The sequence below is a fragment of the Scyliorhinus torazame genome, chromosome 18 (genome assembly GCF_047496885.1).
Source record: "Scyliorhinus torazame isolate Kashiwa2021f chromosome 18, sScyTor2.1, whole genome shotgun sequence".
NCBI lineage: Eukaryota > Metazoa > Chordata > Chondrichthyes > Carcharhiniformes > Scyliorhinidae > Scyliorhinus > Scyliorhinus torazame.
This window is the reverse complement of record NC_092724.1, coordinates 10,785,315-10,848,718: the sequence shown is the minus strand read 5'-3', so window position 1 is coordinate 10,848,718 and position 63,404 is coordinate 10,785,315. Positions and strand designations below refer to the sequence as shown.

Here is a 63,404-nt window from a genome sequence, read left to right as displayed (position 1 = left end):
TGCCAACTTTTTTTCCGGGGACACATTTTTACCAATCAGCCGACCATGGCGTCCCACGCCAGATGACCATGGCGTCCCACGCCGGACGACCTTCGCGTCCCACGCCGGACGACCTTCGCAACCCACTATTTTCTCTTACCTCTAATGCGAGAGGTGAGCCTGCTTGGTCCTCATGATCTCACTCCAATCAGGTTCACAGGAGGGGGCTATGCACATATCGGGTTCAGGACTCAGCTGATTCCTTTGTGCCATCTCCATCTTTGTGAGGACGGAAAATCCAATCTTGCAGATGTAGTTCGTTGTGAAGGACAAAAGCAATAAAATGTTTGTTTTACTCCGCTCCGGATACGCCTCGAAGATGCTACTCCAGAATGCCGACAGTTTCATTGACTTATGCCATATTTTTTATGTGCTGTCAAAGCTGAGGTGCAGAAGTTCAGTCAGCTTTATTTGGAGTCAGGCTTGCCAGTCCATTTACTGTTTCCTTACTAATGCTATTTTCTTCGATGTGTTGTAGTAGTGTGGTGAACATGTAGTAATTTTGGCTTTGCACTCGTAATTGTCGAACTTTCAGTGAGTTTTGGAAAGCTGAGATTTTTTCACTGCCGAAAGCAATCATCATCCTTCCCTTGCAATTTGAGGTTCAGTTCATTTAGAATTGAAAAGATGTCTGCAAGGTAAGACATAGTTAGCATCCAAGTTTCATCAGCGAACAAATCAGCCAGAGATAACAATTTCTCGAGGAGGGAAGCGTGGATTTCGTACCTCAGTTGGTAAACTCTGAGTAGCTCCCCTGTTGAAAGATCATTACAGTAACTCTTCAAGCGGATGAAGTCCACCATCATTGGGATTGACTGGTCACTGTTTTGTTTCAATGCTTTAATGTAGTCTAAATAGTCAGCAAAAAACTTATGACCACCCTTCAGTACACAGAGGGCGACGATGTGATGATTTCCCATGGCTTTCATTATATCCCTTGCCAAATGTTCAGTTCTGTCCATGATTAAACCATTAGGAATATAAACTCTCCCCAGATCACCTGAGTAATGTTTAGGGATGCAAAACAGATCAAGGTCATAGCCTTGTTCATCATCGGTGATCACCACGCAGTCAGCCGCAATCGCACTTCAACCCCGGGTTCTAGTCCCAATACTCGCAGGCAGCATGCGCAGTGCACCTGCATTTTGTAGCTGGTCGCAGCCGCAATTTAAAAGCCTCTCGCAGCCGGCTGTTAAAAGCCGGCTGTTGCGAATGAATTCCCATGAATGCAGCAATGGACGGCTCCTCGACCCTCTCGATACCCGCCCGTGACCCCCACTTTGAAAATGCCTGTTACAGCTTGTGGAATAAAAGGGACAGTGGCAGCATGGATACGGAATGGCTGAAAGACAGGAAACAGAGGATAGTGGTTGTTGTGTTTTGTGTTATGACCGCGGTAATGATGTACACAGAACATCTGGTTCTTTAACTAGAAAGATGATTTATTAATAAACACATGGAAAAATAACAAACTATAGTACAGACAATGGCTACTACATTAATTCAGTGAATTCTCCTGGAGCTACTCTAGTGCGACTGTCCTCTTGTACGTCTTACTACCAACTGGTGGGTGGCTCAAGTCACATGGCAGATCTCTATCGCCACCAGCTGGTTGGAGGTCGCATCACTAACTCTATATCTTGATAGGCAGCCATAAACAAGACTGCACAGGCATATCACTGCAGTGGTTAGTGGATGTTTGTTTCCTGTTGGGGGAAGGTCTGTGCTTGAGTTCCCCAGGAGTCCGTATTGAGACATTTGCTTTTCTTGATGACTTAGACTTTGGTGTACAGGACACAATTTCTAAGCTTGCAGATGATACAAAAGTTGGAAGCATTGTGAACTGTGAGGTGGATAATGTAGAACTTCAAAGGGATACAGACAATAGGTGCAATGGGCAGACAGGCAGCAGATGATCAATGCAGAGAAGTGGGAGGTGATTCATTTTGGTAGGAAGAAATTGAGCAGACAATATAAAATAAAAGGTGCAGATCTAAAGGGGTTGGAAGAGAAGATGGGCCTATGTCCATACTGAAGGTGGCAGGATAGATTGAGAGACCGGTTGATAGAAGTATACAGTGTCCTGGGTTTTATTAATCAGGTCCTCGAGTATGAGAGTAGGGACGTTTTGTTGAACTTACACTAATTTGGCCTGGGCTGAAATATTGCATCCCATTCTGGGTGCCACATCTTGGGAAGAATATGAAGTCGTTTGAGAGGATACAGAAGAGGTTCTCGAGAATAATTCCAGGCATGCAGAACTTCAGTTCTGAAGATAGTTTGAAGAAGTTAGGACTGTTTGCCTTGGAGATAAGAAGGTAGACATTAGATTTGATTGAGGCATTCAAAAATCATGGTGTCTGGACAAAGTAGATGGGGAGAAATGGTTCCCAGACTCGATGGGCTGAATGGCCTCCTGCACTGTAAATTCTGTAAGAGGGCACATGGTTAAAGTAATTGGTAAAAGAAGCAAAAGTGTGGAGGGGAAACAGTTTTTTGCAGTGAATAGTTAGGGTTGGAACGGAGTTTGTGGTGGAGGCGTTGAAGGAGAATATGTGGGAATGTTACTAATTACAATCATTCAGAGAGCCAGTGTAGAGACGAGGGGCCAAATGACCACCAGCTGGACACAAACATTTCTGGTACAGGCAGAGAGAGAAAAGGAACGGCAAGGTTTAGAGACCCAGTTCTTGAGATTATATGGCCAAGTTGACTCTTTAAAATGGTTAGTAATGGAAATAAAATACTTTCTCATCTGGCTGGATTGGATGCACATTGCACAAAGTCAGAAGTTAATATATTGCTACACCACACGAATTTAGGAACTTTCTGTGCAATTTACTATTTCAGTCCCAGCTTCATGTTCAAAGATATTTTTCTATGCTATTACTTTTTTTTAATATAAAAATTTAGAGTACCCAATTCATTTTTTTTCCAATTAAGGGGCAATTTAGCGTGGCCAGGGCAGTACGGTGGCACAGTGGGTTAGCCCTGCTGCCTCACTGCGCTGAGGCCCCAGGTTCGATCCCAGCTCTGAGTCACTGTCTGTGTGCAGTTTGCACAGTCCCAGTGTTTGTGTGGGTTTCGCCCCCACAACCCAAAGATGTGCAGGGTAGGTGGATTGAACACACTAAATTGCCCCTTAATTGGAAAAAAATGAATTGGGTACACTAAAAAAAAAAAAAAAAAATTTTTTAAATAAAATTTAGCATAGCCAATCCACCTACCCTGCACATCTTTTTGGCTGTGGGGGTGAAACCCACACAAACATGGGGAGAATGTGCAAGGTCCACACAGACAGTGACCCAGAGCTGGGATCGAACCTGGGACCTTGGCACCGTGAGGCCACAGTGCTAATTCACTGTGCCACCGTGCTGCCCTTTCTGTGTGTTTACAATGTTCTATTATGATTTAAGAGGAAGGGAATGAAAAACAAAATAAAAACAGTGGAATTAACCTGATGACAGACTGGGGACGAGACTTTAGTCTTGGAAACCAGAATACTTATTTTTCATACTCTAATGTATTGAGTTGGGTACTCTAAATTTTTTTTTTTAAATGCCTAATTCTTTTTTTTCCAATTAAGGGACAATTTAGCGTGGCCAATCCACCTACCCTCGCATCTTTGGGTTGTGAGGGTGAGACCCACGCAGACACGGGGAGAATGTACAAACTCCACACGGACAGTGACCCAGGGACAGGATCAAACCCAGGTCCTCTGCACCGTGAGGCAGCAGTGCCACCCTCTGAAATCTACATCATGTTGATGGATGTTTCCAGTTTCCAAGAGGCTTACTTAAGGGTAGTAAATAAAAGTTTTGTTCTTTGCATTTCGTACTCAATAACAACTCCTTTTACTAGCTAGAGAAAGTATAGGAGTTCTGTATATCGGAGTAGGACAGCAAAACAACGTTGTCCTAAGCTTGGTGCCAATCAGTTTGGGGGTTAGAAAGAGTGCCGACATTACCAACTTGATTTTCTAGTAAGACTGCTGCTAATTGTTGCAATAGGACATAGGAGTGAAAGACTTTTGAATGGGATTTAATCTAATAATGTTTTCATTGAGGGATTCCATGGCAACAACTAACCTTTCCCTACTGGCATCCAATTGTCACGTAGAAACCTCACTGGGAACTTGGTTGAAAACAGTCACACAATTTGAGCGACACTGCTTTTGTTAGATATATTGATATTACTATATGAACAAATTAGTTACAGAAGACCATCAGCTCCTTCCACATTAACAATGCATACTAGTTTTAGGCTCAGTAATTTTGTGCACTTTCAAACTCATGTCCCTCATTATTGCCTTCATTAATTGACAAAAATGGGACCAATCAAGGTAATTTTATGAAAGGACATTCTGAAGATTGGGTCCTGTATTTTCCTTACTCTTTCACCAAATGCTGCATGCTAACACTGAACTCTCCTTGGTCATATAAATGCTCCATTCCCTGCCTTACATCCCAGGGTACTGAAGAAGGTGGCTCCAGAAATAGTGGATGCATTGGTGGTCATCTTCCAGAATTCTATAGACTGTGGCACAGGTCCTGCTGAATTGGAGGGTGGCTAATGTAACTCCACTATTTAAAAATGGAGGTCTAGAGAAAGCAGGGAATCGTAAACCAGTAAGCCTGACGTCAGTGGGGAAAATCCTAGAATCCATTATCAAAGATTTTGGCAGCACAGCACTTCGAAAACCGTGGCAGAATTGGACCGAGACAGCATGGGTTTATGAAGGGGAAATCATGCTTGACAAACCTACTGAAATTATTTTAGAATGTAACTAGTAGAATTGATGGGGAGCCAGTGGATGTGGTATATTTGGACTTTCAGAAGGCTTTTGACAAAGCCTCGCATAAAAGATTAGCGTGTAAAATTAAAGCGCATGGGATTGGAGGAAGCGCATTAAGATGAGTAGAAACAGGTTGGCAGAGAGGAAATAAAGAGTAGGAATTAACGGGTCTTTTTAAAATTGGCAGGCAGTAGGGATACCGCAAGGATTAGTGCTAGGACCCCAGCTATTCACAGAGATTTCCAAGATGGCGCCGGAGGGAGGCGACTTCTTGCAAGCTGTGCCCAGCATACTCTCTAATTCTATCTTTTACTATTGTTATAACTGTAACATTATATTCTGCTGCCTATCCTTCCTTCCCTATGTACGGTATGCATTGTCTGTACAGCATGCAAGAAACAATACTTTTCGCTATATACTAATATATGTGACAATAAATCAAATCCAATATATACTTTTTTAATAAATTTAGTGTATCCAATTTTTTTCCCCAATTAAGGGGCAATTTAGCGTGGCCAATCCACCTACCCTGCACATCTTGGGGTTGTGGGGGTGCAACCCACACGGACATGGGGAGAATGTGCAAGCTCCACACGGGCGGTGACCCAGGGCCGGGATTCAAAGAACAAATAAATGTACAGCACAGGAACAGGCTAATCGGCCCTCCAAGCCTGTGCCGACCATGCTGCCCTCTAAACTAATATCTTCTACACTTCCTGGGTCTGTATCCCTCTATTCCCATCCTATTCATGTATGTGTCAAGATGCCCCTTAAATACCACTATCGTCCCTGCTTCCACCACCACCTCCAGCAGCGAGTTCCAGGCACACACTACCCCCTGTGTAAAGACTTGAGGTCCCAGGTACGATCCCAGCTCTGGGTCACTGTCTGTGTGGAGTTTGCACATTCTCCCTGTGTTTGCATGGGTTTCGCCCCCACAGCCAAAAAGATGTGCAGGGTAGGTGGATTGGCCATGCTAATTTTTTTAATTTAAAAAAAAAAAAATTGTGTACCCAATTCATTTTTTTCCAATTCAGGGGCAATTTAGTGTGTTCAATCCACCTACCTTGCACAGCTTTGGGTTGTGGGGGCGAAACCACTGCACCACCACGCCGGCTCCTCTGCTCGCTTTTAAAGGCTTCCCAATCATCTGGCTTCCCACTAATCCTCGCCACCTTGTACGCTTTTTATCTTGCTTTTGTGCTGTACCTGACTTCCTTTGTCAGCCATGGATGCCTCGTCCTCGCATGTTTCCTCCTCCTTGGGATGAATTTCTGTTGTGCCTCCCGAATAACACCCAGAAACCTCTGCCATTGCTTTTCCACTGTCTTCCCTGCTAGGTTCCCCTTCCAATCAACTCTGGCCAGCTCCTCCCTCATGTCTTTGTAGTTACCTTTATTTAGTTGTAAGGCCGTTACATCTCATTCCAGCTTCTCCCTCTCAAATTGCAGGGTAAATTCTATCTGAATCACAGAGAAGGACTTATACTCAAGAATAGTTTATTCACTAACTTAGCAGCTGCTTTAACACTTGTGCTCTGCACACACTCCGAAATCATGACATCTTTTGTAGTCGCACAATCAAGGAATCACGTGACCGTTTGGTCTGCATAGAACTGGGGTCATAGCCTCAGGATATAGGGTAGGCCCTATACGACTGAGATTAGGAGAAACTTCTTCACTCGCAGGAAGATGAACCTGGAGAATTTCACAGAACGCTGTGCAGGCTAAATTGCTGAATATATTTAAGAAGGAAATAGATACATTTCTAGATTCAGAAGGTGTCAAGAGGAATGAGGAGAGCGCTGGAGTATGGCGTTGTGGTGGAGGAGCAGCTGTGATGGTATTGAATAGTGGAGCAGGCTCGAAGGATTAAATGGCCTCCTGCTCATATTTCCTTATCAGCGTAAATCTCAATCAGTGGTGGAATAGGCAAAGGGGCTAAATGGTCTCCTCCTGTTCCTATTTCCTATGGCACAAAACTCAACAGTGAAGAGCATGGTGGCAGGTATTAGAAGGACATAGACTGATGTAATGGATAGACAGATGGCGGATGGAATTTAAGGGCGGCACGGTAAAACAGTGGTTAGCACTGTTGCTTCACAGCGCCAGGGTCCCAGGTTCGATTCCTGGCTTGGGTCACTGTCTGTGCGGAGTCTGCACGTTCTCCCAGTGTCTGCGTGGGTTTCCTCCGAGTGCTCCGGTTGCCTCCCACAGTCCAAAGATGTGCAGGTTAGGTGGATTGGCCATGATAAATTGCCCTTAGTGTCCAAAAAAGGTTAGGTGGGTTATGGGGAGGTGTGGACCTTGGGTGGGATGCTCTTTCCAAGAGCCCGTGCAGACCCGATGGGCCGAATGGCCTCCTTCTGCACTGTAAATTCTATAATCTAATGCAGAGAAGTGTAAAATGATTGACTTTGGTGGGATAAATTGGGCAAAGCAATGAACAATTAAAATAGTTGTAGGAACAAAAGACTGTGTGCACATGGGCTGCAGCGGGCCAAATTGGGAAGGCTGCTAAAAGGGCAACTAGGATCCTTGGCTTCATAAATAGAGGAACAGAGACAAAAGCAATAAAGTTGAGCTGAATTTTTATAAAATTCACTGCCTCTTACTGGCTGACTGCCACCTGCAGGAAAACCAGGGGGCGGGCAGGGGGACATGGAAGCTGAATGTAAAACTGTTGACTCCAGAGAACCGCGAGGAACTTAAAAGAGATTACAAAGGTTGGAGAACCGTGAAACCCCTCTTTGAGTCTCCACATCTCTGGTGGGAAGCAATCAAAGGGGAACATCAAAAGGTTTTTCATCCTCAAAGGCATTCAAAAGGTGAGAGAGAGACGAGGGGCCATGTCCAGGCTCCAGAAATGTATGCAAAATTTGCTCCAGCTGCAGTCGATGGGGGTTGATGTCAAGGAGGATCTCCAAGGGGTGAAGAGCCAGCAAGCCTCGCTCTACACCTCGGAGGCCTCCAAGGTTATCTTCCGTTCCAGAGTCCGCTCCATGGAGCAGGATGAAAAGTGCTCACGCTTCTTCTTCCAAAAGGTGCACAGAGAGACCTCTGTGATCAGCAGCCTGAAGGAAGAAGATGGCTCTGTAAAGTCATCGCAGTCTGACATCCTGAGGATCAGCAAATCCTTTTATGCCGGACTGTATGACCTGAAGCCAACAGATAGCACTGTTTCCCAGACCTTTCTGTCGTCTATCACGGAGGTCTTAGGCGACAGCGAGCGGGAAAACCTGGACAAACCGCTAACTCTGGAAGAGCTGACAAAGGCCGTCAGGTCCTTTGAGATGAGTAAAACTCCCGGAAGCGACGGCTTACCGGTTGAGTTGTATTCGGCTCTGTGGGACTGGATGGGCACAGACCTGCTGGAAGTGTACGAGAGTATGCTTCTGGACGGCAGCATGCCAGAATCTATGAGGAAAGACATCATCACCCTCATCTACAAGTAGAAGGGGATAGGGAAGAAAATCGAAATTGGCGCCCCATTTCTCTGTTGAATGTGGATTATAAAATTCTCGCCAAGCTCATCGCCAATCGGGTCAGGTCTGCTCTGGAGTCGGTGATCCATCCTGACCAGACCTGTGCTGTACCCGGCAGGAAGATCTCTGATAGCCTCGCGCTACTCAGGGATACGATCGCCTACGTGCAGGACAGGAAGGTGGACACCTGCCTCATCAGCCTTGACCAGGAGAAGGCTTTTGACAGAATATCGCACACCGACATGATGGATGTGCTCTCCAAAATGGGGTTTGGGGAGGGAATTCGCAATTGGATCAAACTGCTCTACACAAACATTTATAGCGCAGTGTCAATCAATGGGTGGTAATCAGAAATGTTCCAGATCAAATCTGGAGTCAGGCAGGGCCGCCCTCTCTCCTCGGCCCTGTTTGTGTGCTGCGTAGAATCTTTTGCCGAGTCCATCAGGAAGGATCCGAGTATAAGAGGAGTGACGATCCCAGGCAGCGGAGGCGTGCAAGTTAAGGCCTCCCTGTACATGGATGACGTCGCTGTCTTCTGCTCGGATCCTGCGTCTGTACGCAGGCTCTTGAATGCCTGCGACCAGTTTGAACTGGCCTCGGGAGCCAAGGTAAACCGCGGCAAGAGCGAGGCCATGTTCTTTGGGAACTGGGCCGACCGGTCCTTTGTCCCCTTCACTGTCAGGTCAGATTATCTGAAGATGCTGGGGATATGGTTCGGAGCGGCTGGGGCGTGCACCAAAACCTGCATCGCCAAGGTAAGACAGAAACTGTGCGGGTGGGAGCAATGCTCCCTCTCCATTGCGGGAAAAACACTGGTCATCAGGTGTGAGGCACTCTCGGTGTTACTGTACGTAGCGCAGGTCTGGCCCATTACCCGACCCTACGCCGCAGCAGTCACCCAGGCCATCTTCAAATTCATCTGGAGATCCAAGATGGACCGTGCCCGAAGGGACACCATGTACAAACCTCTGGATAAGGGAGGGGAAAACGTACCCAACGCCTCCCTCATCCTGATGGCCACCTTTGTGTCCAGCTGCATCAAGCTGTGTGTGGACCCCCGGTATGCAAACACCAAGAGTCACTACATACTGAGGTTCTACTTGTCCCCGGTGTTACGAAGGATGGGCTGGCCTCATTGTCGCGGAACGCTCCAAGTAGTTGGACCATGCCGTACCACCTGTCCCTCGTGGAAAAGTTTTTGAAGAAAAACACCTTTGACCACAAGGCAATGAAGCAGTGGTCAGCACGTAATGTCCTCGAGGCCCTCCGGGAAAAGCAGACTGTGGAGGATGTTGGATGGTTTCCTGAGCAGACTGTCAGGGTCATCTGGCAGAACGTCTCATCACCAGAACTTACAAACAAGCACCAAGACCTAGCTTGGCTGGTGGTGAGAAGGGCCCTCCCTGTCAGATTCTTCATGCACACCCGAAGGCTCTGCGCCAATGCACGCTGCCCTCGGAGTGGCTGTGGGGGAAATGAGACCGTCACCCACCTCCTTGTGGAATGTGCCTTTGCAAAGAAGGTCTGGAGAGAGATGCAGTGGGATTTGTCAAGGTTCATCCCGAGCAGCTCTGTGAGACAGGACTCTGTGCTCTACGGACTGTTTCCAGGGACACACACCGAGACAAACATCAACTGCTGCTGGAAGGTCATCAACTCGGTGAAAGACGCTCTTTGATCGGCCCAAAACGTGCTGATCTTCCAGTGCAAAGAGCTGTCCTCAATCGAGTGTTGCAGACTGGCACATTCCAAGCTCCAGGACTACGTGCTGAGGGACGCACTCAAGCTTGGGGCAGCTGCCGCCAAGGCGCAATGGGGAAAGACCACTGTGTAAGGTCTTACCAGCAAATGTACACCGAGGGGTAACAGTGTAAACCCCCCTCGGTCTGGGTCATTAACACTCCAATGTATAAAAGAAACATGACAATGTAAATGTTTAAGAAGGAATTGTAACGTAAAGAGCGATATGTGTGTAATGTTATCAAAATTGAATGGAGGAAAGGCAAGGGAATGTGTAACTCTGATGGAAATGTACAGTCAAGACAATTCAAAATGTTCTGTAATGTTTATGATAGATTTTATGAATAAAGTATATTTTTTGGAAAAAAAACTGGTCTTCACAAACCGGGACCAGATGGAATGGCACTCGTGTGGGATCTCCCAGGGATTGGAGGCCCCCAGGTGCATGTGCTTTGTCTCAGTCCCATGGCATGGTTGGTACCAGCCTGGCACCCTGGCAATGTCACCTGGGTGCCTGACTGCCTGCCCAGGTGGCACTGCAGCTGGTGGGGCAATGCCAGGTTGGCATTTTTAGTGTGGGTGTGATTGGGCTGGGTGTGTTCTGTGCGAGGGGTGGGGTGCGGGGACCCACACGTTGGGGCTTGGGGTGGGTTAGTGGTCGCTTTGGGGGCATTTAAAAATGGTGTCCTAATCTTTTGCTACTCTGAGGAGTTCCAGAGAGCGGAGCACCTCAGTGATCAAAATCGGGCTCTGTGCGGCCTTGGCCACGCATTCCCCATCGAGGTCCCGCATCAAATGCGAGTCGTGTTTTATAGCCTTGTGTTTCTTGGCCCTACGAGAGCCGGGAAACACGTGGCTAAACGCACTCACTGTGGGACTTTGTGACCGCATGTGCTGTATCATTGTATGGGTTTATGCAGCAACGTTTAATGTAAGAATGTCTCAAGGCCGAAGGCAAAACTAACAGCCAAAGGATGAGAGATTGGGCAGGGTATCTGAAAACGTAATATAGAGGTTCGAGAGAAGTGGAAGGAATTTCTGAGTGTGCTGAACTACAGGCCATAGGATGAGAGATAGAGGATAACACCTTGGAGAGATTGAAAGCGATGGTGCAATGCCCCCACGTTGAGCATCTAGACGCAAATGAGAATGTTTGTGCAAGTGAAAGTCGACAAAGAAGTGCACTCATTGGATTATGTCCACTTGCCCTTAAATCAGAGTGTTAGAAAGCCTGACATTCATTTACCCAACAAAAATCAGGGCAAATCCAACCTGGCCAATTATTGCCCATTCAGTGCATTCTTGGACATCAGCAAAGTGGTGGAAAGTTGACAGTTAAGCGTCACCTACTCACCTGCTCACTGATACTCAATTTGGGTTCCATGAGGGCCGCTCAGCTCCTGGCCTCATTACAACCTTCGACCAAACCGTGACAAAAGAGCTGAACTTAAAAGGTGAGGTGAGAGTGACTGCCCTTACCATCAATGTAGCATTTGACCAAGTGTGGCAAAGAGCGCATCTGGATTCGATGGGAATCGGGGGGGGGGGGGGGCGGGGGGGAATTCTTTACTGCTTGGAACTGTACGTAGCACAAAGGAAGACAGTTCCTTGAGTTTGCTGCAGGAATCCCTCAGCATAGTGTCCCAGGCCTAACGACCTTCAGATGCTTCATCAGTGACCTTGCCATGAGTTGGTCTCTGTGGCGCAATTGGTTAGCACATTTGGCTGTTAACTGAAAGGTTGGTGGTTCAAGCCCACCCAGGGATGGTTGTTTTCATTGGTGCTGGTTTAGCACCGGGGTGAAGACCAAGGCAGGCCAGCAGCACGGTTCAATTCCTGTACCAGCCTCCCTGAACAGGTGTGAGAATGTGGTGATTAGGGGCTTTTCACAGTAACTTCATTTGAAGCGATACACTTCAAGCAATTTTCACTTTCATTTTTCATTTCCGTCGATCATAAGGTCAGAAATGAGGATGTTCACTGATGATTGCACAGTGTTCAGCCCCGTTCACATCACTACGAATGCTGAAGCAGTCTGTGCCCACGAGCTGCAAGGCCTGGACAATATTCAGGGTTGGGTTGATATATGGCGAGTAACATTTGTGCCACACAAAGGGCCAGGCCATGACTATCTCCAACAAGAGCAAATCCAACCATCTCCCCTTGACATCCAATGGCATTATCATCACTGAATTCCCCCACTATCAACATCCTGGGGGGAGGGTGCAGAAACTGCATTGGACTAGCCCCGTTGTGGTGTTCTTTGTGTTGCTAAATTCAGGATGGTTGGCGTAGTGTTGACAAAGACCACAAAATAACTTGAACTTGAACAAAGCTGTATATTTATTAACACTACTAACTTTGATTTGACACATACTCCTAAATAATACAGTTGATAATTAAGATATGATCTACACTCATCTACAACTAATCTCGACACTATTATAAAGGTTGCCCTTAGTGTTGGGTGGGGTTGCTGGGTTGTGGGGATAGGGTGGAGGTGTTGGCCTTGGGTGGGGTGCTCTTTCCAAGAGCCGGTGCAGACTTGATGGGCTGAATGGCCTCCTTCTGCACTGTAAATTCTATGATAAACTATGATCTGCTCTTACTCACACTATCTTTCCTTCAGTCTGTACACTAACTCCTTCACTTAAAATAATAATCTTTATTAGTGTCACAAGTAGGCCTACATTAACACTGCAATGAAGTTACTGTGAAAAGCCCCTTCTCGCCACCCCCCCCCCCAACCCCCCCAACCCCAACCCCCGCCACAAGGCTTAGCATCAATGTCTTGTCTACTTGTAATTCCAGCTCCCTCTAGTGACTGATCTAGGCATTGCCTTAACCCTTGCCGTTCTTACATTTATGAGAATACCACACCCGTAAATACGGCGGCGGCGGCGACCAGAGCCGGTCAATTCACCTCCTGACTCGCCAGAGCCTACTGACCACCCCGCAAGCCACGAGCCTGGTGGAATACTCCGCGCTTGCCCGGGCGAGGCGGAAGGGAGTAGAGAGTCCCGACGACGGATGTAGGTGGAGGCGGGAAGGTGAGCAGCCGCTTTGAGAGGGGGCAGAAATGCGGGGAGTGGGGCTGAATGGCCTCGTGGTTTGTACATCAATCCCAGTAAATAACTTTTGGATCCCCTGATATGAAAGTGTTTTTTTTTTAAAATGCAGGGAAGATGTTGCCCAGTTAAAAAAAAAAATGAGGTGTGTCTTATTTAATAAACTGCTTTAAAAAAAGGGGGGGGGGGAAAAACTTTGCCGAAACCCGGGATCGAACCAGGGACCTTTAGATCTTCAGTCTAACGCTCTCCCAACTGAGCTATTTCGGCGCCGTGGTCAGGCTTCGCGATTCGGCGCCCAAGTGCGCGGCGCTGCAGGCCGAGCCGCCCGCACCCTGCGGCCTTGCGGACCTTATCCCAGCCTCCGCGCTCCCCACTCCGGTTCGGGGCCGCTCCTGAGAGGATCCTCCTTCCACGGCCACACCCCCCCCCCCCCCCCCGGCGGCAGCGGGGCGCCGCGGCTGAGCGGTTTTCTAGGCCTTTCCCGGCGCTTTTTCACCAGTTGGTCTCTGTGGCGCAATCGGTTAGCGCGTTCGGCTGTTAACCGAAAGGTTGGTGGTTCGAGCCCACCCAGGGACGCTCGCATTTTTTTTCTTCTTGTTCCAAATCAATTCTTTCCTTTTAAATTATTTATCGCGGGGCGGATGAGGCGACAACTCATTCCCTTCAGGACGGTTGTTTTAAAATATTTATTCCCCCCCCCCCCACACCACCACCACCGGAACAGCTGTCCAGCTCCCGGGAGCAGGGGGACACCATTCGGCGCCGCACCGCCAGCTTCCGGTCAAGATGGCGACGCTGGGGGGTAAGTGCGCAGCCGGTAGCCCCGGCTTCAACCGGCGGCGCGGGATGGCCGAACGGCGGGGCTGCGGGGCGGCGGCGGGACGGGGACGGCGCGCGGCGGGGCGCTGCCGTACCCGCTCCTCGGAGAGGGACTGGAACCCGGCGGCCGCGCCTGACCTTGACCGGGTCGGGCTGCTTGCTGCTCTGGTATTTACATTTCTATAAACCTCTGCCCAACACGGTGAGGGGGCAGCCCGTCTACAAACAATCACTCCGGGTCAAAGTTACCTGGAGACAATGATTCTGGACCAGGTTAAACCACAGACAATGATTCTGGACCAGGTTAAACCACAGACAATGATTCTGGACCAGGTTAAACCACAGACTGATTCTGGACCAGGTTAAACCACAGACTGATTCTGGACCAGGTTAAACCACAGACAATGATTCTGGACCAGGTTAAACCACAGACAATGATTCTGGACCAGGTTAAACCACAGACTGATTCTGGACCAGGTTAAACCACAGACAATGATTCTGGACCAGGTTAAACCACAGACTGATTCTGGACCAGGTTAAACCACAGACTGATTCTGGACCAGGTTAAACCACAGACAATGATTCTGGACCAGGTTAAACCACAGACAATGATTCTGGACCAGGTTAAACCACAGACAATGATTCTGGACCAGGTTAAACCACAGACAATGATTCTGGACCAGGTTAAACCACAGACTGATTCTGGACCAGGTTAAACCACAGACTGATTCTGGACCAGGTTAAACCACAGACAATGATTCTGGACCAGGTTAAACCACAGACAATGATTCTGGACCAGGTTAAACCACAGACTGATTCTGGACCAGGTTAAACCACAGACAATGATTCTGGACCAGGTTAAACCACAGACTGATTCTGGACCAGGTTAAACCACAGACTGATTCTGGACCAGGTTAAACCACAGACAATGATTCTGGACCAGGTTAAACCACAGACAATGATTCTGGACCAGGTTAAACCACAGACAATGATTCTGGACCAGGTTAAACCACAGACAATGATTCTGGACCAGGTTAAACCACAGACTGATTCTGGACCAGGTTAAACCACAGACTGATTCTGGACCAGGTTAAACCACAGACAATGGTTCTGGACCAGGTTAAACCACAGACAATGATTCTGGACCAGGTTAAACCACAGACAATGATTCTGGACCAGGTTAAACCACAGACTGATTCTGGACCAGGTTAAACCACAGACTGATTGTGGACCAGGTTAAACCACAGACAATGGTTCTGGACCAGGTTAAACCACAGACAATGGTTCTGGACCAGGTTAAACCACAGACTGATTCTGGACCAGGTTAAACCACAGACTGATTCTGGACCAGGTTAAACCACAGACTGATTCTGGACCAGGTTAAACCACAGACTGATTCTGGACCAGGTTAAACCACAGACAATGGTTCTGGACCAGGTTAAACCACAGACAATGGTTCTGGACCAGGTTAAACCACAGACTGATTCTGGACCAGGTTAAACCACAGACAATGATTCTGGACCAGGTTAAACCACAGACTGATTCTGGACCAGGTTAAACCACAGACTGATTCTGGACCAGGTTAAACCACAGACAATGATTCTGGACCAGGTTAAACCACAGACAATGATTCTGGACCAGGTTAAACCACAGACAATGATTCTGGACCAGGTTAAACCACAGACAATGATTCTGGACCAGGTTAAACCACAGACTGATTCTGGACCAGGTTAAACCACAGACTGATTCTGGACCAGGTTAAACCACAGACAATGGTTCTGGACCAGGTTAAACCACAGACAATGATTCTGGACCAGGTTAAACCACAGACAATGATTCTGGACCAGGTTAAACCACAGACTGATTCTGGACCAGGTTAAACCACAGACTGATTGTGGACCAGGTTAAACCACAGACAATGGTTCTGGACCAGGTTAAACCACAGACAATGGTTCTGGACCAGGTTAAACCACAGACTGATTCTGGACCAGGTTAAACCACAGACTGATTCTGGACCAGGTTAAACCACAGACTGATTCTGGACCAGGTTAAACCACAGACTGATTCTGGACCAGGTTAAACCACAGACAATGGTTCTGGACCAGGTTAAACCACAGACAATGGTTCTGGACCAGGTTAAACCACAGACTGATTCTGGACCAGGTTAAACCACAGACTGATTCTGGACCAGGTTAAACCACAGACAATGGTTCTGGACCAGGTTAAACCACAGACAATGGTTCTGGACCAGGTTAAACCACAGACTGATTCTGGACCAGGTTAAACCACAGACTGATTCTGGACCAGGTTAAACCACAGACAATGATTCTGGACCAGGTTAAACCACAGACTGATTCTGGACCAGGTTAAACCACAGACAATGATTCTGGACCAGGTTAAACCACAGACAATGATTCTGGACCAGGTTAAACCACAGACAATGATTCTGGACCATGAATAGTCACTTGGACAAATGCGGGTCACTTAAGGAAAGACAGCATAGATTTGTTCAGGGAAAATTGTGTTTTAACTGAAGTGCTGGGGCTTTTTTAAGTGACAATGGAGGGTTGATGAGGGTAATACTGTTGATGTGGTGTACATGGACTTCCACAAGACGTTTAATATAGTGCTGAACAATAAACGTGTGGGCAACGTTCTCGCTCATGGAATGAAAGGGACAGTAACAACATGAGTACAGAATTAGCTAAGCCACAGAAAACAGACTTGCGGTTAATGCATGTTTTTAGGCTGGACCCCTTTAATAGAGGGCTTCATGGGGCGGGGGGGGGGGGGGGGGGCATAGATTTACGAAAATAGGCAGGAGAGGCTGATGGGAATCTGGAACCCACTATCTGAAAGAGTGGCAGAGGTGGGAACCCTTGCAACATTTAAGAAACCTTTAGGTGAGCACTTGAAACGGCACAGCACACAAGGCTACGGACCAAGTGCTGGAAAATGGGATTAGAATAGAATAGGTGCTTGATGGCCGACGAAGGCATGGTGGGCTGATGGGCCTCTTCTGTACTGTATGGCTGTAAGGATTGGATTGGAGTGGAGTTCCCCAGGGGTCAATGCAGGGACCCTTGCTTTTCCTGATATATATTAATTACCTAGATATTGGTGCACAGGGCACAGTTTCAATGTTTGCAGATGATACAAATCCCTGAAGCATTGTGAACGTCGGGGATGGTGTAGCACTTCGAATGGAAATCAACATGGTGGTGGGATGAATGGGCAGGTGACATGAAATTCAGTGCCAAGAAATATGAAATGATTCATGTTGTTAGAAAGAACATGGAGAAACAGTACAAAATAGTGGGTGCGACTCTTTGGGGTGCAGGAGCAGACGGACCTGGGTGAGTCATTGAAATTGGCAGGACAGATTGAGAGAGTGTGTTTTATTAATAGGGGCGTAGAGTACAAGAGCAGGGAAGTTATGATGAACTTGTATAAGTTGCTAGTTCAGCCTTTGCTGGAGCATTGCGACCAGTCCTGGAAATGATGTGAACACATTGAGAACAGTTTAGGAATACTGTGAGAGTGCAGAAAAGATTCACAAGAATGGTTCCTGAGATTAGGAACTCAAGTTATGTAAATAGACCAGAGAAGTTGGGACTGTTTTCCTTAGAGAAAAGAAAGCTGAGAAGAAATTATATAAGTTGTATTCTCATGTATTCAAAATCATGTGAGGTCTGGACAGAATAGATCGGGAGAAATTGTTCCCACCGGTAAAAGGCTCGAGAATGAGAGGTCACAGGTTTGAAGCAATTGATAAAATAAAACAATAGTGAAATGAGGAGAAATTCTTCACGCAGTCTGGAATGCTGTCTGAGAGTATGATATATGCACAAATCACTAAAGGTAGCGGATTGAGAAATTGGTTAAAGGGCCATATGCGATGCTGGGATTTATAAATCGGGGCATCGAGTGCAAAAGAAAAGAAGCTTTAATGACCTTTATAACGCCCTGGTTTGGCCTTAACCAGAATAATGTGTCCAATTGGGCGCTGCACTTTAGGGAGGAAGTGATGTTTTACAGGGGGTGCAGAAAATATTTGAGAATTGTTCCAGGAATGAATAATTCCACTTCATTGAATAGATTGGAGAAGCTGCGGTTGTTTGTTCTCCTTGGAAAAGGAAAGATAGTGAGGATATAAAAGTCAATGACTGCAGACGCTGGAATCGGACACTAAAACAGATAATGCTGGACAATCAAGAAGATCTGACAACATCTGAGGAGACAGAACGGAGCTAACATTTTGTGTCTGCTTGGCTCTTTGTCAGGAGTCAGGACTCTGAGGTTTGATAGAGGTGTTCAAATTCCCAGTGATGCCGACAGAGAAAGAAACTGTTCCCATTGGTGGAAGAGTTGAGAATCAGGCAAAACAGATTTAAAGTGAATGACAAAAGGTGGTGGGGGGGACACAACCTTGTTTATGCAGCAAGTGGCAACGATCTGGAATACTTTCCTTCACTGTCACTGGGTCAAAATCCTGCAAGACTCTACCGAACAGCACTGTGGGTGTACCAGACCACATGGGCTTCTGCTGTTCAAGAGTCAGCTCACCCCCAACTTCTCAAGGGCAGTTAGGGGGAGACAATAAATGCTGGCCTAGCCAGCAAAGCCCACATCCGGTGAAAGAATAAATTGTCTGGTGTGCTGGAGACAGAGTCAGTGGTAGCTTTCAAAAGCAAATGGTTAAGTGCCTGAAGAGGAGAAATTTGCAGGGTTCTGGGTAAACAGTGGGAGAGTGGGACTAACTAAATTCCTCTTGTAGAGAGCCAGCACCGACTCAGGGAACCAAATGACAATCTCCTGTGCTGTTCATATAATTGTTAAACCTCCATTTGTTGCAGCTGGATCTTCTGTCCTGATTCTCATGTTGGACTGGTCAAGCACGGTACCACAGTGGTTAGTGCTGTTGCTTCACAGCACCTGAGTCCTAGGTTAAAATCCCGGTTTGGGTCACTGTCTGTGCGGAGTCTGCACGTTCTCCCCGTGTCTGCGTGGGTTTCCTCCGGGCCCTCTGATTTCCTCTTTATTCTGAATAATCTTTATTATTGTCACAAGTCGGCTTGCATTAACACTGCAATGAAGTTACTGTGAAAACCCCCTAGTCGCCACATTCCGGCACCTGTTCAGGTACACAGAGGGAGAATTCAAAATGTCCAATTCACCTAACAGCACGTCTTTCAGGACTTGTGGGAGGAAATCAGAGCGCCTGGAGGAAATCCATGCAGACAAGGGGAGAACGTGCAGACTCCGCACAGACAGTGACCCAAGCCGAGAATCGAACAAGGGACCCTGGAGCTGTGAAGCAACAGTGCCAACCACTATGCTACAGTGTACCCAAACAGTCACCGGAATGTGGCGACTATGGGATTTGCACAGTAACTTCATTGCAGTGTTAATATAAGCCTACTTGTGACAATAATAAAGATAATATTATTAACTGTATTCTCATAGTTCATAAAGACTTTGGGTTGCTACCAGCTATCTAAACTATATAATGTAAGATGGATAAATATTAACAATATGCTATTTAATAACAGGAATGGATTGAAATGAATTTCTTGTTTAGATTGTTATTACTAGGTTTTCATTTTGTTAAAACTTGTTTTTTGCAGCCCTGCGCCTCGGCAGATTCGTATCCGCTGTCTGCAGGTAGGTCCGCAAGCCTCACATTGCTTTGCAAAAGTAGTTATCTCTGGACTAAAAGGCTGCTGAACAGCTTCCTCTTGGGCTGAGAAGGGTTCGGATAGTTGCGGGATCAGCTCAACTTGAAACCACAGCGGGTGGGACCTGCTGCAGTTAGAAATTTTAGACTCAAATTAAAAACAGACTGACTAGCTAAATTTCTTTTTCGATCCAGAGGTGAATTGTGGAAATTTGGAATAAACAGCAAATGCTGGAAATGTGTGCCCTGTCAGTCAGCATCTGAAAGAAAACGAAAGGTTAGCATTCTAGGTCCGTGTCTTGGCATCCTTTTAACGGTATTGATTTTGCCTTCCCAGTTGTCATGGATTTTGTGGGGACAGAGTGTTTGACTGACTGCTCTCACTTCATTCCCCATGTTTTGCAAGAGTATCGTGCTGTCAGCTACTTTCATTTTGTCCTGTCCTTTTCCTCTATTGAGTGGCAGAATTGCAGTCGATTTATTAGAAATGGAAGTGGTCAGATGGTATTCGAAACGCAGTTCTCGCTTGCAGTCGTTAAAACTGTCACAGTATTTACATAATATCAAATTGTGCTTCAAAGCTGTGAAAATGGAATCGAAGAAAACCAGTAAATTGGAGCCAGAAATGTTGCCTCTGCTTCTCTTTCCACATTTGCTGCCACACCTGTTGAGTATTTCCAGCATTTTCTGTTTGTATTTCAGGAAACAGGCATATTTTGAATGAAAATATCAATCCTCTAAAGTCCCCAGTGGATTAAATGTTTGGATTCTAAACTCTTAAATGACTAGCTTCTTCTTGTTCTTTGTGCCCAGCTTTTAAAAGGTTTAACAAGTATTTAGCAAACACTAAAAGTTCTTCTAAAGTACCAGTTACTTTCTGTCCCGTCCCTCTTCTAAGATGACCACTGCACCAGTTTACCAAGTAACCGAATGAATAATGTCAAGTGTGGAATCATGGGACGGCATGGAACCAAAATAATTGGGTACTCTTTTTTAAAAAAAATATTAAAGTGTGAAATCAGAAGTATTCTGTGGGGTAGGAGATAGGTATTTGGAATTCTGGGGTATGTTTCATAGGTACCATACAACAGGAAGATTAAAAATGCATTCTGAATAATTGACTGAAGTCTAATTAGCTTCTGCTAGCCTTTTGGAATTTTAATTTTTCCAATTAAGGGGCAATTTAACGTAGCCAATTCACCTACCCTGCACATCTTTGGGTTGTGGGGGTGAGACCCACGCAGACACAGGGAAAATGTGCAAACTCCACAATGGACAGTGACCCGGGGCCGGGATCGAACCCGGGTCCTTGGTGCCGTGAGGCAGCAGTGCTAAACACTGTGCCACCATGCCGTCTGCCTTTAGGACTTTTTTAAAAAGTCTAATTTTCTTATCGGAAAATAAATTAACAATGTCTTCTTATACAACACTCCCAAGGACCTGTAGATGAGTGGATTGGCCATGCTAGGTGTGGTTAGGTGTGCCGGGGAAGTGGGCCTGGGTGGGGTGCCCTTTTGCAGAGTTGATGCAGACTCGATGGGCTGAATGGCCACCTCTTGAACTGTAGGGATTCTATGAATCTATAAAGTTACTGGTTCAGGCCTCACGTTATTTCAGCAACCCCTCTCTCTACTTTATGTCCAGTATCACGGCACAGTAGTTAGCACAGTTGCTTCACAGCGCCAGGAACCGGTTCGATTCCCAGCTAGGATCACTGACTGTGTGGAGTCTGCACGTTCTCCCCGTGTCTGCGTGGGTTTCCTCCGGGTGCTCCGGTTTCCTCCCACAAGTCCTGAAAGACGTGCTTGTTAGGTAATTTGGACATTCTGAATTCTCCCTCAGCGTACCCAAATAGGCGCCGGAGTGTGGCGACTAGGGGATTTTCACAGTAACTTCTTTGCAGTGTTAATGTAAACCTATACTTGTGACACAAATAAAGATTATTATCAGTATCAACCTGCATTTATGTAGAAACTTTCACATCCTCAGGATGTACCACAGTCCTTCACAGCTATTGTTATGCAGGTAAACAGGGCACAGTAAGATCCCTAAATAGCAGGTAAATGACCGTGCTTCCTCTTTTCACCCTTCTTAAAGTACTCCCTAAAGCCAAAGCAAAGTACTGCGGATGCTGGAAATCTATGATAAGGCTGGCAGAACTCAGCAGGTTGACACTAACAATGGGGCAGTTTCTGTGCAGAAAGAGAGAAACAAAGTTAACATTTCAGGTCATGAACTGAAGCGTAACTCTGCTTGTCTTTACACAGATGCTGCCTGACCAGCTCAAGATTTCCAGCATTTTCAATTTTTTTCTTAACCATGTGCTCGCTGTTTGGGAACCTTCCTGTCTGCGTTCCAGAAAGCTGTGAATTGGATCTCTGTGCTGTGTCTCACTTATCTGTTTCCTATGTTTCTGCAGCATTGCAAACCAAACTTATTGTATCTCCTGAGAAATAGCTCTAAATGGTTTTTGTGAGATGAATATTTTGGACTTTTGTGACTTAGGTAATATCAAGAAAGTAACACTTGTTTAGTTACTATCTTTTTATTTTCAGACCCAGTTCACTCCTTGCTAATCAATCACGGTGCCTCCATCAGACCGCAGTGACAGAAAAGGCAGACAGGTAAGTTTAATTATTGTTCCTGACACATCCACGTACATACACCCAAATTCGGATCAAGAGTTGGCCACCCAAGCCTGCTCCGCCATTCAATAAGATCATCGCTGACCTGATTGTAACCGCAATCCCACATTTCTGCCTGCCCAGGATAACCGTTCCCCCCTTGTTAACCACGAATCAATCTAGCTCTGCCTTAATAATATTCAACCACTCCACTGCCTTTTGAGGAAAAGAGTTCCAGAGACAAAGCCTCTGAGAGAACAAAATTGTCCTTGTCTCTGTCTTAAATGTGCGACCCCTTATTTACAGTGACCCCCCCCCCCTAGTTGTAAATTCTCCTTCAAGAGGAAACATCCTTTCCACACCCACCCTGACAATGTGGAGTTTACACTTTCTCCCCATGTCTGCACGGGTTTCACCCTCACAACCCAAAGCTGTGTAGGCTAGGCGGAGTGGCCACGCTAAATTGCTCCTTAATTGGAATAAAAAATTATTGGTCACTACATAGTCCAATCTCCACGAATATCTCAATAACTTCACCAATTATAAAGGCACATTTTATAACATATTAAATAGGGCAGCACGGTAGCTTGGTGGTTAGCACTGTGGCTTCACAGCGCCAGGGTCCCAGGTTCAATTCCCTGTTGGGTCACTGCGGAGTCTGCACATTCTCCCCGTATCTGCATGGGTTTTCTCCTGGTGCTCCGGTTTCCTCCCACAGTCCCGAAAGACATGTTGTTAGGTGAATTGGACGTTCTGAATTCTCCCTCCATGTACCCGAACAGGCGGCGGAATGTGGCGACTAGGGGATTTTCACAGTAACTTCATTGCAGTGTTAATGTAAGCCTACTTGTGACAATAAAGATTATTATTATTATAGATTTGACATTTTCTGTTTTGGAGCTTTTGTTTAAAAACTGCAGATCTTGTTTAAAATCTAAGTGGGACTTGAATTATTTGTTTGCAGCTTCGCACTGGCAAAACAGATGAGCAGTGATGTCGCCACCAAGAAGTCTTTACTTCCCAGCAATAAAGGGGAGTATGTCATCACAAAACTAGATGAGCTGATAAATTGGGCGCGGCGGGTGAGTGCTGCATTTGCAAAGAGATTGCATTGGTCTGTGGATATGCAAATAAATACAGATAAATATATTTTTAGTAGATTTAGAGTACCCAATTCTTTCTTTTCCAATGAAGCAGCAATTTAGCATGGCCTATCCACCTACCCTGCACACGTTTGGGTTGTGGGAGTGAGACCCACGTAGACACGGGAAGAATGTGCAAACTCCACACGGACAGTGACCCAGGGCCGGGATCAAACCCGGGTCCTCAGCGCCGTGAAGCAGCAATGCTATCCACTGCGCCACCGTGCCGCCTACAAATAAGTATATATCAACTTGTGTTAACTAATTGCGTTTAAGGATGAATTTGGCTATTATGTACTAGAGTGCCTTTTGAGGACACTAGTAACACCTTTTAATATACCACTGTCCATCATATTCAGTGGTAGTAAAGCCTGCAGTTGTAGCATCTCCCTTCATCCATATTCTGTTGGCTGTACATGTCACAAAGATATTTTTGAAATTATTGATTAGTAGTCAGAAGCATACGTGTTCAAAGGGATATTTATTTTGAATGCTTTCAGAGTTCTTTGTGGCCCATGACGTTTGGGCTTGCCTGCTGTGCCGTCGAAATGATGCACATGGCAGCGCCCAGGTATGACATGGACAGGTTTGGAATCGTCTTCCGTGCCAGCCCTCGGCAGTCGGACGTTATGATTGTGGCTGGTACTCTCACAAACAAAATGGCTCCAGCCCTTCGAAAGGTAACCCAACGGCTGTGTTTTCTCCTTTTAGCACAAATTAATATTAAAATATTACAAAGGCCTCAAATAATGAAGCTAAAACGGAGAAAGCTGGAAACTTAGAGCAGGTCACCTGGGTAGCACCTCTGGTGCGAAAAATTGACTTTTCAGATCAAATCCTGTCATCAGTATTGTCCAATGGGTACAACCCAGACACATTTTTTCCCACATAGCTGATTGACCTGCTGTGTTTCCAGCCTTTTGCTGTTTTTGCTCCTCTTAAAACAAGTTGTGCCTGAAATTATTTTTATTGAAAGCAATGGTGTTTTTGTGTTCAATAATAAGCCAAGGATGTCTGAAGATCTGTTATTTTGCATACAGAGTTTTCCGAAATGCTAACCCTGCCATCAGCTGTCTTAATAGCAAAGAGAGAGATTTTTTAATGCCTTCGTGAAAGACAAACTATCTTAAGAGGGGCAATGTTTGTTGTAGTTTCTTGTCCCACATCGAGCGGTAGAGAAGACAGATTTTCATCAGTTCACAAAGCAGGGTTTTTCATGGAACAGGTTGCTGACCTGTTGCCAGAGGCATATAGCTTGATGGGTGCCACTCCACATCGAGCATGGCTGACCAGGGGTATACCTGAAATTACTGCCTGCCATTGGCATAGTGGAAGGATTTTTGATACTCAACCTGTTGGCTGCTTTATGAACACGCCTCTTTCGCTCTTGGGGTGGGATTTGAACCCAGGGCTTCTGGCTCCGATGCAGGGATGGCTACCCACTGCACCACATGCACGGTGGCACAGTGGTTAGCACTGCTGCCTCACAGCACCAGGGACCCGGGTTCAATTCCTGGCCTTGGGTGACTGTCTATGTGGAGTTTGCACATCTCCCCGTTTCTGCGTGGGTTTCCTCCCAAAGTCCAAAAATGTGCCGGTTAGGTGGATTGGCCATGCTAAAATTTCCCCCACAGTGTCCAAATATGTGCAGGCTAGGTGGGGTTACGGAGAGTGCTCTTTCAGAGGGTCAATGCAGACTTGATGGGCCGCATAGCCTCCTTCTGCACTGTGGGGATTCTATGGTATTCCTCTATTCAAAAACCTCCCAAGAGCTGCAATTGGTTACTTAAATGCCAAGTATAATGAAAAATAGGACAGAGCAGTCTCGCAACATTTTATTTATTTTTAAATAAATTTAGAGTACCCAATTCATTTTCTCCAATTAAGGGCAATTTAGCGTGACCAATCAACCTACCCTGCACATCTTTGGGTTGTGGGGTGAGACCCACGCAAACACGGGGAGAATGTGCAAAATCCACACGGACAGTGACCCAGGGCCGGGATCGAACACGGGTCTGTGGCACTGTGAGGCAGCAGCGCTAACCACTGCGTCACTGTGCTGCCCCACAACATTTTAAAGGTTTTTTTTTTTACAAATACATTAATTGAATGACATTTCTCACAAGTGCACTGTAAATATAAGTTTTAAAAGAAATGACACCACCATTTAATTACCATCAAAATAAGTTCAATCTGTCAAGATTGGCAGCTGCACATGAACTGGCATTGAGCCAGGTGACTCGAGCTGCATGTTGCACACCCCGATACTCATCTTTATAAGAAACACTTTTGAGTAGCATCTGGCGTGATAATTAAGCCAAGCAGAAGTCTGTCTGCTCCTACAGCAGTCAGGTTGCTATAATTCTCCTCTCGGAGGTCTCTGAGAGAGTAAGGTGCTCCCATTAACCAGTGTTCCTGCCCCCTCATCATTTGGAATGACTGCTGCCTCGCTGGCAGCTGTATCTGGATGTTGGTCAGGTCCAAGTTTAGTCTAGGTTGTGAGGCTGCCTATTGCACAATATTTACACCAAGACAAGCCATTTATCCCAAATGGTCCCTGCCACTGTTGTAGACTTCATATGAGGCTCCTCTTCCTCTACTTCATCAAAGCCTATCAGGGCAATATTTTATATTGTTCTTCAGCTGCCGTTCTAACTTCCTATTAAATACCTCCGTTATTTATCTCAACAACTCTATATGGTGGCAGCTTCACATTCTTGCCACTCGCGGAGTAAAGATATTCCTTATTTATTGATGACACCTAGTTTTGGACCCTGCGCAATTGGAAACATTTTCTCCACATCCACCTTTCGGACCCAGTCATAATTTTAAAGCCCTCTGTGCCATCGTTTCTGAGCCTTCACTTGCCTGGAACAAGACAGCCCGGCCTGCTCATGGTCAGCCGCCTCCCTAACTCCCAGTTTAGGCTCACTCTGGGCAATTGGCTACTTTGACAAGTTGCTGCAGGCCGGCAGTCTCCGAAGAAACAGGACTCCAGCAAAGGCCGGCAACATCAAATATTTACAAAGAAACAAGCTATTAACACGGTGTGAAGGTGAATTCTCTTTTACTTTTATTATTGTACCTTGCAGGTTTATGATCAAATGCCTGAACCTCGCTATGTTGTCTCCATGGGCAGGTGAGCAGACCATTGGGTGTCGCAGCATGTTTAATAGTTTGAGCACCACACTGTGGGCAACATTTTAACACTGATATTGTTTTTACAGCTGTGCAAATGGCGGTGGTTATTACCATTACTCCTATGCCGTGGTGAGGGGCTGTGACAGAATTGTGCCGGTGGATATTTATGTCCCAGGTGAGTGCAGGTATCCAGGGGGAAATTGCTAATTTGCCAATGTCAGCGGGGATACGGAAGCATAGCGGTTATGTTACTGGACTAGCAATTCAGAGGCCTAGGCGTGTGTTCAAATCCCACATGGCAGCTGTGGAATTTAAATTCAACTGATTAAATATGTCTGGAGTTTTTTTTTTAAAAAGGTGGTATCAGTAATCGTGACCACAACCAGATTGTAATGAACGGTAATGGTAAGATTGTAATAAAAACCCATCTGATTCACCAATGTCCTTTGAGGAAGGAAGTAATGCCGTTCTTAACCCAGCATGGCCTATATGTGACTCCAGACCCCTGGCAGTGTGGTTGATTCATAACTACCTCCTGAAATGGCCCAGCAAGCTACTTAGTTGTATTGAAAAAGGCGGTTCACCACCTCCAACACTGTGTCGAGGGCAGTTAGGGCTGAGCAATAAATGCTGGCCTGATAACTAATGCCCACATGCTGTGAATTATTATTTCTTTGAAGTTAATTGTCCAGTTAAATATTTGGTATAGTGTGTCAAGACTTTCCGCTGTCCCGGTAAGAAGATAGGAAAATGAAGCCATAAGCTGAACTGGTGCCTATTGAATAGATGCAGTGAAAAAGATAGAGCAGAGATAATTCTTTCACTCACCACTGCCAACCAAGGGCCTTGCTCAATGGTGGAATAAAGTTAAAAGCATGTGACCCAGCAGAGAATACTGTAGGGTGGGTTGATGAGGATTAGTTTGAATTAGTGGATTTAACTCCCTGAAGCCCAGCACCCCTGTTGGCTTAGTTGACAAAGTGCGTGCGTAGCTGAGCCATCCAGACAGGAAGTTCCAGATTTGATTTGCAGTCATGTTAGCTGATCTCAATTGGGGTTGTCCAAAATGAACCTTTGGATTGGTGTTGGGAAAGTCATGCAGGGCTACAGTCTCCCGTCGGGCTCCGCGTTCAGCTCGTTCCTCTGCTTTGTTTTCAGCCCCACAAATGTTGAAACTCAGATTTTGTAGCTGTATGATGTAATGGTAACATAAATCTTGTTTCTAAAATTACATTGTTGTTAATTTATCCTATGACAACTCCTGCCATGCACACGGCTGCTTGTTTGACCTCATGGGAGTGGTGGGGATGATGGTTCTGGCCTGTTCTCTTGTATGGCCTTAGCAATGGCATTATGCACCAGTGACTTGCATTTTGAACCAGCTCGTGGACTAGTGGTCCATGGGCCACACCGGCGGCACAAAAGCACAGTGGTTAGCACTGTTGCTTCACAGCTCCAGGGTCCCAAGTTCGATTCCCGGTTTGGGTCACTGTCTGTGTGGAGTCTGCACGTTCTCCCCTTCAGGGGGTTTCCTCCGGGTGCTCCAGTTTCCTCCCACAGTCCAAAGATGTGCAGGTTAGATGGATTGGCCATGCTAAATTGCCCCTTAGTGTCCAAAAAGGTTAGGTGGGGTTACGGGGATAGGGTGGTGGTGTGGGTGTAGGTAGGGTGCTCTTTCCAAGGGCGAGTGCAGACGGGATGGGCCGAATGGCTCCTTCGACACTGTAAATTCTGCGATTCTATTTTTATAAAAAAATATATTAAAGTTTTTTAAAACAATTTTTCTCCCTTACAAACAATAACCCCCCCCCCCGTAACAAAATAACAAGAAATCGCACAGAGCAAGATATATACATGGCAAAATGGTATGTTTACATAGCTTTGTACACTGGCTCTCTCCCGCATGTGCCAGTTTCCCCAACCCTTCATGTTATCTCTTGCTCATCCACCCTCCCAGGCAATCCCCCCCCCCCCCCCCCCCCCCCCCCCCCCAGGACGTCCACCCCCCTAGGTTGCTGCTGCTGCTGACCAACCTTCCTCTAACGCTCCGCGAGATAGTCTAGGAACGGTTGCCACCGCCTGTAGAACCCCTGCGCAGACCCTCTCAAGGCAAACTTTATCCCCTCCAGCTTTATGAACCCAGCCATATCGTTTATACAGGCCTCTACGCTGGGGGGCTTCGCCTCCTTCCACATTAGCAAGATCCTTCGCCGGGCTACCAGGGACGCAAAGGCCAGAATACCGGCCTCTTTCGCCTCCTGCACTCCCGGCTCGTCCACTGCTCCAAATATTGCTAGCCCCCAGCTTGGCTTGACCCTGACTTTCACCACCTGAGATATTGCTCCCGCCACTCCTCTCCAGAACCCCTCCAGTGCCGGGCATGACCAAAACATATGGACATGGTTCGCCGGACTTCCTGATCACCTTCCACATCTGTCCTCTACCCCAAAAAACCTACTCAACCTCGCCCCCGTCAAGTGCGCTCTGTGAACCACCTTAAATTGTATCAGGCTAAGCCTGGCACACGAAGAGGAATTAACCCTACCTCGGGCATCAGCCCACAGACCTTCCTCAATCTCCTCCCCCAGCTCCTCCTCCCATTTACCCATCAGCTCTTCTACCAGCGCTTCCCCCTCTTCTTCCATCTCCTGGTGTATTGCCGACACCTTGCCCTTCCCGACCCATACACCCGAGATCACCCTGTCTTGAATTTCCTGTGCCGGGAGCAACGGGAATTCCATCACCTGTCGCCTCACAAACGCCCTCACCTGCATATATCTCAAGGCATTTCCAGGGGGTATCTCGAACTTCTCCTCCAGTGCCCCTAGGCTCGCAAACGTCCCGTCAATGAACAGGTCCCCCATTCTTCTAATCCCCGCCCGATGCCAGCTCTGGAACCCCCCGTCCATCTTCCCCGGGACAAACCAGTGGTTACCCCTGATCGGGGACCACACCGAGGCTCCCGTTGCACCCCTGTGCCGTCTCCACTGGCCCCAGATCCTTAGCGTTGCCGCCACCACCGGGCTCGTGGTGTATCTTGTCGGCGAGAGCGGCAGCGGTGCCGTCACCAACGCCCCCAGGCTCGTTCCTTTACAGGACGCCATCTCCATCCTCTTCCATGCCGCCCCCTCTCCCTCCATCACCCACTTGCGGATCATCGCCACATTTGCTGCCCAGTAGTAGCTCCCCAGGTTTGGCAGCGCCAACCCTCCTCGGTCCCTACTTCGTTCCAGGAACCCTCTCCTTACCCTCGGGGTCCTATTTGCCCACACAAACCCCATTATACTCCTACCTACTCTCTTGAAAAAGGCCTTGGTGATCACGATGGGAAGGCACTGAAACACAAACAGAAATCTCGGAAGGACCACCATTTTGCCCGACTGCACTCTACCCGCCAGCGAGAGCGGTAACATGTCCCATCTTTTGAAGTCCTCCCCCATTTGCTCCACCAACCTCGTCAGATTCAGTTTATGTAGGGCCACCCAACTCCTGGCTATCTAGATCCCCAGATACTGAAAGCTCCCCTCCGGGGCTCTGTAAAGGAGCTTAACCCAACTGATAAACCCTCCCCCGAACCCAAACCTACGCAGCACCTCCCAGAGGTACTCCCACTCTACTCGGTCAAAGGCCTTTCCGTGTCCATAGCTGCCACTATCTCCGCCTCTCCCTCCTCCGATGGCATCATTATCACGTTTAAGAGCCGCCGCACATTAGTGTTTAATTGCCTGCCCTTTACGAAGCCCGTCTGGTCCTCGTGGATCACCCCCGGGACACAGTCCTCGATCCTCGTGGCCAGCACTTTAGCATCCACATTGAGGAGCGAGATCGGCCTGTACGATCCACATTGCAGTGGGTCCTTGTCCCGCTTTAGGATCAAAGAAATTGTTGCTTCTGACATTGTTGGGGGCAGGGTCCCCTCCTCTCTCGCCTCATTAAAGGTCCTCACTAGTAGCGGGGCCAACAGGTCTACGTACTTCCTGTAGAACTCCACCGGGAACCCGTCCGGTCCCGGGGCCTTCCCCGCCTGCATACTCAATAACCCTTGCTCAGCTCCTCCAACCCAATTGGTGCCCCCAAACCAGCCACCTCTTGCTCCTCCACCCTCTGGAATCTCAGTTGGTCTAGGAATCGTCTCATCCCCTCTCCCCCCGCTGGGGTCTGGGATCTGTACAGCTCTTCATAGAAGGCCTTAAATACCTCGTTTATTTTCGTCGCACTCCGAACCATGGCTCCCCTTCCATCTTTGACTCCCCCTATTTCCCTCGCTGCCATCCTCTTACGGAGCTGGTGTGCCAGCATCCGACTAGCCTTTTCCCCATACTCGTAGGTCGCCCCCTGCGCCTTCCTCCACTATGCCTCCGCCTTCCCTGTGGTCAACAGGTCAAACTCCGTCTGGAGCCGTCGCCTTTCCCCAAGTAATCTTTCCTCCGGGGCCTCTGCGTATCTCATGTCCACTCTCAAAATCTCCCCCACTAACCTCTCCCTTTCCATGCCCTCTGTCTTCTCCCTATGAGCCCTGATGGAGATTAGCTCTCCCCTGACGCCTCCCATACCACCCCCACCCGCACCTCCCTGTTGTCGTTGGCCTCCAAGTACCTTTCGATACAGCAGTCCCACATCCAGCCGCCACAGCGGGCGTTAGTCCCTCTCCTCTCCCAGCTCCAGTTCCACCCAGTGCGGGGCGTGGTCCAAAACGGCTATGGCCGAATACTCCGTCCCCTCCACCCTCGGGATGAGCGCCCTGCCCAGAACAAAAAAATCTATCCGGGAGTAGGCTTTGTGCACATGGGACAAAAAAGAAAATTCCCTAGCCTGCGGCCTTGCAAACCGCCATGGGTCCACTACCCCCATCTGATCCATAAACCCCCTAAGCACCTTGGCCGCCGACGGCCTCTTTCCAGTTCTTGATCTGGAGCGGTCCAGTGCTGGATCCAACACTGTATTGAAGTCCCCTCCCATTATCAGGCCTCCTATCTCCAGGTCCGGAATGCGCCCCAACAAGCGCTTCATGAATCCAGCACCATCCCAGTTCGGGGCGTATACATTTACCAACACCACCCACGTCCCTTGCAACCTACCGCTCACCATCACATATCGCCCTCCATTATCCGCTACGATAGTCTGGCCTCAAATGACACCCGCTTTCCCTTTTTTCCCCCTTTCCCCCCCCCCCCCCCACGCTAGACCTCTGTCTAGCTTTTTTGCTCCCCCCATATCGCTCCCGTAAGTCAGCTGACCCCGGCTTCCCCCGCCGTCCCATTGACCTCCCCGTGTGGGAGTCTCCCAATCAATATGCATTCCTTCGTTCCCCTTCCCGCCTTTCTTCCCGCGCGCGGGAAAAACCCCGCGCTTTCCAAAGCCCGCTCTGCCCCCTCTGGCGCAGCTCCTGTCGCGGCCTTGTCTCTCTCCCCCAGCCCATGTAACATTTCCTGCGCGTGACTGACCCCCTGTATACAACAACCATCACACATCAACCCTCAAACATCCCCCCCACCATCACAAACCCTCAGTTAGAGTCCAACTTTTTGGTTGATGCAGCGCTTGATGAACTCCTGCAGCTCCGGCCCGCACTCCGCTTTGTCCCCGGCCGCCGCCATTTTGTTTTTCCCTCGCTTCTCCTGCTGCTCCAATGCCGCTTTTTTGGCGTTGCACTTCTGGTCCGGTCCATAGAAGTTGGAGGGGGACCTCTCTCTTCCCTTCCTCACGGGTTGTCTTAGAAAAAATTCCGTTGGGGCTCCTCTAACGAGCCCGAAAGTCCGTAATAGCTGGAGCTGCCGAATCGTGCGGCTTAGCTCCGCATAGCCGCAACCGGAGGTCCACCAATTCTGCAATTCTATGAACCACTATACGAGAGAGCTTCTGGTTTCTGTGAAGATGGAAGTTGAGGGGGAATGTCTTATCTGAAACCGAAGAACCTCTTTTATGTTGCACGGTTACATCTCCGTCCGCGTTAAATTTATTCAAAAGTGTTGCCATTCCCTTTAATTGTGATTACCTAAAATGTGATCTTGGCTAAATGACATTGTCCCTTCTATATTAGGCTGCCCACCCACAGCTGAAGCACTTCTCTATGGAATTCTACAACTTCAGAAGAAAATAAAGAGAGAAAGGAGGTTAAGCGTTTGGTACCGAACATAATTTTACGGTATAATTGCAACTAGTATTTATGGAGCTTGTGGGCATTGATGTGATTCTTTGGTGAAAGAATAAATTCTTTATGTTGTGATATGCGTAAAAACATCCTATAAACTTTAATTTTAAAAAGTTGAAGCATTTCTTCTGGCTTTCGTTTTGTTTTGAATGTTACATTTTTGAGCAGTGCGAGATTTTTGTAAAACAGCATCTCCACTGTCTTGTATGCAACTTTCCATGGTTCTGACGCTGTTTTCCCCTCTTTAACGTTTCAAATGCCTGCGTGGATTTCAGCAGGTAATGGTGAAAATTGGAAAACAACTCCTAATAACTTTTGTTTAAATCACATTTGGCATAATAAAGCTTCCTTTACATTGATTTATTTTAAAAGGTACAATCTCTCCTCTACCACTACCTTCTGAGAATCTGCAATAAGCCAATCTCTAGCAGGGAGGGAGAAACAGCAGAGAAAGTCACTAAATGCTCCTCATATTCCCTTTCATGCTGACTGGATATTGTGGGGGGAAAAAACGCTTCCTTGAGTTGACTCCCAAGAGGAGAGGGTACTTAAGGAGGTGTTAGGGCCAATTTAAGTTTGGGGAAACACATGAGATGAGACAAATATATGATTTACGACCAAATCTTTAATTCTAATGTATACAAGCTTCCTTCTTACTTAACATGGCTGTTGGATATTTTCTTAGTTTTCCCATGAATGCCAGCAAACCAAGTATCTCCTTAATTATAAAATCAAAACCACCGTGAGGCAGTGGTTAGCACTGCTGCCTCACGGTGCCGAAGACCCGGGTTCGATCCCAGCTCCAGGTCAATGTCCAAGTGGAGTTTGCGCACACTCCCCATGTCTGCGTGGGTCTCACCCCCACAACCCAAAGATACGCAGGGCAGGTGGATTGGCCACGCTAAATTGCCCCTTTAAAAAAATGACCAAAACCTTGAACTCTAGTTTTGTTGCCACTTTCAAATCCATAATACAGCAGTGCAAAGTGGCAGTATAATTCAGAAGATTACTAAGTGGATTACTACATAGGTAGGAGAGTCCTGTCAGGTGGGCTGTCTCTCACCACTGAGTTGCCACCAACGGCAACACTGGGTCTCTTTTAGTATGTTCCGAGACATCTTTACACCAATTTCTGTTATAAACTGCTAGAAAATCAGACATTTGGTGAGGGGGAGTTTGAAAGTGAGGGGCAAATGTGGGAATGCATGGTTTCAAATTGTGACACCTATTGTACAAATAGTGGTTGACTTTCTAAAAATTTGACACCAATAATACAGCCTCATCGCATTCAACAGTGATACATACATGAACCAGAACCATATCAATTGAGTTAATCATTTTTCACAATATCGCAAAGAATCTGGGATGCAGTTGATACATTGCCTCTCATAAAAAAACATCCCTTAATAATTTTAAGACCATAATGGTTCTTCATAGATCTGGTAAAGAGTGGCTGGTTAGTGTTTTGTTATCGTGGGTGTGATCATCTTATGAAAAGAGTAATATCTGCAATCTTTGGGAGGAATGAGGTCCATCACGCTGGTATGAATGTTCTCCTTCTTGAAGCCAGCCTCCACCAAATGAGAGACTTGGGTTTCCTGGACAGATTAAAGGCGCAAGTTATTTAAGAAACGTTAAGCAGATCACACGGCACTGCATATCCCAGACATTCAAGATTATTTACAGGGCAATGTAATTGTTTCCACGTGCAAAAGCCTTTATATTTTTGAAAAATATCTTTTAGATGCTCATCAGGGCGAGGGATAAAGAAGCAGGAAACTTGTTCCAACTTCAGCATTAGCCCAGGTGAGGTAGAGCAGCTTCGATGCAAAGTAAATCTCTCTCTACTCTTTCACAAAAATGCATAATACCTCAACCACTCGGCCGCCCTTTGCTGTATAATTTTTCCACCTTGTCTAAACACCCTCTGAGTTTGCCAATTTGATGTTGATTGATATGAAATTGGGGCAAGTCCTGCAGGTCCATGTCACTGGAAACTGGATTCAAGCTGCCCAATTCTAGTTTCTTCCTTATCCATCTTTTTAAAATGTCATCGTCTTGAGCATAAATCTTGAAGAGCCTTTGAATTGTTCATTCTCCCCGTGTCTGCGTGGGTCTCACCCCCACAACCCAAAGATGTGTAGGTTAGGTGGATTGGCCACGCTAAATTGCCCCTTAATTGGAAAAAAATAATAATTTGGTACTCTTTAAAAAAAAAAATTTTTCAGAATTGTTGATTTGTGTGGCGTGCCTTTGAATGCCATTGTCGCCTCAATCTGAAGGTTGTGGGTCACAGCCTTACAAAGATTTGGGGACATAATCCAGGCTTACGTTAGGGAGTGTTGCCATGTTAGAGGAACTGCCTTTTAATAATATTAATCATCTTCATTAGTGTCACAAGTAGGCTTACATTAACATTGCAATGAATTGACTGAAAATCTCCCAGTCGCCACACTCCGGCGCCTGTTCGGGTACACTGAGGGAAAATTCAGAATGTCCAATTCATATAACAAGCACGTCTTTCGGGACTTGTGGGAGGAAACCCACGCAGACACGGGGAGAACATGAATCAAACCTGGGACCCTGGCGCTATAAAGCAATAGTGCTAACTACAGCACATATGAGGCATCACACTAATGCCCATCAAACCTTGCTTTGTGCAAATTGACTCATATTTGTTTATATAACAGTGACTGCCTTCCAACAATATTTTTAAAATTTATTTGTTAATAGGATGTGGTTGTTGCTGGCGAGGCCAGCGCTTATTGCACATCCCTCACAACGTTTGAGAAGATGGCAGTCTGTTACTGCCATGAACTGCTGCAGTGTGTGTGGCGTAAGTACACCCTACAGTGCTGTTGGGAAGTGAGTTCCAGGTATATAATCCAGCAGCATCGATGGAACCGCGATGCATTTCTAAGTCAGGATGTGTGGTTTGGGGGGAGGGAACCTACAGGTGGTGGCACCTCCTGCCTTTGTTCTAGGCGGCAGAGATTTGGAAGGTGCTGTTGAAGAAGCCTTGGTGAGTTGCTGCAGTGCATCTTGTAGATGGGACACTGCACCCACAGTGGTAGGGGGAGTGAATGTTGAAGGTGGTGGATGGGGTGCCATTCAAGCGAGGTATGCTTTGCCCTGGATAGTGTCCATTTTCTTGAGTGTTGTTGGAGCTGCACTCATTCAGGCAAGTGGAGAGTATTCCATCACACTCCTAATTTGTGACCTTTTAAGCACTCGTGGGATTTTCTGAGGATGTGAAAATACCAAATAACTCGGAGTTATTTAGTTATAAAACAACTGCAGAATAGCTGTAGCACATCCCAAGTACAAGACGTCAGTGTTACATAGCGTTTCTCATCAATGCATAACAATAAAATTACTTTTACAATAACTCAGTGACAAATTCAAGCTCTCTGGAGTTTATAAATGGATCATGTAGATCTCTCCCACATTGCATGGAGCTTCAGATAATGGGCATTTGTTGTTTTTTTACCTGGAACATTTTTTCAATGTCATTATACTTTCCCTTCAGTAGCTCTCCCCAGGAGGTGAGGTTGCAATATGTAAGAACACCTCCAGGCTTCAGCAAACGTGAGGCATGACCCTGAAAGAAAATGAATTTAATGAATACAATTAGATCTGGCTGCATTGTGTCCTCCTGTCCTTCTCAGATTTACCTGATGCATGAAGCAAACTACTCCTGCTCCTAGTTCTGATGTTCTAGGAAATAACTATTCTGTTTAATTCCAGCTCTTGGTCTGTAGCCCTGTAGGTAACAGCACATCAAGCACACATCTGGGGAGGTAGTGGTATTGTCACTAGGCTAGTAATTCAGAGACCCAGGGTAATGCTCAGGGGTCCTGGGTTCCAATCCCACCACGCCAGATGGTGAAATTTGAATTCCATCAAAAGAAATCTGGAATTAAAAGTCTAATGATGATCATGGAAACATTGTCGTAAAATCCCACCTGGTTCACTAATGCCCTTCAGGTCATCTGCCATCCTTAACTGGTCTGGCCTACATCTGACACCAGACCCACACAGCGATGCTATTGACTCTTAACTGCCCCCCACTGAAATGGTATGGCAAGCCTCTCAGTCCAAGGGCAATTAGGGATGGGCAACAAATGCTGGCCCAGACAGCGACGGCCACATCCCAAGAACATTTTTAAATCTCCCATGGCTTTGCACAAGAAGTTAATATCAATTGCAATTGTGGAGATTTAACTGGATTAGACCATAAGACATAGGAGCAGCATTAGTCCATTTGTCCCATCGAGTCTGCTCTTCCATTCGATCATGGTTGATATTTTTCTCATCCCCATTCTCCTGCCTTCTCCCATAACCCCTGATCCCCTGATTAATCAAGAACACCAGATCCTGCGACATCTATGGACAACTCGTGAAAAAGGTTAGGACCCCACTGGACGAGACCAGATGGAAATGGAAGGAGAAGCTGGACATGGAGATGAGGAGAAATTTCTTCCGCCAGAGGGTGGTGAATCTGTGGAACTTATTGCCAGGAGGCTGTGGGGGCCAAACCACTGAGTGCCTTTAAGACAGAGATAGATAGGTTCTTGATTATATCAGGAGTAATGGGGAGAAGGCAGGAGAATGGGGATGCAAAACATATCAGCCATGATTGAACGGCAGAACAGACTCGATGGGCCGAGTGGCCTAATTCTGCTCCTATGTCTTGGGGAGATGGGGAAGGACTCTGGATCGAGGTGCTGCACAGGATCAACTCCACCTCCTGCGGAACTTCCGGTGACGGCGGGTGGGAGGCAGCTGCACATTGGAGGGCTCCCGTTCGGGAACGGCATTTTCGGGGTTTAAGAACCAAGAACAAAGAAAAGTACAGTACAAAGTCTTACAACACCAGGTTAAAGTCCAACAGGTTTGTTTCGATGTCACTAGCTTCTTTGGAGCAGCGCTCCGAAAGCTAGTGACATCGAAACAAACCTGTTGGACTTTAACCTGGTGTTGTAAGACTTCGTACTGTGCTCACCCCAGTCCAACGCCGGCATCTCCACATCAAAGAAAAGTACAGCACAGGAACAGGCCCGCCAAGCCCGTGCCGACCATGCCGCCCGACTAAACTCCAATCTTCTCCACTTCCTGGGTCCGTATCCCTCTTCCCATCCTATTCATGTATTTGTCAAGATGCCCCTTAAATGTCACTATCGTCCTGCTTCCATCACCACCTCCGGTAGCGAGTTCCAGGCACCCACTACCCGCTGTGTAAAAAAACGTGCCTCGTACATCTCTAAACCTTGCCCCTCGTACCTTAAACCTATGCCCCCTAGTAATTGACCCCTCTACCCTGGGGAAAAGCGTCTGACTATCCACTCTGTCTCTGCCCCTCATAATTTTGTAGACCTCTATCAGGTCGCCCCTCAACCTCCGTCATTACAGTGAGAACAAACCGAGTTTATTCAACCGCTCCTCATAGCTAATGCCCTCCATACCACGCAACATCCTGGTAAATCTCTTCTGCACCCTCTCTAAAGCCTCCACATCCTTCTGGTAGTGTGGCGACGAGAATTGAACACTATACTCCAAGTGTGGCCTAACTAAGGTTCTATACAGCTGCAACATGACTTGCCAATTCTTATACTCAATGCCCCGGCCAATGAAGGCAAGCATGCCGTATGCCTTCTTGACTAGCTTCTCCACCTGTGTTGCCCCTTTCAGTGACCTGTGGACCTGTACACCTGGATCTCTCTGACTTTCAATACTCTTGAGGGTTCTACCATTCACTGTATATTCCCTACCTGCATTAGACCTTCCAAAATGCATTACCTCACATTTGTCCGGATTAAACTCCATCTGCCATCTCTCCGCCCACGTCTCCAAACAATCTAAATCCTGCTGTATCCTCTGACAGTCCTCATCGCTATCCGCAATTCCACCAACCTTTGTGTCGTCTGCAAACTGACTAATCAGACCAGTTACATTTTCCTCCAAATCATTTATATATACTACAAAGAGCAAAAGTCCCAGCACTGATCCCTGCGGAACACCACTGGTCACAGCCCTCCAATTAGAAAAGCATCCTTCCATTGCTACTCTCTGCCTTCTATGACCTAGCCAGTTCTGTATCCACCTTGCCAGCTCACCGCTGATCCCGTGTGACTTCACCTTTTGTACTAGTCTACCATGAGGGACCTTGTCAAAGGCCTTACTGAAGTCCATAATGACAACATCCACTGCCCTAGCTGCATCAATCATCTTTGTGACCTCCTCGAAAAACTCTATCAAGTTAGTGAGACACGACCTTCCCTTCACGTTTAGCTGCCAATCCTGCCCTTCCCTCAACCAGGTCTCTGTAATGACAACAACATCATAGTTCCAAGTACTAATCCAAGCTCTTAAGTTCACCTGCCTTACCCATAATACTTCTTGCATTAAAACATATGCACTTCAGGCCACCAGACCCGCTGTGTTCAGCAACCTCACCCTGTCTGCTCTGCCTCAGAGCGATACTGTCCCTATTCCCTAGTTCTCCCTCAATGCTCTCACCTTCTGACCTATTGCTCCCGTGCCCACCCGGTCCCAGGGGCAACAGAGGCGGCACAAGCGGGGAGAAGGCACAGTGAAGGGAAATGTCGAAAACAAGTTTAAAAAAAACAGCCGTGAAAAAAACAGCTGAAAGTCCATTGGGGAGTGAAAAGGTCACCGCGGGGCGGCAAGAAAAGTGGAGGTTGGGGCACCGGGGGAGGCCGCATTGCCCACGGCTGAAGAGATGACTAAGGTGATGGCCGTGGAACTCGAAAGGCAGTTCACAAAACACATGGAGGCGATGAGGAAGGAGATGGGGGCGGTATTGAAAGTGCTGGTGGAGGAGGCGATTGCCCCGGTGAGGGCGGCTGTATTGACCACAGCGGCGGAGGTGCAGGAGCAAGGCGAGGCGCTGAAGGAAGTGGAAGAGACATTATTGCAGCACAGTGATCAACTCACCTCGATGGAGAAGGAGATGCGGAAGGTGATGGAGATCAACAAGGATCTGCGAGCCAAAATGGACGACTTGGAAAACAACCAGGCGACAGAATCTGAGGATTGTGAGTCTTCCCGAAGGAGTGGAAGGCCTGAGGCCGACTGAGTATTTTGCCACGATGTTGGCGAAGCTATTGGGGGAGGGGGACTGGATTGGGCTCGTCGAGGAGGCCTGTACCAAAGGAGAGTGAGCTGCCAAGAGTAGTAACTTTGTGTTTTTGTAGGTACAGTGAGAAGGAGAAGTTCCTGTGCTGGGCAAAGCAGAAGCGGGTGGTGCAGTGGGCTGGAGCTGGTTTGCGCATATATCAAGACTATACGGTGGAGCTGGCGAGAAGGCGGGCTGCCTTCAGCCGGGTGAAGAAGGCGCTGTACATCAGTAAGGTGCAGTGCGGCATAGTATACCCAGCTAAGTTGAAGGTGACCTACAAATCAAAGGACTTTTATTTTGGGATGGCGGAAGCAGCGGAGGAGTTTGCGAAGGCAGAAGGACTGTGGCTGAATTGAGAAGTGGTCATGCACCAATTTAGCCTCATGTAACTGTATTTTTTTCACTGCAGCTGGTGTATGTGCTAAATGAGCTAACGTATATACTTCGACAAGGGAAGAGATGGGACTTTCACTTGCAATGATGGTTCTTTGGGGCTTGGGTGTGTATGCGGGGTTTGTGTGCTGAAGGGGATTTCTTGGTTTTCCTGGGACCGGGCAAGGGGGAAAGAGACCCGATGGGGGCCTCCACGCTGGCCGGTTTAAGCTGGCCAGTGAACGGGAGTGAGGTGGGGGGGGTTGGGGCTGCGGCCATCGGAGCCTGGTAGAACAGGTCCCGATGAGTCTAGCCGGGGCGAAAAGTTGGGGGGAAGGAACAGAGGTTGGGGGGAGGAGTTTTGTAAGAGGAAGTGGAGGGGAGGAGTCGGGGTGGGGGAGGGCCTGCAATGTATGGGTGTCATTTACGGTACTCTTTCGGGGATTGCATGGCATTGAATGTTAGGGGAAGGGAGGGGGGGCTCTACAGGTCAACGGTGACCATAGGCGATTCCTGATTCCTTTTTTTTTCTCCTTTGTTTGTTCCACCGTGGGAGGGTTTGTTTTATTTGATGTTTTTATTGTCAGGTGGGTCGTTGTTTGGGGTGGTGGGAGGAGGGGATCGTTGCTGTTGATAAGGGGATTGACTTTGTATTTGTTACCGTTTACTGCTTGTTGGTGGGGTGTAAAGTTTGAAGAAAATGTGAAAATGGAGAATAAAAATATTTTGCAAAAAAACTCCACCTCCTGCGCTGGGCTAAGCCTGGTGCAGATCAAGATGGTGCAGAGAGTGCACCTTACTAAGACACGAATGAGCGGGCTCTTCCAGGAGGTGGAGGATAAGTGCAAATGGTGTCAGGGAGGCCTGGTCAATCACACCCACATGTTCTGGCCCTGCTCCAGTCCCAGGGAGTTCTGGACAGCCTTTTTAGGGCTAAATCCAGGGTGGTAGGGGTCGAGTTGGAGATCTGTGGCGGTCTTCGGGTGTTAGAGCACCCAGAGCTCTGGACAAGGAAGTGGGGGGACGTCTTGGCCTTCTCCTCACTGATTGCCAGGCGGAGACTTCTGCTGGGCTGGAAGTCGGCAGTACCACCCAGAGTCTCCGAGTGGCTCTCAGACCCTGCCGGGTTCCTGCAACTAGAAAGTATAAAATTCTCGATAAGGGGATCCGAGAAGAGATTCCACGAGAAAGGGTTGAGGGGGGTGGGGTAGAAAAAGAGGGCAGGGAACACGGCTTGGTCGCCCGCATATTGCAGAGAAGAAACAGGAAGGGAGGCCATTCACAGGAGGGGACATAGATCCCTCCCACACAGGCCAAACCAGGAGAACGGACCCGTCTAACCTCCCCCGGAAACCCGAGGGGGGCAACAGGATTTCCCTCCCCAGCAAAACAAATGTAATTATAATTATAAATTATAAACGATGTAAAGAACCCTGGCAATAGATGTAAAAATACTTTTGTAAAAAATGTTGTGTGCAACTGTATCACTAAATGTTATGAGTCCCGATAAGAATACTTCTTAAAAAAAACTATAAGGTGCACAATAATGTAAATAGAGTAGAGAAATGATTTAACTGGGACCCCGTCACAGACACGGGGACAGACTGTGGAACCTGTGTTGATGATCATTGTTGTTTCTGTATTGTTCTGCAAAGTTTGGATATGAAATGAAATGAAATGAAAATCGCTTATTGTCACAAGTAGGCTTCAAATGAAGTTAGTGTGAAAAGCCCCTAGTCGCCACATTCCGGCGCCTGTTCGGGGAGGCTGTTACGGGAATTGAACCGTGCTGCTAGCCTGCCTTGGTCTGCTTTAAAAGCCAGCGATTTAGCCTTGTGCTAAACAGCCCCAAAAATATTAAGTGCAAAATGCCAATAAAAATATTTTTCAAAAATTAGGTTTAGATTGGCATTCCTCATTCTTTCTACTTTGACATTGAAAATTAACTTTAGTGATAATTTAACTTTTGCCCATCAGGCTTAAATTATCATTTCAGTTTTTTTCCAGTAACCTTTTTACTTTGGTCTTTTATCTCTCTTAACCCTGTGGTGATATGCATGTACACATCAATGTCGATAGTGTCTATCAGTGCACATTGTCATCGGTACACCCTCCGACCAGCAGATGGCGTTAGAGATCATGTGACAGGGCAGCATTGTGGCACAGTGGGTAGCACTGGGACTACTGCGCTGAGGACCCGGGTTCGAATCCCAGCCCTGGGTCACTGTCCGTGTGGAGTTTGCACATTCTCCCCGTGCCTGCGTGGGGTTTCACCCCCACAACCCAAAAGATGTGCAGGTTAGTTGGATTGGCCACGCTAAATTGCCCCTTAATTGGAAAAAAATAATTATTGGGTACTCTTCAAAACAATTATTTTTAAAGAGATCATGTGACTCAGGACACTCGGCAGTTGGTAGTGAGTCGTACAAGAAGACAGTCGCATCGAGAACAGCTCCAGGAGAATTCACTGAATTCATTGAGTAGCCATCGTCTGTATTATAATTTATTATAATTCAGAAAACAAAGTACTGTACACACCCCTGTCAGCATCAACAGAGCTGAGGTGGAGATGGTCAGCAGTTTCAAATTCTTAGGGGTGCACATCTCCAAAAATCTGTCCTGGTCCACCCACATCGACGCTACCACCAAGAAAGCACAACAGCGCCTATACTTCCTCAGGAAACTAAGGAAATTCGGCTTGCCCACATTAACTCTTTTTTAATAAATTTAGAATACCCAATTATTTTTTTTCTAATTAAGGGGCAATTTAGCATGGCCAATCCACCTACTCTGCACATCTTTGGGTTGTGGGGGTGGAACCCACACAGACATGGGGAGAATGTGCAAACTCCACACGGATAGTGACCGAGGGCCGGGATTCAAATCCGGGTCCTCAGCACTGCAGTCCCAGTGCTACCACTGCGCCACATGCCACCCCTAACTCTTACCAACTTTTACAGATGAACCATAGAAAGCATGCTATCTGGCTGCATCACAGCCTGGTATGGCAATTGATTGGTCCAAGACCGCAAGAAACTTCCGAGAGTCATGAACACAGCCCAGTCCATCACACACCTGCCTCCTAGCCATTGACTCTATCTACACCTCCCACTGCCTGGGGAAAGCGGACAGCACAATCAAAAACCCCTCCCACCTGGTTTACTCACTCTTCCAACTTCTTCCATCGGGCAGGAGATACAAACGTCTGGGAACACGCACAAACAGACTCAAAAACAGCTTCTTCCCCGCTGTTACCAGACTCCTAAACGACCCTCTTATGGACTGACCTCATTAACACTACACACCTGTATGCTTCACCCGATGCCGGTGTTTATGTCGTTATATTGTGTACCTTGTGTTGCCCCATTATGTATTTTCTTTTATTTCCTTTTCTTTTCATGTACTTAATGATCTGTTGAGCTGCTCGCAGAAAAATACTTTTCACTGTACCTTGGTACACATGACAATAAACAAAACAAGCAAAAAATCATTAGTTATCTTTTCCATGTGTCTGTTAATAAATTATCTTTATAGTTAAAGAACTATATGTTCTGGGTACATCAATACTACGGTTATATCACAAAACACAACCAAGCCCATCCTCTTCATTTTACTTACCACACATGACTTGTCACGGAATTAAATGTTCTAACCTAAATTCCTGTTACATGACTCAGTAAGAGCTCTTCAATTTGGTTGGTTACTGTGAAACATAGTTGTTTGCCCTGTTCAACCAGATCCCCTGTGGGATGCGGCCACTGTTTCAGCTCTCTGAACATGCATGTTCCAGCGCAAAAGTCCACAGAAAGATTGTGAGGGAGGGTAAAGAACAAATAGCACTAATCAGTCCCGTACCAGCCTCCCCGAACAGGCGCCGGAATGTGGCGACTAGGGGCTTTTCACAGTAACTTCATTTGAAGCCGACTTGTGACAATAAGCGATTTTCATTTCATTTCATTTTCAGTCCCCGCTGACTTGAAAGCAAAGGTCACCCTCTCAACTTACCTTTATAAATTCAAACTGATGTGTGTGCCAGGTTTCTTCTGACAATGGGTAAGTGTCATAAAGAATTCCTGGAAAACAAATGAAAAAGGAAAGAATTATTTCTTGCTTCCCCTTCCAGAGATTAAGCAACAGCTTCCATTTATATAGCACTGATGAAATTGGTAAAACTTCACCAGGCACCTCAAGCTGCAAATAAGAAATTGAAACTCAAGGCAAAGAAGGAGACATTAGAACAAAGGTTGTCAAAGAGTTGGGTTTCAAAGAGGAGGAGGAGGTGTTCCTGTGTGGAATCTCAGAGCAGAGCACAAGGACGAGGGGACAGAGATGAACATTTTGGCCAAGAGAGGCAGAGGGGAGGGTGGGGGAATGGGAGGGGGAACTTATTTGCACAGCGAGTGGTAATGACCTGGAACTTGTGGGTGATGGAAGCAAATATTTCAAAAATACATTGGCGGGCACTTGAAGGAAATTAACTTGTGAGGTTGAAAGAGACCAAGTGGTCAGAGTGGTAGTGCCTGAACTGCTCTACGGAGGGCCAGCATGGACTTGATGGGCCAAATGGCCTCTTCTGTGCTGTAAATGACAATTGTATTAGGCCTAAACAACTGAAGGCACAGCTACTGATGATGGGGAAAAGAAAGATGTATGAAGTCAGAACCGGAGAAAGGCAGAGAAAATGGGGTTAGAATACATAGATGCTTGATGGCCGGTGCAAACATGATGGGCCAAAAGGCCTCTTTTTATGCTGTAAAACTCTATCACTCTATGTTGTTGCATGATTGTTAAACTGGAGGAGGTTACAGAGATGAGGAGGTACAAAGCCCAAGGAGGGAAGGTTGAGAAATGTCAATTAGCAATAAAACAGATATCACTGTTCAGTTGCTTAAGGGGCAGTGCAGTGGTTAGCACTGCTGCCTCATAGCACCGGGGACCAGGGTTCGATCCGGGTCATTGTCCGTGTGGAGTTTGCACATTCTCCCCATGCCTGCATGGGCCTCACCCACACAACCCAAAGATGTGCGGGGTAGGTGGATTGGCCGTGCTAAATTGCCCCTTAATTGGAAAAAAAAGAGAATTGTGTACACTGAGTTTTTAAAAAACTATTCAGTTGCTTAATGGAGACAGCCCTGTGCTCAGCCACACTGACCTAACGCGCTCAGAGGTTTGATTGTTACTCTGGGCCATGTCTGCTGATCTGAGGAGTTGACCTCAGGGCCACTTGGCCAGAGACCAGAAAAACAAACCTTGAATGCAATTCCTCATCGCTAGTCAGTGTTCCAGGTTGAAAAATTAACGTGTGTGGATTTAAGTGGGATAAACAGATTTAGACTCGACTCTGCGGCCAAGGAACTTGCTGAGATCTTGCAGGTGGACAAGAGATCATGTTTTAAAAGCAGGATAAATTGTTGGGGTTATGGGAAGGAGAGAGAAGAAAAAATTGCGCACTTTGTATAAAATTGCAGATATTTACATAGCCAGTCAAAATCCCAGTTCTACATTTAGCAATGGGCGATAAGCCACCTGGAGGTACATAATACAGCTTCCAGTTGCAAAGGCAACTGGCTTAAACTTTTTTTCCCCATTTTTTCCAATTAAGGGGCAATTTAGCATGGCCAATCCACCTACCCTGCCTTTTGGCCCATCATGTTTGCACCGGCCAAAGGTGTGAAACCCACGCAAACACGGGGAGAACGTGCAAACTCCCCAAAGACAGTGACCCCAGGCCAGGGTGGAACCCGGGTCCTCGGTGCCGTGAGGCAGCAGTGCTAACCACTGTGCTGCCCTCCCTTTGCGTTTTAAATACTACAACAGCAGTGGGAGGGACGAAATCTCAAGGGCAAATAGGGACGAGGAAAATCTACTGACCAGCCAGGGACGCCTACATCCAGTGAAATATCTTTTAAAAATCAGTTCCATCATTCTAAACAGCATAATGTCTAATTGCAGCATATGTTGCATTCAAATACATAGCCCTTTTAAAACTTCAACCTATCAACTCTGTTCAAATCTGAAATTTAGTTAACCTGTCATTCTGTTAATATTCATCATCTGTAATTAAAGTTGACTCCCTTGATCGGAACCAGATGGGCGTGTTCAGTACTTGTGCTAGATTACTGTTATGGTATTATTTAGAACACAAGGATATGAACTTTATACAAAAAGACTGGAGGGTAAGCAGGCACTGCAAATAAACAGCCCCCTCCTTTTGTAGAACAAGCAACTTATCAAGACTTTGCCAAGAGGCTTTGCAATACTGTGATGGAAGTCACCAATGATAGACTTCGGGAGCAAGGTTTTTTATTCAGACTGGAAGCAGATTCTCTCTTGTGTAAATGCTACAATTTAAACTCTGATATTGTATCCATCTATTCAAAGTTAAACTATCTAAGATTTATCCAAATTCTGAATCAACCTGTGGTAAATGCCACACTGCCCCAGCCTCTCTAATTCACATGTACTGGCTCTGTCCTAAATTGGCTTTGGTTTGACACACACATTTTACATCACTCTCACATTGTTAGTAATAACATTGAACCTTCGCCTATTCCAGCTGTTCGGAGTGGAACCAAACGCATCTCTCTTACAAAAACTCAGACTGATGCACTCGCCTTTTCAACATTATTGGCCAGACGCATTATTCTATTAAATTGGAAACAGTTTGCCCCGCCCTCTTTTACTAATTGGATACGTGGTCCAATGTAACATCTCAAACTTGAGAAAATAATGTACAGCATAAGGGGCTCCACTGACGGCTTTTATGCAGCCTGGCGACCTTTCCTAGTTTATTTTGAGGAACTACCGCTCTCTTCTTTTATATAACATTCCCTAATCAGGTTGTATATATCATATCATGTAAAACAAATCTGTCCTATGATTGTTGTTGATTTTCTTTTTATTTATTTTTGGGGGGCCTGTGGAGGGTTTGTTTATTTATTTTTTCCTTTTTCGTCTTCTTCCTCCAACTTTTCTTTTATTTCCCTTCCAAACGTAAGTTTATTACAGTGTTGTAAGCTATTTCCTTAATTAACAAAAAAAATGATGCATGCAGATGGGATTGGAAAATGTTTAGAACAAAACTTATTTACTGTTGTAAACCTCAGTTTCCTCTTACCACATGTTCCTATGTTACTTTATCATTGATGGGATTTCAAGGTTATTCAGCTCTAGCTGGTATCACAGCCAAGCTCCATGTTGATCTCATGCAAGATCCCAAATGAGTGCACTTCCAGCATGGTCTGTCAGAATAGTTATCTGGGACAACTCTCTCCCCTTGCTCCAACCTAGCCTCGATACAAACAGGCATCCTAACTGAGATTGCCTAAGTCAGCAAGGGCAGGAGATTGATTCTGGGAACCTGCTCCCTTTCCCCCATCAGGTGCCTACACTGAAAATACGTTCCTTGTGAATTTTGAACATAACCTCTTCACGGCAATTCCACATAATTTAGTGAATGAATCAATTCCACATAGTTTAGTGGATGATATATTCATATGTTTAACCATTTGGTGGACAGTTGATATTCCAATTAGGCGCTATGGATAAAACAGTCCAGATTGTCTAAAATGCGCAGTCGCATATATAAAACAAAAGTTGATACAGTATTGAAGTTCTTGGTCATTCAATCTCATCCCACTCTTGACATTCTATAGGGCAGCATTGGAGCACAGTGGTTAGCACCGTTGCTTCACAGCTCCAGGGTCCCAGGTTCGATTCCCGGCTTGGGTCACTGTCTGTGCAGAGTTTGCACGTTCTCCCCGTGTCTCCGTGGGTTTCCTCCGGGTGCCCCGGTTTCCTCCCACAAGTCCAGAAAGACGTGCTGTTAGATGATTTGGACATTCTGAATTCTTCCTCAGTGTACCCGAACAGGCGCCGGGATGTGGCGACTAGGGGATTTTCACGGTAACTTCATTGCAGTGTTAATTTAAGCCTACTCGTGACAATAAAGATTTTTATCTTATGTTATCATTAAATATTCACAAAATATTCACGTGGCATCTAAGAGCAGAGCGCGCATACCAATGTTGCTATTTTAATTCCTTCAATCTCCCTTTCAGCCCACCGAGATTCCTGTTGTCCTCCAATTCTGCCCTCGTCCATATCCCTGAATTTATTCTCTTTTCCACTGGTGCTAACTTTAGCTGCCTCGGCTCAAGGTTTTGGACTTCCTGCCCTAAACTTCATTCCTTCTCTCTCCTTTAAGTTGCTCCTCAAAGTTTATCTCTTTAACCAACCTTTTGGCCATTTGTCCTAATGTATATGCACTCAGTGTCAGATTTTGGTTGATAACACTCCCGTAAAGCTCCTTCAGTCATTTAGCTGCACTCACAGCATTATAGAAACACAAGTTCTTATGTTGTTAATATATTCCCGAACATTCGCTTCAGTGTTTTAAATTTCTGTCTTCCAAATCCTTCCTCTAAACATAATTTCTCTACCACTAGTTAAGAGCATTTTTTTTTCATTGCGTAAATAGTCAAAGATTTCGTTTAAAAAAGTACGTCAGAAATAAAACACCAAAGCCAAACTTACCATCAAAATGTGCATCTGGTAATGTTGCAACAACATCCTCCCAGAGCCCCTTGAGGGGAACAATCTGCATTGGAAAATGTACAAGACATTTAAATTCATAATAGATTATAAATGTTCTTGCTTCATTATTTGGATATTAGCAGGAAAGTGGGATTTTTCTAGGCAGTTCTTCTAGAGAAAAAAAACAACCGCAAACTTGATGTGCCCAATATCCTGTTATTGTGCTGTAACAGTCTACTGAAATTTCCCATATGTAGTAAAGAAAGACTTGCATTCATGTGGTGTTTTACAATCACTTCGAAATATCACAAAGCACTTCCCATGCATCATATCAGGCAGCACGGTAGCCTTGTGGATAGCACAATTGCTTCACAGCTCCAGGGTCCCAGGTTCGATTCCGGCTTGGGTCACTGTCTGTGCGGAGTCTGCACATCCTCCCCGTGTGTGCGTGGGTTTCCTCCATGTGCTCCGGTTTCCTCCCACAGTCCAAAGATGTGCAGGTTAGGTGGATTGGCCATGCTAAATTGCCCTTAGTGACCAAAATTGCCCTTAGTGTTGGGTGGGGTTACTGGGTTATGGGGATAGGGTGGAGGTGTTGACCTTGGGTAGGGTGCTCTTTCCAAGAGCTGGTGCAGACTCGATGGGCCGAATGGCCTCCTTCTGCACTGTAAATTCTATGATATCACTTTAAAATGCAGTGACTGGTGTCGTGAATTTGCACCGCATACAAGGTCCCACAGCCAACAATTACATGCTTGACCAGGAATTCTGTTGTGGTGGCATTTGATGAGGTAGGAATGTTGGACGTGATTCTGGGAAAATTCCATGCTCATCTTTTTTTTAAGAAATATTTTTATTCAAATTTTTACATATTTTCAACTTACAGAAAAAAGAAAAACAAAGAACACATAAATAAACATCTTACAACTACATCACGAATTCCCCCAATATACAAACCCCCCATTAAGCAATAATAAACAGTAGAAAACACAAAGTACATCCCCCCCCCCCCCCCTCCTCCTCCCCCCACCCCTCTGGGTTGCTGCTGCTGCTGACCACCTCCCCGCTAGAAAGTCTAGGAACGGTTGCCAGCGCCTGAAGAACCCTTGCACAGACCCTCTCGAGGCAAATTTTACCCTCTCCAATTTAATGAACCCTGCCATGTCGCTGATCCTTCCACTGTAGCAGAATCCTCCGCCGGGCTACCAGGGACACAAAGGCCAGAATACCGGCCTCTTTCGCCTCGTGCACTCCCGGCTCGTCCGATACCCCAAATAGTGTTAACCTGGGTGTTCACCACCTTAGACATCGTCTGCGCAATACCGCTCCAGAACCCATCCAGCGCCGGGCATGCCCAGAACATATGGGTATGATTTGCTGGGCTCCCTGAGCACCTCCCACAACTGTCTTCCACCCCAAAGAACCTGCTCAGCCTCGCCCCTGTCATATGCGCTCTGTGAAGAACCTTAAATTGTATCAGGCTAAGCCTGGCGCAAGAGGAAGAATTAACCCTACCCAGGGCATCCGCCCACATACCCTCGTCTATCTCCTCCCCAAGCTCATGCTCATCTTCAAAGTAGATCTTTAACCATTACCTGAGCCAACAGAACAGGCTGACATAGCCTGAGTTTTAAATGTCTCAGAGGAACAGAGGTTTGCCTGTCAGTCCCTCCAACCCGTTTTATCTCTCCAGTCATGAGGGTAGATTGGCGAGGTTGGCACTGGAGAGGTTGGCAGTGTTCTCCATGAAGAGATGAAGGCTAAGAGCAGATCTGATAGATATGTTCAAAACCATGAGGGGGCTGGACAGAGCGGGCAGAGAGAAACTGTTTCAGGTTGTTAAAGGCTCCGGAAGGAGATTAACAGATTTGAAGTGATTTGCAAAAGAAGCAAATATGATGTGAGGAAAAAAAAACCTTTTCACATAACGAAAGGTTCGGGTGTGGAACGCGCTGCCTGGAAGTGTGTGGTGGAGGCAGGTTGAATCGAGGCACTCAAGAGGACATTAGATGATTATTTGAATAGAAACAATGTGCAGGGGTGCGGGGGGGAAAGGCAGGGGAATGGCACGAAGTCACGATGTTTGGAGAGCGGGTACAGACACGATGGGCCGAATGGCCTCCTGCGCTGTAACAATTCTGCCAAATTACAGAACAATTCCAGAATTTTGACCAAGCCACAGTGAAGGAATGGCAACATAGTCAGGATGGTGTGTGGCATGGAGGGGAATTTGAAGGTGATGGTGTTCCCAAGCTTCTGCTGTCCTTGTCCGCCTGGATGGTGAAATGAAAATGGCTTATTGTCACAAGTAGGCTTCAAACGAAGTTACTGTGCAAAGCCCCTAGTTGCCACATTCCGGCGCCTCTTCGGGGAGGCTGGTACGGGAATTGAACCGTGCTGCTGGCCTGCCTTGGTCTGCTTTCAAAGCCAGCGATGTAGCCCAGTGTGCTAAACCAACCCCTATGGTGGAGGTTATGTGGGTTTGGACGGTGCTATCGAAGAAGCCTGGGTGGGTTGTCGCGATGCATCTTACAATGGTACACAATGATGCCACTGTGCGTTGTTGGTGAAGGGGGGGTTGAATGTTGAGGAGATTAATGGCGTGCCAATCAAGTGAGCTGCTTTGTTTTAAGCGGTGTTGAGTGTTGTTGGAGTTCCACTCATTCAGCAAAGTGGAGAGCATTCCATCGCACTCCTGATTTGTGCCTTGTAGATGGTGGACAGGCTTTGGGGAGTCGGCTGGAGTTACTCACCACAGTGCTCCCAGCCTTTGACCTCTGTTAAAGTCACAGTATTTTATATGGCTGATCCAGTTCAGTTTCTGGTCAATAGTAACCCCCAGGATGTTGTTAGCAGGGGATTCAGCAACGGCAATGCCATTGAATGGGGAGATAACTAGATTGTATTCAGGGGGCAGCACAGTGGTTGGCACTGCCTCCTCATGCCGCTGAGGACCCGGGTTCGATCCTGGCCCAGGATCACTGCCCGGGTGGAGTTTGCACACTCTCCCCGTAACTGCATGGGTCTCACCCCCAGAACCCAAAAAAATGTGCAGGGGAGGTGAATTGGTCACGTTAAATTGCCCCTTAATTGGAAAAAAGAACTGGGTACTCTAAATTTAAAAAAAACTAGATTTGATTCAGTCTTGTTGGAGATGGTCATTGTCTAACACTTGTGTGGTGCAAATATTACTTGCCACTTATCAGCCCAAGTGTGAATATTGTCCAGGTTTTGCTGCAAATGGATCCGGACTGCTTCTGTATTTGAGGAGTCACGAATGATGCTGAACAAATCATCAGCGAACATCCCCACGTCTGACCTTGTTATGGAGGGAAAGTCATTAATAAAGCAGCTGAAGATGGTTAGGCGTAGGACACTATCCCGGGGAACACCCCAGTGATAGCCCGGGCCTGAGATGATTGACCTCCAACAACCACAACCATCTTACTCTGTGCCAGGTACGACTCCAACCAGAGGAGAGTTGAGCCATTTCACTTCATTATTTCATTATTGGAACCACTGTGGAACTGTCCAATGTCTAGTTATTGGGGACTCACCTTGTGAGGTTGCTCCTTAGCCCACTCCTGCAATCTTTTAAACACACCATCATTACATTCAATGATCCAGTGCTCTTCGATATTTAACGACTCTATCTTGGTGGCTGCAATTGCCATTCCAAACCCAATTTCCAGAACACGTCCTCCTAAGGCAAGACAAAGAAATTGGTCGTACTGCTGTTTTGTCCCCAACATCAATTGCAACACAGTTCAATCCAGTGCATTTCTGTCTGCCACTGCAGAAAGGACAGTGTTAACAGAATCTACTTCACACCCAGAAAACAAGGTGGCAGCTAACAGCTGTTGGGTCAGCAAATCCATAGATGTACTTTGAGCGGCACGGTAGCACAGTGGTTAGCACTGTTGCTTCACAGCTCCAGGGTCCCAGGTTCGATTCCCGGTTTGGGTCACTGTCTGTGCCGAGTCTGCATGTTCTCCCCGTGTCTGCGTGGGTTTCCTCCGGGTGCTCCGGTTTCCTCCAAAAGACGTGCTTGTTAGGTGAATTGGACATTCTGAATTCTCGCTCCGTGTACCTGAACAGGCGCCGGAATGTGGCAACTAGGGGCTTTTCACAGTAACTTCATTGCAGTCTTAATGTAAGCCTTCTTGTGACATTAATAAAGAGTATTATTATTATTAGCTACTCTGCTGGCTGCTACATGTAGAACTTCACTGAGATATCTGCACTGGCCCAGTCTTCTCGTGTGACTGCATTCTCTTCACAACCAAATTCCAAGCTGGGGTATTTAAAGACGACTGAAGGATATTGTTACATCGGAGGAACCGGGGAGTCGACAGCTACCAAACAAAAGGGAAGGGGAGGAAATTGGCAGAGAAATTAGGATAAAACTCCAATGAAATATTTATTTTGGAGCTTCTAGCGATCCTTAAAAACAATGTTGCAGGACAGTGTGCAATGAAAAGACTGTAAACCACAAATCCTAAAATGTTGCCGTGTATTTTTCAATGTTCACATAGCAGTAAAGGGCCAGGTTATGGAGCCATTTTCCTACTGCAGCTGTTACAAAACTCATTTCACCCCCTGAATGAGTGACAGTCTGGCACAAGTGTGCAACAGTTAAGTAGGTGGCTGGACAAAGAGCATTTGTACTTTTGACAAATAACTTTGCACACAGAAAATGTGGACATGTTGAAGTGGTGGTTTAGTGGTCTTGACACTGGATTAGTAATCTCGAGACCCAGGAAACCACTCTGGCGCCCACGGTTCGAATCCCACCATGGCATTTAAAATAATAATCTGCAACTAAAGTCCAATGATGAGCACATGAACCGATTGTCGTAAAAACCCCGTTTGATGCCCTTCAGGAAAGGAAATCTGCTGCCGATGCTTGGTCTGGCCTACATGTGACTCCAGATCCACAGTAATGTGGTTGACTTAAATGCCCTCTGAAGTGGTCGAACGAGCCATTCAGTTCAAGGGGCAACTAGGGATAGGCAACAAATGCTGGCTCAGCCAGCGATGCCCAGATCCCAAAATCTAATTGTATTGAATCAATTAAAAGTGAAATTGACTTTCATCTTCATATCTGCAATTGGACACTCACATTTACAACCTTTTCCCTGAAACACATGCTCAATATCAGTATTCAGAAAGGTTCTGTGATATTATCTGACTTAGTTAGTAAACCAGCAGGTTAACACACCATCAACTCAATGAGTACAAGTGTGTTTTAAGAGTCCACACACAGGGCTGCACAGTGGCGCAGTGGCTAGCACTGCTGCCTCATGGCACTAACGTGACAAGTTCAATCCCGGCTTGGGTCACTGTCCGTGTGGAGTTTGCACATTCTCCCCGTGTCTGTGTGGGTTTCGCCCCCACAACCCTAAGATGTGCAGGGTAGGTGGATTGGCCACGCTAAATTGCTCCTTAATTGGAGAAAATGAATTGGGTACTCTTAAAAAAAAAAATTCAAGTAAAAAAAGAGTCCACACACACCCAAGATAATACCAATTTTTCTTTGTCGTCCTAAGAACATTTTCTTATAGTATAATTTACAGTATAATTCTACAAATTATAATCTTACAGTATAATTTCCTTAAAAATCTCTTTTTGTGCACGCTCTGCTGGTTACTTATATAACAAAGTTGGTCCCCGGATACAATCAGCACTCTCGTCCATGACAATTCCCTGAGTGAATAATCATTAATAATTTGGCTCAGTGCTTTGTAGACCACTTTTCTGATTCTCAACAAACTTTGTTTCAAGTCAGCTTTTATATTGTTCCATGACATAAGTCCACCCTGTTCTGTCACCTCAACTCTCACACAACTGGTGCAAATACAAACTTGAAATTTTCACGTATAATAAAGAGCAGGGGAAGTTCCCCATGTTAACCAAGTTCCAGCCAAATAAAATCTTCCCCTCCTGCACTTACTACTTACTCGTCGTCATCGAACATAAACATGGGGCAGATCAACTTTTGGACAGAACTTTGTAGAAGTTCCTAAGGGTGAATCAAATGAACTTCCCTCCCTGTGCTGCTGGGGAGCAACAATTGAGCGATCAAACTCAAGGGCTCAATTCGTGACAATAACCTGGCCATATGGCTTTCAAAACTTCAATTTCACTCTCGGAATGTGCACAGATTTTGCTGAAATACTGAACCTTCGGGCAGCACGGTAGCACAGTGGTTAGCCCAGTTGCTTCACAGCTGCAGGGTCCCAGGTTCGATTCCCGGCTTGGGTCACTGTGCGGAATTTGCACATTCTCCCCGTGCCTGCGTGGGTTTCCTCCGGGTGCGCCGGTTTCCTCCCACAAGTCCCGAAAGACGTGCTTGTTCGGTGAATTGTAAATCTGATTTCTCCTTCTGCGTACCCAAACAGGCGCCGGGGTGTGGCGACGAGGGGATTTTCACAGTAACTTCATTGCAGTGTTAATGTAAGCCTACTTGTGACACTAATAAAGATTATACACGGAGTGCGGGAGCCACGTTCTCCTGAGCTGCAATTAGTTGGGTGCATTAAGAAAGTCAGATTAGGGTTTTTTTACGGCTAGAGAATGACACGTTCGGCAGGGGGGAGGTTGAATGTTTGAAAAGGGGGAAGAGCAGAAACAAAAAACGGTGCAGTTGTGTTCCGCCTGGAAGTGAGACCCCCCTCCCTCCCCTCCCTTACCTCTGGAGGCTGCAGCGCTGGCCAGGGAATGCATGAATGGAGTCTCCCAGCGCTCCATGACTGGCTTGCCCAGGATCTGCAAGTGGGTGTCGCTGTCATTGTACTGGGCGCTCGCCACCCGCCAGTCCGGCTTGCAGTCCTCACCCTGCGAGAAGATCGCGCCCTGGCTCTGCATCGCGCTGCTGGGTGCTGAGGCTGGGGCAGGGGGCTGGGGCAGGGGAAAGGGGCTGAGGCTGGGCCAGGCGCTTCTATAAGAGCTCCGCAGTTGTGCTGAGTCGGCAGCGGAGCCTCGCCCTGTGTGAATATAAATAACCGCGATGTCAGAGCAGCTCCGGTTCCTGCTGAACTTCACAAAACTCAGCAGCAGAGGGAGAATCAGACCGCTCTGCTCTTTAAATCATAACCCCACCCCCCAGCCCCCCTCACACACACATCAGGAAGTTCCAGATTCCACCACCTGCTGGGTAAAATACCTTTTCCTCAAATCCCCTCTAAATCTCCTTCCCTCCCCCTTAACTTAAACCTATGGCCGCCCTGGTTATTGGGCCCTCCACTAAGGCGGGAAGGTGGTGACCTTTTCCAGCCCCACTTGACACTAAGTCACAACACAATTGAATTAACCAATAATTCTCATAAAAATACCTTCAGACTTTGGCCCTTGGCTGCCCAATAATTACAGTCACCAGGTTGGTTTTTTTTGTTCATGGGACGTGGGCATCGCGAGCTGTGCCAGCATTTATTGCCCATCCCTAATTGCCCTTGAGGGGTAAGTTAAAACTCAGCCACATTGCTGTGGGTCTGGAGGGCAGCACGATGGGGCAGTGGTTACTGTCCGTGTGGAGTTTGCACATTCTCCCCGTGTTTGCGTGGGTTTCGCCCCCACAACACAATGATCTTTTTTAAATTGAGAGTACCCAATTCATTTATTCCAATTAAGGGGCAATTTAGCGTGGCCAATCCAACTACCCTGCACATCTTTGGGTTGTGGGGGCGAAACCCACGCAAACACGGGGAGAATGTGCAAACTCCACACGGACGGTGACCTAGAGCCGGGATCGAACCTGGGTCCTCAGCGTCATGAGGCAGCAGTGCTAACCACTGCGCCACTGTGCTGCCCTCAGATGGGTTTTTATGACAATCGACAATGGTTTCATGGACATTGTTAGACTTTTAATTCCAGATTTTTTATTGAGTTAAAATTCCATCACCTGCCGTGGTGGGATTTGATCCCGGGTCCCCGAGGCCCAGATCATTGTCCTGGGTCTCTGGATTGCTTGTCAATATCACTCTGCCACCTCTTCCCCCTGTTTGTAATTGTAAACACTATTACTTTTAATTTATAACAGAACTATAATGAAATATGCAGCAAATACAATTGCTTAATTATTATCTAATCCCACCACTTTAACTTGTTCCCACCCTCGACACACACACACATATACATAAGACAGACAAACACAGAGGGGAGGGGTGAAAATAATAAGTAAAGGGAAAAAGGGTCTTTGTTTGCGATGGTTGTTTGTAAGAAGACCTTCCTTCAAAGTAAGCTTTCAGATCCAGGTCTCTGTTTGCAGCCTGTAATGGTATGACTGTAGACTCACTCAGGTCTCCGCAGTTTCAGAAAAACAGCAGTTCACAGCGTTTCTGGAGAAAATACGAGGGAGAGCAGGTCCTTCCCCTGAGTATCCAGGATTCACACTAAACTCCTTAGGTCTGTGAAAATCATTCCCACTCAGGCAGGATCCAATCACCACCTGTTACCAAGCATGATACAGCCTTTTGGCCAAATCATTGGCCACTAGCCAATCAATCAAACCGAGTCGCTCCTCATCTCTCGGATGCTAAAATGTTTGGATCTTGCTGTCCACCACGTACGATGTTGCAAAGTTCCTCCTTCTCTGCTGCTTGACTGAAAGACACAAGTCCATTAAGCATCCATGGATCAAAATGATAACAGCAAAAATAACGAAAGGGGAAATAATCAGGAAAGACCCATACACTAATTACCCCATCTATAGCCCTCATAATTGTGCACACTCCAGACATTTTGCTAGTATCTAAGCTAAGTGGTCATTATTTTTGCCAAATAGACTTAATTAAAAGAAATGTAAAATTACGCTCCATAACAAATTGGAAATGACCAAGACTGCAATACAGTTCATGCAGCATGGGGCACTCTGAGGTGCCTCAAAATAATTGCAATTTTGTATGATATTGGCAATACTGTATATATCCTGCCCGACCATCCCCACCCCAACTTTCTGAAAAGGTTGCTGGATCACATTGTCCCAGACATCAGAAACTTCCAACTAAACAGCTATCTGATGTGTTTGGCAGGTAGGTTCGATGTGGACTGCACTCGATGCAGGGAAGCTAGAAACAGACATCTAACACTGGAGAAGATCCAACACTGTTTTTTTCAACGATAGAACTGATGTACATATTCAGCTGTGGGACGACACTATACTGAACTGACTGGAGACCTTGTAGTAGCCTGACCAGACTTACTAGCTACCACATGGTGTTTGCATTTGCTAGCTCGTGGACTCTGACTGTCTCAGTGGCTGGGTCCCGAGAGGGCGGGAAACCTAGTGTCCTCTGGCTTTATAGTGGTAGTGTCCTGTCTGGTGATTGGCTGCACTGTGTTGTGTGCTTACTGGTCATCCTGTGCGTCAATCACTGCCTGCCTGCATCTCATTATATACATGAGTGGATATTATGACATCTCCCCTTTTTTTTAGATAAATAAATACTAAGGTGTGCGTGCATATATATATATAAAGATGCCTGAGTATATACAAAAGGTGTCTAAATGAACGTATATACATAGGAACGTGTCGATAGTGCAGATACATGGCAAACAAAACAATATTTACAAAAGTTAAATCGATGAAGTCACAAAATGTACAAAAGTTCAGTCTACAGATTCAGTCTTCGTGGTGGGCGACGAATTCTTGTTGATCGCCGCAGAGGTGGATCAGAAGCCGCCTGCACGTGGATAGGTGGGATCGCTGCCATCGCGGTGGTCGCATGGGCCGGCAGGATTGCTGGTAGATTGGTGGCCTCGTGGCAGGGTACCTCCGGAGGAAGCATCGTAGGCGGCGGGGCACTTCGGTCAGGTAGCGGGCGTGGAACTCTTTGCAGTGCCCGTCTGTTGCGCCGTAGCAGGGAGCCATCAGCCATGTGGACAAGGAACAATCTTGGGGCCACTTGTTTGATCACAACAGCTGTAGCTGACCAGCCGCTCTCAGGCAACTGTACGCGAACATCATCAGTTGGGGCCAGCTCGGGCAGATCCGTGGCATGAGCGTCGTATATGGCCATCTGTTGGGCCCATGACTGCTGCATTTTCTGTAAGATCGTAAGGTGGTCAAGGTCTGGAACATGGATGGCTGGAACTGTGGTCTTCAGAGTGCGATTCATGAGCATCTGGGCTGGAGACAATCCAGTGGACAGTGGGGTCGCCCTGTATGCCAGCATCGCCAGGTTAAAATCGGAGCCTGAATCTGCAGCTTTGCACAGCAGCCGCTTTACAATATAGACCCCTTTCTCGGCCTTCCCGTTTGACTGCGGATAGTGGGGACTGGAGTTACGTGACGTAATTTGTAGGACTGTGCAAAATCAGACCATTCCTGGCTGTAAAAGCAAGGACCGTTGTCGCTCATTACCGTGAGCGGAAACCCATGCCTGGCGAAAGTTTCTTTGCAGGCTTTGATTACCGCCTTCGACGTGAGGTCGGACAGTTTCACCACTTCTGGGTAACTGGAGAAGTAGTCGACCAGGAGTACGTAGTCACGCCCCTTGGCGTGGAAAAGGTCTACACCTACTTTGGACCACGGAGAGGTCATAGAACATACATAGAACATAGAACATAGAAAATACAGCACAGAACAGGCCCTTCGGCCCACGATGTTGTGCCGAACCTTTGTCCTAGATTAATCATAGATTATCATTGAATTTACAGTGCAGAAGGAGGCCATTCGGCCCCCCGAGTCTGCACCAGCTCTTGGAAAGAGCACCCTACCCAAACTCAACACCTCCACCCAACACCAAGGGCAATTTGGACATTAAGGGCAATTTATCATTGGCCAATTCACCTAACCCGCACATCTTTGGACTGTGGGAGGAAACCGGAGCACCCGGAGGAAACCCACGCAGACACGGGGAGGACGTGCAGACTCCGCACAGACAATGACCCAAGCCGGAATCGAACCTGGGACCATGGATCTGTGAAGCAATTGTGCTATCCACAATGCTACCGTGCTGCCCTTAAGAACAAATAAATCTACACTATATCATTTTCCCGTAATCCATGTACCTATCATGATCTTGTGCTGTTGCAGCATTTCCTTGGGTTGAGCTGGTTGAAACTTCTGACAGGTAGGGCAGTTGAGGACTGTGTCGGCAATGTCCTGGCTGATGCCCGGCCAATAGACCGCCTCCCGAGCTCTGCGTTGGCATTTCTCAACCCCAAGGTGACTCTCATGGAGTTGGCCCAGCACCATAGCCCGCATGCTCTGAGGAATTACGAACCTGTCGAGTTTCAGAAGGATTCCCTCCACCACCGTCAGGTCGTCTTTTACGTTATAGAACTGGGGACATTGTCCCTTCTGCCAGCCATTGCTGAGGTGCTGCATCACACGCTGCAGCAGAGGATCCTTGGCCGTCTCCTCACGAATTTGGACCACCCCTTCGTCAGAGGCCGGAAGGTTGGTGGCACACAACTGCACTTGCGCTTCTATGTGGCAGATGAAGTCACTTTGTTCACACGGTGTGGTAATGGACCTGGACAGGGCATCTGCAACGATCAGCTCTTTGCCTGGCGTGTAGACCAGTTTGAAGTCGTAGCGGCGTAGCTTAAGAAGAATTCGCTGTAACCGAGGTGTCATGTCATTTAAATCCTTCTGGATTATATGGACTAGAGGCCTGTGGTCCGTTTCTACCGTGAATTTTGGCAGGCCGTAAACGTAGTCGTGAAACTTGACTATCCCTGTCAGGAGGCCCAGACACTCCTTCTCAATCTGAGCGTACCGTTGCTCAGTGGCGTCATGGCCCTGGAGGCATACGCCACTGGAGCCCAGGACGAGGAGTCATCTCGCTGAAGGAGCACCGCCCCAATGCCGTCCTGGCTTGCATCAGTCGATATCTTGGTTTCCTTGGTTGGGTCGAAGAACGCTAGAGCCGGGGCTGTGGTGAGCTTTGCGTTCAGCTCACGCCATTCCTCTTCATGCGTGGGCAGCCACTGCTATTCTGTCGACTTCTTGACGAGATGGCGGAGGGCTGTGGTGTGAGATGCCATATTGGGAATAAATTTCCCAAGGAAGTTGACCATCCCGAGGAAGCGGAGGACCGCCTACTTGTCCTCCGGGGTCTTCATGGCGTTGATCGCCGAGACCTTGTCGGCATCTGGCCGCAGCCCTGCTGCGAGATGTGGTCACCCAGGAACTTAATATCCGATTGACCAAATGAGCACTTGGCCCTGTTGAGCTGGAGACCATGTTCATGAATTCTCTGGAATACCTTCTTGAGGCGAGCGCTATGTTCCTGGGGCGTTGTGGACCAGATAATTACGTCGTCAACATATACTCGCACCCCCTCGATGCCCTCCATCATCTGCTCCATGATGCGGTGAAATACTTTGGAGGCAGATATGATCCCAAAAGGCATCCGGTTGTAGCAGTAGCGACCGAACGGGGTGTTGAACGTGCACAGCTTGCGACTGGAGGCGTCCAGCTGTATTTGCCAAAAACCCTTGGAGGCGTCCAGTTTAGTAAAGAATTTGGCATGAGCCATCTCACTGGTCAACTCTTCACGTTTTGGTATCAGGTAATGCTCCCGCATGATGTTGCGGTTTAGATCCTTAGGGTCAATGCAAATGTGAAGCTCCCCTGACGGCTTCTTAACGCAGACCATGGAGCTGACCCAGTCTGTTGGCTCTGTGACCTTCGATATGATGCCCTGGTCTTGGAGATCCTGTAATTGCTTCTTCAGATGATCCTTGAGGGGTGCCGGCACCCGTCGAGGTGCATGAATTACAGGGGTGGCGTTCGGCTTGAGCAGGATTTTATATCGGTATGGGAGCGTGCGCATTTCATCGAATACGCTATGGTACAGTGTGATAATGTCATGTATGTCGGCTTGCAAGTTTCCATCAGGCGAGGCCGTCACCGGTGACGATGACATGGTGTGGACTCGCTGAACCAGGTTCAGGAGCTTGCAGGCTCGAGCACCGAGCAGGGACGCTCTGTCAGGCCCGACGATTTCGAACCGCAGTGTTGCCTTGATTGCCTTGTTGGATACCCTTAGTTGACAGGAACCACTGGCAGTTATGGCATTGCCATTGTAGTCAAGGAGCTGGCAGGCTGGTGGAAGAATGCTTGGTCTGGCGCGGATGGTGTTGAGGTTGGATTTTGAGATGACGTTCGCCAATGTGCCGGTGTCCAGTTTAAATCGGATGCGAGCCTTGTTAACTGTGAGGACAGCACAGCACTCATCGTCGGGATCCACACTGAGGATCGAGAGCCGTTGCGTAGGTGTGGTGGAAGGCAGCGCATGTGTAGTTATGATGCCCACCCGGTATGGGGACTTGAGGCAGTCAGCATCAGGGTCTGTTGGGCTGTCGGGATCGGAACCTGGCATGCCTTGTTGTATTGAGCGGACACTTCTGCGCCGCAGCTGGGATCGCTGGCTGCTAAGCGGTGGAGCAGATCTGCACAGGGCTGCGTAGTGGCCAAGCTTGCCACACTGTAGACACCAGCGTCCTTTTGCCAGACATTGCTGCTTTAAATGGGTGGAGCCACAATTCGGGCACGTCATGACACTGACGTCAGCGCGTTCCGTGCACCATCGCGCATGCGCAGTGCGGTCGGTTGACGTACGCACCTGCGCAGTCGGGTTGTCAGGCACGGCGTCCACTCGGTCATGGCGCGCATGCGCAGGGACCCAGGAAAAGCACACGAAACGGCCACTCTCCTCGATGCTCAGGCCCTGCATTTGTGTAATGGCCTGCACCCATTCTGCCTCGTGGGAGGCCAGCTTTGCAGTTTCTGCTGCCCTGATGTGGGAGTAACGATTCTTAGCATGCTCATGGACAACGCACGTCTCGATAGTGACAGAGAGGGTCAACTGTTTGACTTTCAGGAGCTGCTGCCGAAGGGAGTTGGAGTGGACCCCGAAAACGATCTGATCCCGGATCATGGAATCAGCCATCGAGTCATAGTTACATGACTGCACTAGGATGCGGAGATGGGTCACGAAGGACTGAAAAGGTTCATCCTTACCCTGAAGCCTCTGCTGGAAAACGTACCGTTCAAAGCTCCCATTCACCTCAATGTCGCAGTGGCTGTCAAACTTCAGCAGGACTGTTTTGAATTTTGTTTTGTCTTCGCCATCAGCGAACGTAAGGGAGTTGTGGATGTGGATGGCGTGGTCCCCCGCGGTGGAGAGAAATAGCGCGATCTTCCTGGCATCCGATGCTGCTTCGAGGTCGGAGGCCTCGATGCACAGGAGGAACTTTTGCTTGAAGATTTTCCAATTGGCGCCGAGGTTGCCGGAGATGCGGAGCTGCGGAGGAGGCTGGATGTTTTCCATTTCACTGGCTGCTTGCTGATCAATGCTGATTCACTCGAGGTAGGTCCGTCAAGATCAGTATCACTCTGGTACCATGATGTGTTAGGCAGGTAGGTTCGATGTGGACTGCACTCGATGCAGGGAAGCTAGAAACAGACGTCGAACACTGGAGAAGATCCAACACTGTTTTATTCAACGATAGAACTGATATACATATTCAGCTGCGGGTCGACACTATACTGAACTGACTGGAGACCTTGTACTAGCCTGACCAGACTTACTAGCTACCGCATGGTGTTTGCACTTGCTAGCTCGTGGACTCTGACTGTCTCAGTGGCTGGGTCCCGAGAGAGCGGGAAACCTAGTGCCCTCTGGCTTTATAGTGGTGGTGTCCTGTCTGGTGATTGGCTGC

At 47.2% G+C, this 63,404-nt stretch overlaps 2 protein-coding genes and 3 non-coding genes across 5 annotated transcripts; 3 read left to right on the top strand and 2 right to left on the bottom strand.

The window, feature by feature from the left end:
- The first annotated feature begins 11,751 nt into the window (after nucleotides 1-11,751).
- Nucleotides 11,752-11,825, top strand: trnan-guu (transfer RNA asparagine (anticodon GUU)). The gene has a single exon. It is a non-coding gene; the product is annotated as a tRNA-Asn (tRNA).
- A 1,498-nt stretch (nucleotides 11,826-13,323) lies between these two features.
- On the bottom strand, nucleotides 13,324-13,396 carry trnaf-gaa (transfer RNA phenylalanine (anticodon GAA)). Its single transcript has one exon. It is a non-coding gene; the product is annotated as a tRNA-Phe (tRNA).
- Nucleotides 13,397-13,631: 235 nt separating this feature from the next.
- Nucleotides 13,632-13,705, top strand: trnan-guu (transfer RNA asparagine (anticodon GUU)). Its single transcript has one exon. It is a non-coding gene; the product is annotated as a tRNA-Asn (tRNA).
- Nucleotides 13,706-13,818: 113 nt separating this feature from the next.
- Nucleotides 13,819-32,802, top strand: ndufs7 (NADH:ubiquinone oxidoreductase core subunit S7). Its single transcript, XM_072482152.1, has 8 exons — nucleotides 13,819-13,931; nucleotides 19,576-19,612; nucleotides 22,181-22,249; nucleotides 23,214-23,331; nucleotides 23,892-24,071; nucleotides 26,484-26,530; nucleotides 26,619-26,707; nucleotides 32,573-32,802. Exons 1-8 carry the CDS (start codon nucleotides 13,916-13,918, stop codon nucleotides 32,668-32,670), a joined length of 654 nt encoding a protein of 217 aa, XP_072338253.1. The 5' UTR covers nucleotides 13,819-13,915; the 3' UTR covers nucleotides 32,671-32,802.
- Nucleotides 32,803-33,288: 486 nt separating this feature from the next.
- Nucleotides 33,289-55,667, bottom strand: LOC140394941 (guanidinoacetate N-methyltransferase-like). Its single transcript, XM_072482151.1, has 6 exons — nucleotides 55,424-55,667; nucleotides 52,289-52,434; nucleotides 48,732-48,795; nucleotides 44,202-44,269; nucleotides 36,174-36,284; nucleotides 33,289-34,281 (listed from the first exon to the last, which is right to left on the bottom strand). The coding sequence occupies exons 1-6, from the start codon at nucleotides 55,596-55,598 to the stop codon at nucleotides 34,141-34,143; spliced, it is 705 nt and encodes a 234-aa protein (XP_072338252.1). The 5' UTR covers nucleotides 55,599-55,667; the 3' UTR covers nucleotides 33,289-34,140.
- Between the last annotated feature and the right edge of the window lie 7,737 nt (nucleotides 55,668-63,404).

Bases quoted from the DNA above. Each gene is read 5' to 3' on its own strand.
- ndufs7 (XM_072482152.1), top strand. The intron at 19,613-22,180 runs GTAGGTCCGCAA...TTTTATTTTCAG, and splicing joins TTCGTATCCGCTGTCTGCAG to ACCCAGTTCACTCCTTGCTA. The intron at 26,708-32,572 runs GTGAGTGCAGGT...CTTCTATATTAG, and splicing joins GGTGGATATTTATGTCCCAG to GCTGCCCACCCACAGCTGAA.
- LOC140394941 (XM_072482151.1), bottom strand. From the start codon at position 55,598: ATGCAGAGCCAGGGCGCGATCTTCTCGCAGGGTGAGGACTGCAAGCCG. The intron at 48,796-52,288 runs GTGAGTCCCCAA...TTTCCAATGCAG, and splicing joins CTAAGGAGCAACCTCACAAG to ATTGTTCCCCTCAAGGGGCT. The intron at 44,270-48,731 runs GTAAGTTTGGCT...TTTGTTTTCCAG, and splicing joins ACCAGATGCACATTTTGATG to GAATTCTTTATGACACTTAC.